We start from the raw sequence: 69,785 nt of genomic DNA on the forward strand, positions 1-69,785 counted from the left end.
GGGGGAGGAAAGGAGTCATCTTTTTAAGCACCCCACTCTGCACCTGTCCTGTAAGGTGCCGAGGGGTGCCCTTTCCTTCCGACCCCATGGCTGCCTCCCTAGTCCAGGCCTTGTTCCTTGAAGGCTTCCTGGCGTCCAGCCTTACTCCTCTCCAGTCTGCCCCACACAGCAACCAGCGAGACCCCTCACGATCCAGCCTGAGAGCCTCCCCATTTCCTTAGTGCAGCCCACCCCACTGCGGCCCCCTGAGGAGTCCCCGACTCCTCTGACGTTGCAGTCTCCCTTCTTCACAACACTTGTTTCTGTGACAGCTCTGCGCCTGTGCACTTGCTGTCCACTTGCCTGAATGCCCTCCCCGTCACACCCTCCCCATCACACCCCCTTCCCCTGGTGGGCTCTCACTCCTCCTCCCGGGTCCCACTCGCATCCTCTGGGATGCTTCCCAGAATCCCACCCCACACCCCCTCCTCTGCTTCACTGGCACTCTTTGTTCCTCACGTGTCAATTAGCGTGCTTTAGGGAAAATTAAAGTGACTTACTACGTTACAGATCTGTCTTCCCTACTGTCTTTTCCTCCCTAGGCTAGGGCCTGGGCTTACTCACCACACCCTCTCCCTAGAGCTGGCACAGCAGCTAGCACACAGTTGGTGCTTAGTAAATGTTAACAGCATAAATAAAGACCATCTGTGTCTCAGTAAAAGGAAAATCTAATTATCAGAGTGATTTACAGGTAAATAGGCGGCTATGAGCTCCCTGTCATTGGGAAAGTGTAAGCTAGACTACAGGAGCAGAAAAGAGTGGAGACTTGGACGTGAAGTCATTGGTGGTTTGGATTCCTAAAAATACAAGCCAGGGACAAGTTTCCCTGGAATCAGCTGGGAGTTTTAGTTACTAATAGAGACCCTCCACTCAGGAGATTCTGATGCTACAGGTTTGGGACAGGCCAGAAATCTGTATTAAAACACCCGCAGGTAATTTTGAAGCATACTGCATTTGGGAACTGCTGAACTTTGTGACCTTTGAGGCCATTTGTATGTGATGGCCCTTCGTAAACTGTGAAGTGTTGTCCACAAGTCTTGGCTCCAGGCGTTACCCGAACTCTGAGATGGGGGAATTGAAAGGGCTGGGGCTACAGCTCCTCGGACTCTGGGAGGTTGCGGACCCAGCCCTGGGCCACTCTGTTGAAGCTGGGTCTGAGGCGGAGGAGTTCCAAGCCACTGGTGAGCTCTGGGGCGAAGGGGGTGCCTGTCCTCGGAATGGTTTCCCCCACCAGGGCTCCTCCAAAGGGTACCGGGGTCCTGGGGAGAGAAGAGCAGCAGGAGAGGTGGGTTGTGTGGGAAAAAGGGTGGCAGAACAGACTTGTGGGTCACCATGTGTGGCCCCCTTCCTGCCTCTCTCTGGGCCTGTTTCCCTGCTACTCAGCAAGGTTTTGTACTATCTTTAACAGGTTTCTCCAGCTCTGCCTGTTCCCAAGTCGACCCCTAGTCGGAATGGCTTTTTGCCTGGAAATAGGAGCGACGTTTTCAGAGTGAGAATTGGCTTGTCCTGGCAAAACTCTAGGTTCCCCTTAAGTAAGTCCCAGAAGGGAGTAAAATTGGAATGGAGTTTTTCCTTCCTCTTGTCATCTCCCCTTAAAACAATATATCACAAACTGGTGAGAGAAAGGAGGGTTAGAAAGAACACCAAGAATCGGAGACTACAGATTACCACAGAGACATGCCATTTCTCACCCGTAAGACTGGCACAGTTAGTGAGGTGGTGGCACAAAGTCTCACTCACATACTGCTGGTCGGAGAGTAAATTGGTGCTGCTACCTTGGAGGGCAATTTGGCAGGATCTTTTAAACCTGAAAATATGCAAATTCTGTCAACTGTCAACTTCACCTGTAAGCATATGGCTTCGGGAAGCACGTGCACACACGCACATATATTATGTACAAGGAAGCAGACACGAGCAGTGATTAGCGACAAACCATATGCCCTTTGGCAGAGGAATGGGTAAGATAAAGTATATTCACATGGCACAGTACTATATAGCAGCTTATAAGGAATGAAAAGAGCTACAGGGATTAAAAAGAGGAGACTTCTAAAGCATAATGTTGAGTGAAAAAAGTAAAGCAAGTTACAGGATGAAATACAAAGTATCAAAATACACACACGGACACCAAACAATGCTATGTCCCCATAGGTATGTAGCTGCTTGTAGAGAATGTTCTGAAAACATACGCACCAGCCTGACAACAGTGTTACCTTTGGGAAGGGAACTGGGATTGGAGGAGGGGGAACAAAGGGGCCTTACCTCTATCTGCAGTTGCCTAGGCTTTGTTTGTTTGTTTGTTTTAAGATAATGTAAATACATGATTTTCAAACTATTTTTTTATTTTTAAGCGCATAAAAAGCATTGCTCATGTAGTGTTTTCCCTGCAGCCTGGGACCAATGGAAAGAGGGGAATGCCTACCCTGGGGTAAAAAGGCAAACCTTGGGCCAGGGCCTGGGTTCCAGCCAGGACAGCATTTCTGCCTGGACCACCCCAGCTATGGTGGCAACAGCCAGGCCCCGCAGGAACAGGCTGAGCTGTTTCCAAGTCAAGCAGGCCTCATGGTTGGGCCCTTGATCAGGAGTCCAGAGCCCTGGATCCTGAGCACAGCTTGGCCACCAACACTTCTGTTCTCTCTCTGCCTCATTTGCCTCTTCTGTCCCAGGAGAAGTCTGGGCTCAGGGGTCCCTAAGACCCTCCTTCTTTTGGTGGGAACATGCCTCAACCTGTCAGAGCTGAGGCATGAGATAGATGGGGCCACGACCTGCACTGGCCAGCCCGGAAGCTGGCTGCTAGAACTGAATGTCTGCTGAGGGTTTTAAATAGCTGGACAGGCAGGATCTGAGGGCCCCAGGAGGAGAGACAGCACAGTCCTGCCTGGCAGGAAACTCCAAAACATCTGCCAATGGCTCATGGTTCACATCATGCCTGTTGGGCCCATTCCTCCCATCATGGTCCTCCCTGGCTCTCAGCTGTTTGAGTGCAGTCACATCCCTCCTGAGCAGTCTCTTCTCAAGGCCCATCACCCCCAGTTCCTTCAGCCCTTCCTCAAAGGGCCTGGTCTCCAGGCCTAGCCAGACAGACACAATCTCCATGTGTGGTCTGAGCAGGTGCCAGAAGAGCTGGGCTGTGGCCTCCTCTCTGAGGACCCTCCACTTTCTCACTTAATGCAGCCCAAGCCAGAGAAGCATTTTTCAGAAATAGCAGCAGACTAAGGAAGCCAATTGAAGTGCAGTTGAAATGCACCACCAGTCCAAGGCTTTCCTCCAGTGCCAAGCTCCTGCCCTGACTGCTGTGATTTGTTTTCAGGCCCCCAGAGCAGGATGTTAAATTTATCGCTTTCGGGTTCTCCTCCATTGGCTTTTCCAGCCATCATTTCAAACTGTAAATAATAATAATAACAACAATAACAATAATAATAATAATAACGGCAGCTACCATTTATTGAGGGCTTATCCCTTGCCAGAAACTTTGCCTAAGGCCTCTCATGCCATCCTCACAACCATCTTATGAAGCAGGTACTATAACCGCCTCATTTTACAGGTAGGGAAATGGAGGCCCAGTGAGGTTAAGTCACTTGCCCAAGGTTGCATAGCCAGAGGTGGAGACTGCATGAAGCCCTTGTTGAGGCCCCACATGCTAAACACTATGAGACACTCCTCTGTGGCTCTCACTTCTGGTGTCCAACATTTCGCTGCCACTCCTCATAGTGGTACAGCCTCAAGGTCACTTTCTAGGCCTCTTCCAGACCGTTGATGAAAGTGAGGAAAAGGCTGAGCTAGCCCAGGACTGGTGAGATCTGGGGCCCCCACCCAGGGAAGGACTCACACCTTGATGTCCATCAAGGTGGTGGCACACAGCAGTGATGGAGAACAAGAAACTGGACCCTGGAGTCAGACAATTCCAGACTTGGATCCCAGCCCTGCCACTGCTTTCTTGCTTTGTGCCTTTGGGCAGATTGTTGATAATCCTCTTCTCCAGCAGAATAGGAGAAATTGTAGCACCTGCCGCACCCTGTTGTGGAGGAGGATCCAACAAGATGTGTGCCACATTCACCCATTCATTCCCTGTACATTTATTGAGCACCTACTATGTGCTAAGGCAAGAGTTCTACTGAGTTTTAGCAAGGGCTCAATAAATGTATATAAGATGTTGGGGTAGAGCCTGGCATGTAGAAAGTGCTCAGGAAACGTAGCTACTGCTGTGGTTGTGACTAGCTCCGCCATACCCTCCCTCCCCGTCTCTCCCTAAGCAGCCCTCCTCTTCTTACTTGTTGAAATTTCGATACTCCGCCAGGCTGGGGGTGTGACTTCCGCCCTTGCCCAGGTAGTCCCGGTAGCTGATGAACTCCTGCCACGGGCAGCGGTAGCCCTTGGGGATGGCTGTGTGGTTGAACTTCTCAGGAAGGACGCCCTTCAGTGGCTCGGCATAGCCTAGGGGTGGAGCATGGCGCGTGGGAGGCGGGCAAGCAGGGTGCCTGGGTTCCTTTCTCCCTTGGCACTCACACCTACATCCATACCATGGACACTGTTTGGGGACGTGAAGAAAGGAGCCAGGAAAGGGAGGTTGGGGGAGGGAGTGGAATGTGATGCCAAAGTTGCTCTGGCAAAGGGGATCCTTCCCCATCCCTGGAAATGAGAAGGATGGAGCAGGGTAATTGCAAGTTGGGGCACAGTGTCTAGTCTTGGCTCTGTCTCTGTCATACTCTCTGATCTTGGTGTTGCTGCGCTACTCTGGGCTTATGTCGGGTCTGCGGAGGGTGTGTGTGTGTGTGTGTGTGTGTGTGTGTTGGGAAGGAGGTGGACTAGAAGCTCTTTGGGTGCTCTTCCTGCCCCATCACGGGGCACACCCATACTTGGGTTCCCCAGCCCTGGTCCCAGGACATGGGCCCGCCGCTTACCTGGTGCCAGGGCGCTGGGGCTATGAGTGCTCACTGCAGGCTGGGCATCCGCAGGGCCCCCAGGCGAGGCTGGGAAGATGTGGAGCTCGGAGCGGTAGTTCTGCCCCTCGAAACTGTTGGCAATCTGGGCACAGGAGTGAAAGCTCAGAAGTGGTGGATCGGGGAATCCGAGCTGCCTGGCCCCTTCCCCCGGGCTTCTCCTCCTGTGGGGTCTCTCTCCACATGCTCACCTTCCCAGGCTCTGCTGTCCTAGTCACCTTCTCCTTGGCGCTTCCTGCCACGATCTGTGGGGGTGGGAATGGGGGCAAATAAACCACAGGGAGGCTCAGCAGGGCAAGGGGCCAGGGTTCTCCCTCTACTAAAAAAAAGGTGGGGTGGGGGGGCCTAATCCTAGAGTTCACCTCCCAGGGATATTGGGGGGATGAGTCAATAGTGTAGAGTGCTAAACCTTGAAACAGAGAAGTGCTCTTATATATGTTAGTTGCTGCTATAGTATTGACCCTGGGCATATACTTAACCTCTCTGAGCCTCAGTTTCCTTCTCTGTAAAGTGGAGATGACAATAATAATTTCACTCTCTGATCATTAAATGAGATGATACATGTAAACTGCTCAGCTAGTACTGGCATAAGCATGTAGCAAAGGTACGTGTTTTGTCATTTTTATTATTCTGACACTCCAATCCCTCTCATCATCTCCTGTTTCATCCAGAAATCGAGTGGAGTAGGATGAAAGGCCTCTGAGTTCATTACAAGTACCTGAAACTGCCTGCCACCTTTCTGAAGCCCAAGGACAAGCCATTCTCATCTCCTTTCTCTACCAGCCCAGTGTCTCATAGCCTTTGCCTTCTTCCAGTGGGAAGAAGAGAAAGGCGTTCTGTATTTTCCATCTTAGATCAAGTCAAGTCTAATCTAAATCCTGCTTGCTACAAATTCAGCACAGGGCACCTGACTATTCTGCACTTTTTGAAGGAGCCAGAGTCCTGTCACTCCACAGCTCATCCTGTCCAATCCACTTTATGTTCTGTATCTGGGGAGAGATGCCTAAAAAGCTCTTTTCTAGGATCACATAGCAAGGCAGGGGTCAATCTGATGGCAGCTTCACAGCCATCCTCACCTGGAACTTGAGGGACCCCCATAGGGGCCAGTGGTCCTAAAACCTGGCTCACTGTCTGGCTCTAGGCTAATGACTGGCCCTCTTTGGGCCTCAGTTTCCCTGTGAGCACAGTGGGGGCTTACTCACCGCACGTGGGCTGCCTGCAAACTCAAAGGTAAATTTCTGCACGCGGCGCTGTCTCTTCTGGAAGAGGAGCGATCCTCGGTTGTTACGCAGCGATAGCTCCTCCATCATCAAGTCCTGGGGCACACTCAGCTTCTTGCCCAGGTCCAGCAGAGGGACTGCCCAGAGAGGCCAGAGTGAGCTCTTACTACCAAACCCTCAGAGCATTCCAGGTTGCTGCCTCTAAAGGGACCTCCTCACAGTACTGGCGGTTGTGTATGAGAATGCTAATTTCTCCCCACACTTGCTGACACTGGGTGTCATTATTCTGTAGATTCCTTGCCCACCTATTGGGCTGAAATGACTCCTCCAAGTTTCATTTGCATGTGTTTGACACTTAGTGAAACTGAACATCATTTCAGATGTTCTTTGGCCAGTTGTATTCATTCCATGCATTTCCTGTGCAGTTCTTTGCCCATAGTGGTGGAGGTGGTGAGAAATGATCAGATTCTAGGTATCTTTTAAAGGTACGTAGGCCATGGGTGTGGGATGTGAGAGAGAGAGAGGAGTGGGTGCTGATGGCAAGGTTTCTGGCCTGAGTCACTGGGAGGATGGAGCAGCCACTCACTGAGTTGGGAAGGCTGGAGGAGGAGGAGATGTGGGGAAAGACATCTTTTCATTTTAAAATAACCTTTTATTATTATAAAAACAGCATATATGTGCATTGAAGAAAGTTAGATAATATAGACATAAGAGAAAAAAACACCATTTTCTACCACCCAGAGATTGCCACTACTAACACCTCAGTGTATATCCTCTCTTATCTTTTTCATTGGCCAAGTATGCATATGTGACTTTTTAACATTTTATTTATTTGTTTGTTTGTTTATTTATGGCTGCATTGGGTCTTTGTTGCTATGAGTGGGCTTTCTCTAGTTGCGGGGAGCAGGGGCTACTCTCTTGAGATGCGCAGCTTCTCATTCTGGTGGCTTCTCTTTTTGCAGAGCACGGACTCTAAGAGTGTGGGTTTCAGTAGTTGCAGCACATGAGCTCAACAGTTGTGGCTCACGGGTTCTAGAGCACAGGCTCAGTAGTTGTGGGGCACGGGCTTAGTTGCTCTGCAGCATATGGGATCTTCCTGGATCAGGGATCGAACCTATGTCCCCCACATTGGCAGGTGAATTCTTAACCACTGCGCCACCAAGGAAGTCCCACATATGTGACTTTTTAACAAAATGAAATCATAGCGTAGCTGCTTTGTAACTTGCTTTTATCAGTTAAAGATCTGCACCTTTCCAAGTGAATGAATTTTTGTTTTATATTTTGCCTAGTCCATACTCAAACTGCACTAATTGTCTCCAAAACTGAGCATAAGTTTTGAAGAGCCTTGTAGGCATCCCAGTGGAGATGATGAGAAGGGAGCTGGATATATGAGTCTAGTATTTGTGGGAGAAAACTGGTGTTCACATAAAAATTGGGGCATCAAGAAGTACAAATGGGATTTGCTGTTGTTGTTTTTTAATGAAGACTGTTCCATTTATTTCTTTCCTCACAGTTAGGACCAAGTCATTACAGCCAGGTAGAGGGATTCCAGGACTGATGACTATCCTTAGCAGTTTGGGGGCCCATCCACATCCTTTGTGCTTTCCCCACAAGCAAAACACATACTTTTATGTTGGCCCAACAAGGGAAGCCTTTCAGAAAAAAGAAGTGTCAGAATGGTGAGGACGTTGGTAGGAGAGGGATATGTATGGGCAGCACAGGCAGAGTTGTCATCTCTAAAATCAGACACACGTAGGTTCATATTCCAGCTGTCTAAACGGTGTTTTGAGCCTGGAGGCTGGGTGAGATCACCAAGGATATGAGAATGGATAAAGAGATCCAAAGACTGAGCCCCAGGGCCTCCAACATTTAAATTGAGGAGGTGAGAACCGGCCCTGGAGGCTGGGAAGAAGCACCCAGCGAGGCAGGAGAAAATCTAGCCTGTGGTGTCCTAGAACCAAATGATGAAAGCGTATGAGGGACGATGGACTGATCAACGGAGTCAAATGTTGCTGATATGCCAAGTAAGAGGAGGGTTGAAAATTCACCATTATATTTAGTAACATGGGGTTACTACTGGCAATCTCCACAAAAAGCAGTTCCTGTGGAGTATTTGGGTGTGAAAGCCTTATTGGATAGGGTTCAAGGGAAAAGGACAGAGGAACATTTTAACCACACCACAAGGAAGCAATGAGCCAAGTCTAGGATGTGGGACATTCTACAAGGCAGCTGGTCTGGTGACTTCAAAGGAGTGAATGACACGGAAAGAAAAGGGGGTGGGGAGGGCGGTGTTTTAGACCAAAGGAGATTTAAGAGACATAGCTACCAAATAAAAACAGTGGCCCTTGAGGGTACAGTTATTATGCTAAGTGAAATAAATCAGATAGAGAAAGACAAACACCATATGATTTCACTTACATGCAGAATATAAAAACAAACAAACAAAAAACAAAATAAATGATCAAACCAAAGCAAACGTCGACAAACGTGTAGATACAGAGAATAGAGTAGTGGCTACCAGAAGGGAATGGGGGCTGGGGGGAGGGCGAAGTGGGTAAAGGGGGTTAACTGTATGGTGAAGGATGGAAACCAAACTTTCAGTGGTGAGCTCACTGCAATGTGTACAGAAGTAGATATATAATGTTGTGCACATGAAACTGTCGATATATAATGTTAAATATAAACCATTGCTACCTCAGTTAAAAAGTGGCTCTTATTTGGATCCCCATTAAAAAACTAGAAAATTGGAGAAAGTTGATTATAGGACTGGTTATTAGATAGTATTAAATCAATATTGCTAATTTTGTTCAGTGAGTTAATGTCTTTGTGGCACGTAAGGAAATGTCCTTTTTATTACTTTTGGTGAAGTATTTGGGGGATGAAATGATATGCTCTCTGTAATTTGTTGTGAATTCCAGGAATAAAAGAAGGGCCACAGGGGTTTGCATCCTCTACGTGTGTGTGTGTGTGTGTGTGTGTGTGTGTGTGTGTGTGTGTGTGTGTGTGTGTAAGTTGGTTTACTAAAATGTGAAAAAGAGAGGAGGGAAGTATAGACAGTTGCTTTGAGGAGCTGTGCTCCAAAGTCCATGGCTGGAGGCAGCTATGGGAGAAAGAGGGGTTTGTTTGCTTGCTTGCTTGTTTTTAGAGAGGAAGAAATAATAGCATGTTTGTTATCTGATGAGAAAACCTGACAATGGAATAAAGAGAGGGGAGAATCACTGAAGGAGTGTCCTTGAGCAGGAGAGAGGGCAGGGAAGATGTCCAGTGCCCAGCTAGAATTGTTGGCTTCAGACAGGTGCAAGGAGAGTTCCTTTATCACATCAGGAAGGGAAACAGAACAGGGACACAGAGGCAAACAAGTGGACAGATGTGGAGGCGGGAGCTCGCTGCAATTCTCCTTCGGCCACTTTACTTTTCTTAGTGAAATAAGAAGCAAGGGCATTAGCTGAGAATGAAGGTGAGGGAGGAGGTACTGGAAGTTTGAGAAGTTGCTAAAGTTGTCTCAAAGAACAGTAGGGGAGAGTGAATGGGTCAGGAAGACGGATGTGGTCACCAGGCAGCACTGAGGGCCATTCAGGTGCTGTGAGCCATCCCATTCAATGGAATCCTAAACGGCCTTTAAAAAAAGGAGGCTGATGTTTTTTTCCTTCTTTCAGTAAATATAGAGAGAGCAGCTTCTACATGTTAGGATCAGAAAGAAATCCATGGTCGATTAAAATGGGGAAAAAAGTAAATTTCAGAAGAATCTGTATTCTAAGATCCCACTCATATATTTTAAAAAATAAGTACATGTTTATGCATGCATTGAAAAATCTGCAAGGAGATATGCCAGATATTAGCAGTGACTACTTATGAGACATAGGAAGGAGGAGGGCTGGAAATTGTTTTCATTGTTTTTGTTTTTTTAACACGAAAACGTACTACATACTTAAAAAGATGAAAGATGATTTATACCTAAACACATAGTAAAAGTCCCGTGGCATCATACTCTCAAATACTATTCAGATGATCTGAGCTCAATATCAAAAAAAAAAAAAGCTATAGATAAAACCTATTTGACTAAGCAGTTCTACTTCTAGGCATTCATCCTCGGGGAGAAAAGTTGAATAAACATGCCTGAAGATATACGCACAAGGATGTTTACTGCAAGGAGGTTTCCAATTGTGAAAACCAGGCATCAGTCTTTCGGTGGATGCTGCCCAGACACCCTTTATCAGTGACTAATAGCTCACAACTGCCACCTCTGCAGAGAACAGCCCTGGTGAGTAGAGGCCGCAACAGCCCCCTTGCTGATGAATTCTGTAGAGCAATTAATCCATGCTCTGGAGCCCACATCCTTACGTAGCAATTTGCTCTGCCTGATCCTGCTTTTGTCACTTCCCTTCTCCTCGGAGTGCGACCTCAACAAGTCACTTGTTCGGGAATCCTCAGGCTCTACTCCTAAGGGTCCCAACCTGGGCTGCGCCTTCACTGCCTCCCTTGGGGGCGTGTGTGTATGTGTATAATGTCTCATATGCTGGGGGAGTGAGGGGAGGGGAGGAGGTAAGATAAGCCGTACTAGGATGGAAAGAAGTCTGTGGTGTGCTGCTAAGTGAAAAAAAATTTAAGATGACGAACACAGTGTATAATATGTTTAGCCCATGTGTATATGCATTTATATAAACATGTTTGTATATGAACAGAAGAAGGATTTATACAAATCTGTTAACAATGGTTACCTCCAGATGGTTTCATTATAAGGAACTTTCACTTTCAAAGTCATTCATGTCTGTTTTGTCTGAATGTTTTATAAAATGAATGTTTTATTTATGTAACCATGTGGTAAAGGAGCAGTTTTGGAGGCAAAGAGATCTGGGGTCAAATCTCAGTTCTGCCACCTACTATATGTGTGACTTCCTGGCTTCTCTGAGCCTCTGTTTTCTCATCAGCAAAATGGGTATAATCATATCTAACTTATAGAGTTGTTGTGAGAGTTATATATATAACAAAAAGTACAAATGCTCTTAGTACAGTATCTGAGACATAGTGAGCACACAATAAAGGTAAGTGTTTTATTATTATTAGTTTACAATGGCTGTCTTTTGGTGGTAAGACCATGAGAATTTTTTCCTTTCTACTTTTCTTTAGTTTCAAAATTGTCCTTAATTAATACCCTAGCAGTTGTCAACAATTCACATATTTCCAGTCTGGCATAAATGATGTGTGTCAATATTTGGGGGTCTGTAACTATTGATAATTAATTACTTAGACAAGTGGAAAGAAAATGCATTGCCTGATTCCTCTAGTTAGAGCATCAGTACCTCACAAAACTTGCATATTCAGCACAGAAAATTATGGAAAGAAAACAAAAAAAGAGAAACACCAACAAAAGGAGGCAAGAACACACAAAACAGGTTAAAAGTATGACTCACAGATAAAGTCATATATATGTGATTAAACACTTCACAGAATACCGAGGGAGGCAAAACTGCAGCAATGCCCTTAGACAGGGGTTTATCAGATCTTGGTTCACTGCCCACCTGCATCAGAATGACCCAGATACTTGTCTAAAAACCTAATGTATGGCCTCTTTCCCAGGTCCCCTTGATCAGAATCCCTGGGGGTGAATGCTGGGAATCTGTATTTTTAACCAACAATGCCATGTCGCTATGATTCACAGTAAAGTTTGTGAGTCCTGACTTAGCTGAATTTGTTTTTAAAATACTTGAAATGCTCTAAAGTAGGCCAAATAAACAGACTCCAGAATTATGCCAAGAGTACTCGAAGAGGTCTTATAAAGTTGATAAACATGTATTTTAGATGTTTTCTCCATGGGATGAATTGGCTTTTAAGTGAAATGGTTTGAGTCAGATTGGGGAGCCTGCTCTTGCCCCCCTGCCCCACTTTCCCCCGACCCCTTATCTCTTGCCATAGGGGCTCAGTGAGACCCCCAATTAAAACAAGCAAGGCCAATTGTGTGGGAAGCTTCAGACATCGTAGGGTTGGATCAGGGACCAGAGCCCTCAGAGCTCAATTTGGGGCTGAGGTAAAGACTTGGGGCCAGGGCCCAATCTAGAGCACTCAACCTCAGCTCTTGGGTGCACGGACATCTGGGCAAGGCCCCTCCCAATGCTTCGGGAAACTTCCCAGCCCAGGCGGCAGATTCCACAGGCTGGCCTGGAACTCACACCTGTTTGCCCAGGCCTGGGGCCAGCAGGCCTGAGTGGCTGCAGTCTGGGACCAGGAAAGGATGGGATCTAGGGAATGCACAAGGGCTGGGTCAACCTTACCTGGTTCAGTGAGGTTCCCCATGGTCGTCATCACTGGTCCCTTCTGCTCCTTGGGGATCATCCTATGGAGGAGAGACTTCCACAAATGGGCCAGGCTGCCTTCATTCATCCCCAGACCTCCCAATCCTTAATCCACCCAGCCCCAGCCCTGCACAGCTTTGGCACACCCCAAAGTCTCAAGCAAGGGCTGTCTGAGCTGGAAAGAGGATGCTGAGGTGCATACAGGGCAAGGGAGATGCTCACACAAATCTGCTTTTACGTTGCTACGGAAGCACATGCGCATCGAGGGGTAGATTCTGGGACATTAGGAGAAGAGGAGGTGGGGGTCTCTGGCTATTGTCGTCCACTGACTCAGGTGAGCTCCAATCGGAGGCTGAAAGAGGTTGGAAGTTGAACTCAGGGGGAGAGGAGCACGGGTGGTTAGGCTGGGGCTGCACTGGGGTCTGCAAGGTGTGCCCCTCTGTCCCCAGTACTCAGCTCTAAGGCTTGAGGGCACAGGCTGGTCCAAGGAAGCTGAAAGAATCATCACCCCCTCCCTATCCCCTGTCCTTCGCTCACTCACACAGTGCTCTTCTCTCCCTCGCTAATTCTCTCCCTCCTTCTCCAGCCCCCCATTTTCATCTTATTGCGTGTCCCAGAAATCTGGGAGATGATTTACAAATAAAAATGAGGTCCAAAGCCCCAGAGAAGCCTTGCAGGCCCCAAGTCCAGGTTCCCTAACTTTCCCCCAGGAGAGAAGGCAGAGCACTTGAGCCTCCAACAGCCTTACCCACTTCTGTGCCCCTCTGTTTTCCTTCCAGGTTTTTCTATATTCTTTCTTTTAGAAAAACAATCTGCCTCCATCTATACCCCCCACACCCATACCCAGCCCTGGGTCAGGGGGTGCTGAGCTGGGCAACCTGGATTCTAATCGGTGTCCCTGAGTCCCTTGGTAACTGTGAGCAACTAGCTCTCCAGCTCTGTGCCCCCTCGGTAACATAAGGAGATTGAGCTAGATCATGGGTATCCGTGGAGGTACTTCAGGGCATTCATGAACCCCCCAAAACTGCATGCAAACATGAGCACACGTGCATGCATTTGGCACGAGGGCCATAAGCTGACGGAGAGTGCTCCAACTGTGACCACTTAGGATTCCACAGTCCCTGGATCTGTTTCTTGACAAACACTCTCCTTACAGAAATTTGCAGACATTGGGAAGGACCCCTCATTTTATAGACAGAGACCCTGCTTCCCTCTATTGCTGAAAGATCTTGGAGTCCTGAGCAGAGCATTACCTACCCCTCACCTTGAATTCTAGCCACCTCCTCCTCATTTAACCCAGAGTAACCCAGAGCTTAGACTCCCTCCCTTCCCAACTCAGGATCCAGGCTTCCATGAGGCCCCACCCTTCCCGGACCATCTGCAGAACCCTTCCTCTGATTGGGGGGAAGGGGCTCTGGGAACTGGCTCCTCTCCACTGCCCATTCCCCACAGCCCCTTGACCTTCCCTTGGATCCTGGTACCTGAGAGATAGAACCAGTGGGCAGGAGGGAGTGTCAGACCCTCAGATTAACGCTTCTGTCGCGAAGCTGAGAGTTGAGTGGTTGGTGTCCGTGCAGGCTGTCGGCGGTCAGCGACCAGCTCTGGCCTCAGCTGACGAGAGTTGTCCCTGCCTTGTCGTGGCTCACAGCCTTATTTCGGGCTGCAACAGGATCCAGGGACAGATGCTAAAAGCATCAGGCCCCAGGGAAGACAGGTGCCCCGGCAGCAGGCCCTTGCAAACAGAAGGCCTTGCACACACATGTACAACACACGTACACATGCACACACCAAAGTCACCTGGAAATGCTGAGAGTGAGTCACCGGTCCTCTGAGCTTGCTAATTGTATCCTTAGTGCCTAGAGCAGGGCCCAGTAGGAACTCAGTAGATATTTGTTGAATGAATGATTGGGTGGATGGATGAATGAATGAATTGTCCCTCAATGTCTTTACTTGACTTGTTCATTCCTCCTTTTCTTTCTTCTTTCCTGACTTCCTTTCTTCATTCTACTTCCTTCCTTCCTCCCTTCTTCTTTCCCTCCCTCCACCTTCTCACATTCTCTGAGCCTCTCTCTATGGACTGAAAATAAATAAGGCAGGGCTGTGTCCTCAAGGAGCTCAGCCAGGCCGGTGTCAGACCCGTAAACAGCTTTTGTGATGCATCATGGGAAATGCTCTGGGAGGGCCTGGGGGAGGGTGGCACCAGCTTGGCCTGGGGGTGGGGAAGACCTCCCAGAGGAGGAGACATTTGAGCTGGGCCTTGAAGGCTGAGTGGGAGTGGGGAAGACAGGGGCACGGGCATTGCAGGCCGAGGCTGCATCATGGATAAGGATGTTAGGGGCCAGCAAGTAGAACTAGAACTGGGGGTTGGGGTGGTGCTGAGAGATGAGGCCAGACAGGTGGGTGAGGGCTGGGTCACAGCAGGCTTTTCAAAAAGAAAGTGTATTTTATAAAGGGCTGTTGGAGTTTAAGGCAGTGGAAAGGAGCAGTCAGATTGTCATTTTCCAAAGATATCTCTGGCTGCCCTGTGGAAAGTGGGTTGGCAGGAGCTAGGCTGGAGGCAGGAGGATTTCACTGTGGTCAGGTGTGAGGTGGGGGTGGCTGGACCAGGGAGGTGACAGAGGGCATGGAGAGGAGGAGAGGGGCTTAAGGGGTATCTGAGGAATCACCAGGTCCTGCTGAGAGAATGGATGTAGGAGGTAAGGAAAGAGCCACTCCCATTTCTGGCCTGAGTCATGCAAGGAAAATAAGGGTGGGGGGAGGGGGACAGATTGGGATAGGGGCAGATATTGAGTTTAGTTTGGGATGAAATTGGTGTTGGGTGTCTGGGCACAGGATTACCAGTATGCAGGGGGATACTGTGCTCAGGGGAGGTTCCTGCTGAAGATAAATGTTGTGGCAGAGGTGCACTGACCACTCCCAGGGAAGGGTAGGACCAGCAGGGATTTACTGGGTCCAGGGCAGGGAGCTCCTGTAGCTGTGTGTGGGATAGACTGTCCAAGGGCATGTCTCTTAAGAAGAAGCCTGGACTCTGCTGTGGACCTCCTGACCTCAGCTTCCTGCCCCTCAGAATCCTGAGCTTTCAGAGAGGAAGGTGAGGGATGTTCCCAGGGCAGGCTTGGCCTCACCTGGGAGTGGGTCCACAATCTGCTTCTCTAGGCAAAGGACACCCCCATCAGGAGAGGAGCACTCCTGATGGTCTGGGTCCTGAGCTCACTAGGGTTGCCTGGACCCTGATGTTACCTCTCAAAGGGGCTCCCCCTCCTGCCTGAAGCCCCAGCCTGCCATCAGGAAGCAGCCCTAGAGCACTGGTCTCTGATACAGCTTGGCCCTGGCCACTCTAGTGACAGTGCCCTGTGGTCAGAGGCTGGGCAATACCACCTTGAGACATCACCTCACCCAACTCGCTAATTACACAGATAGGGAAGCGGAGGCCTGGAGAAGGAGTGGGTTTACCCAGGGTCACCCAGCTAGTAGATAGTAAGACCAGAACTTCAACCAAGGGACTTCTTCTATGACCCAGAGTGTTTTTGTTGTTCCCCATCTCTCCTCATGATTGCTACTTCCCAAGCTTCCATCCCATGTGTATCAAACATTCTCATCCACCCAGTATCCCATGGACTGTTCCATGTGGGGGGGAAATGGAAGGGCTTTAGACATGGCTGAAAATGACACAAGAGGCAGAAAGATGCAGGAAGCATTTATTGAGGGCCAGAGTTGAATTCTACAGGAGGCAAAAGGCAGGACACAGGCAATTCTAGTGGGTTTGAGGAGAGGACAGGGAGAGACCAGCCAGACAGAACTGCAGCTTCCCAAGACTGCCTCCTGCTGGCTCTTTGGGGGAAATGCAGGTATAAGTGGATTTTCTATGCCACTGTATCTACTAGTGGCCTGATAGTGTCTTTTCTCTGAAAGAGGCCCTTAGCTCCAGCTTCCCATGCTACAAGGGTCCTTGAAGCAGGTGGGGACTTCAGCAATATGATCACTCATCACTGAGAAGCTGGAGCACCCTCTCATCTTCCTACCAACAGGGCTTCTGTTCCCAATCTTTAGGCCCTAGGAATCCTGTGGGATCAGTCCTTTATTCCAAAGCACCCCACCCTCACCCTGGCTCTCTCGCATCCTGACCCCAGCTTGCCCTATCCTCACTTAGGGGTTCCAGGTCTAAATCACCCTGAGGGATGGGTAAGTCTACCCCTACCCCCAAAATCACCCTCTGTCCCTCACCTTTAGCGACATCCTGATATCCTTTCATCTACAGACATACCTTTGATCCTCTGCCAATCCTCCAGCCCCCCACCCCCACACTTAGTTTCCAAAAACTGATATTCTGAACCGCTAGAGGGTACCACCAACCAACCCTGGAAACTATAGGAGTGAGGCACATTCCTCTCTGTGTCCCTCCTGGGGATTGGAATCAGAGTCACTACAGCCTAAGGGACAGGCTAGGGCCTGCAGCCAGGCTCCCCAAGGTCACTGGGCACCAGACACTGGCTAGGCCAGAGTGTGATGAGAAAGAGATGAGGCAGAACAGTGCCCATTCACCTGGGCACAAGAAGGATGCTGGGGCCTGAAACTGAAGAGTGGGGTACTTCCCAAGGAACCAGAAACACAGGCAGACTCTGGTCCAACCCCTTACTCACCTACCCAAGCTCATCTGCCCAGGCAGTCCTCCAGCACTACTCTCCTTCCCTTCCTAATACCATGGAATGCATTTCAGGACTGGAAGCACCCTCAGAGGTCATCTGAGCCAATCCATTCCTTACTAGAATCTCCTCTGTGCATCCTGGCCACTGCTTGCATACTGCCCATAACAAAGAGATTTTTGTCTCTCTCTTTCCCAATGGGCAACCTCAAACGCAGGGCTATCAGGTAAAGCCAGAGGATAGCAGATAGCTCCACATCAGCTCTTCTCTTCCCAGCTCAGCTTGGAGCCCATAGCCTGCCATGAAGGGCCCAGAAGGGATAGATGGGTTAGAGACACCTATAGCTTTCCTGGAGGCCTTGGAAATTCTGAACTGGGATGGAGAAGAGCATGAAAGGGATCTGAGAGGAGGAATCTTCCTGCCTCTTCTCTCCAGAGAGGCCATTGGGGCACCTTGAGCTGGCCTGGGAGACCCTCTCTAAAGGTCACCATGGTAAAAATAGAGCTTGTCTGGGAAGGGATGGAAAACAGCTGCTCCTGCCTGGGACTTCGTGCCAGGGAGGCAGATGGTCAAGCCAGGGCCTGGAGAGGGAACTCAGGCATAGGATCCTCTGAACACACCCCTCATTTGCCAGACTCAAGAGATCAGAGCCAGGAAGGGAGGGAGGCCTGTGGAACCCTGCAATGCAGAAAGTCTAGGGGTCCATACATACAACACTCTGCCTCTTCCAAGGCACTAGTGTGTGTGTTTATTGACAGAAGGGGGAAATAAGAGGTTTGGAGATCGCTTTGGCCAAAGCTCTATTAAACAGATGGGAAAGCTGAGGAGCAGAGGAAGGGTCTTTCCCACAATGACTGAATGATAGAGCAAGGGCTAGAACCCAAGCTTGGATCACCACCCCACCCGCAAGCCCACAGCTTTCCTCCCCTGACCCCGTATTTCTGGGGCTATCAAAGCGGCCAGACCCCTTAGGGACGTGGTGCTGGGATCTCCCAAGCCCAACACTTCCGGCTCGGCCCTCCCGGGGCAGGGATGGGGTGTGGGCGGGGGAGACTTTAGGTCGTGCAGGAGGCCTCGGTGGGGAGGCTGCCACGCTTGAGCCTCAGGCTGCCGTTCCACCCGCGGGGACAGATGTTGTAGCCGAGGATGCCGGGCGACTTAGCCCCAGAGTCCTCGGAGTCGAGGGACACATCGGAGTCCGTGGGCGAGCGGCGGTAGGGGAAAGGCCTGGGCGGCGCGGGCAGCGGGCTCCGGGGACTGGCGCAGGGCGAGGACCCGGCGGGCAGCGGGCTCCGGGGAATGGGAGCGAACGTGGCCCCGGCGGCCGCGGCCTGGCTGGGGCGGGCAGGCTGCGGCGAGCGCATGCGCGGCGGCGGCGGAGGAGGAGGTGGCGGCGCAGCCCTGGGCGGGGAGAAGGGTCGAAGGCTCTCGACGCCCGCCGGCCGCGGGGAGGCGCTCTTGCGCCGGGCCGCGTTGATGATGTTTCGCGCCAGCAGCGCCTGCAGCTGGCGGCTGGGTGGCCGCGCCTCGGTCTCAGGTCGCAGCGGGGATACGGAGCGCTCGCTCCACGAGGGGGACATGGGCGGCGGCGGCGGCGGCGGCGGCGGGGGGCTGCTCCTGCTGCTCCCGCGGCCTGGCTCCCACGGCCCCGGGCTCACCCAGCCGTCCAGACTGCTGGGGGGCCGGGACGCGCCCGGCGTCCAGGGAGGGGAGGTGGGCAGACTCTCCCGGCGGTCCTGGGGAGAGAGCAGAGGGGATGGGGGCAGGAGTTAGTGCTGGGCTCATCTGTACCGGGGTTTCGGAACGGACCGATTCGGGAGGCCAGCGACCAAAGTCATCTAGTGCCTGCAGCAAAAGGCAGGTGCCCCAAATTTCATCTTTGAGGTGCTTGAACGAGCCCACGCTGCCTGTCCCTGCGCTTAACAGAGGCCGGCGTTTTAAGAACGGTCGCTTTGGAGATAGACCCCTTTGCTTACTGAATGAGCTTGCGCAAGTTGCCTCAGCAACAGAAGCATCTCGAAGCTCCTGTGCTTCAGTTTCCTCCTCTGTGAAATGGGACTATAATGTCAGCAAGTACCCTATAGGGTTATTGTGAGGAGTAAATGAGATAACTTGTGTAAAAGAATATCACAGTATGAGAGGATTCCCTAGAAGAAAGTGTGTAATAGATGTTAGTTACCATAAAGACGTACAAGAAGGATACACATGAAACTAACCAGCGTGGTTCTCCTTTAGGAAATGGGGTGAATAGGGCAGGGTGCACAGCCACAGGGGTGGGAATACGGCTTTTAATGTATTACTTTTTATATAAGTTTAAGGTTTTGAACTATATGGATATATCTATTAAAAAAATTACAAAAATATTGATCATTATTACTAATGTTGGACTTAGGGAAGGGCCCTTTCAGTCCCAATCCCCCTACTATGTTGCCATGGTCACCTCCTAATGTTCCTTGGATACCTTAAACAGTAAAGAAGTTCCCACTGACAGATGGAAACATAAAAGGAAGTTGGGTCGTTCCTCCCTGGGCAGCACACTCCCCTCAATGGATTTCTTGCCGGCATGGGGTGGGGAGTGTGGATTCCGTGAGGCCAAGCTGTGAAGGTTATAAAGCACTGTTCGACTACATAGCGTCATACCTGCTTCCTACCTCCTTAGGGAGTTTGCAGTCTACAAAGTTTGGTCTCATCCTTACTTTCTCATCATATGCTCACACCCGCCTGGTGAAGTAGCCAGTATCATCACACCCATTTTACAATGATGAAAATGAAGTTCAGAGGTGTAAATAATTATCCCGTGTGTTCTGCCCCACCAGGAAATGTGTGTGTGTGACTATCTGCTCTCAAAGCAGTTAGGCTTAAGCAGTTTGAACTGGTTTGAAAGTACAGGGCTTGGGGAATCCATGCCCAGCATATGTCTGCTAAACCATCCAGCTGTTCAGCCAATCAGATTCCAGCAATAAGCCACTCCACTCAGTCTTCAATCCAATTCAGATTCACTAGCAGTCATCCCTCAGAGTCCAGAACTAGCCCATCCATTCGGTGTCTCCTACCCAATCAAAATCTAGAACTCATAAGATCCATTCTCTCATCGAATCAGTAACCAGCTGCAGCCAAGTCAGTCAGCCTCTCATCCAATCAGAATCTAATTTCTCCCAATTAGAAGCAAGCAGTAAAGTATATGTCTTTTCCAAACAATGCAGCAGGTACTAGATGAGCCCAGACTCAGAAATGGAGCCCTTTAACCTATAGAGGAATGTATAGCAGTCTGAACAGATTTTTCATGAGATTGGTAATGTTAGGAATCTGCTGGGGACATCCTAGTCCCCAATCATCAAGTAGGAAAGTTAAAGCTCAGCATGGGCTCCACCCCTTTTACTCCCAGGGTCAGAGCTGTGTATTGTGAGCCAGAGACACTGGGAGCTGCAGTCTGTGAGCCATCTCAGGAATCTTTCAGTCAGCCTGGCTGCGGGGAGTGGGGCCAAGAGTTCATGATCCAAGCGCATCAACAAGCACTGAGGCAGAGGAACCAGGGCTTTCAGCCAGGAGAAAAGCAGGCGGGGGCAGGAGGAGCTATGATAACTGCCTGAAATCTCTAAGAATTGTCTCCGCCTTTGATGGCCACAAAGGGAAGGCTAGGGCCAGCAAGTGGAAGGAGTAACAAAATTTACTTCTCAGAATGCCTGGCTTGGAATGTTGGGGGCAGTGGTGAGCAGCTCCTCATCCTTTGGAGGTGGGCCAGGGCCTGCAACTGCCATGTGTGGGTACTGTGTGCGTGTTGGGTGGTGGCGGCAGAGGAGCAATGCATAATGCAAAAAGGCTGCAGGGAATCAGAAGTATTCACTTTCTGAAAAAGATCTCAATGTACCATATATACCAGAACTCCTGGGAAATGCACATGGGTGAAACTTCAAAAAGGAGCAGCCACTTAACCCAGTACCAGTCCCAAATCAGGGCACGTGTGTGAGGTGAAGGCATGAGTGGAGCAGAGTCAGACAGGAATTATCAGAGACCAAAGAGAGCTACTTAGCCCACAACTTCTGTAATCCTCTCGTTGCATGGAAGGGAAGACTGAGGCCCAAGGGGCTGTCTAAGGTCCCACAGGAGTCAGGTGCAGATCTGGGACTAGAACCCGTTTTCTGGCTCTTGATGGCAGTTTGTTCCTCCCCACGAGGGCAGAAACTCATTTTATGCAGAAGCCCCACAGTGATGCCTGTGGGAAGTGGGCAGATTTAGATAATGGGGGGGGGGGGCTAAGGGAACAAAAAAAAAGTATATGTGCCTGGCTAGAGGCACTTAAATCCCACTTTTAAAGAATTCAAACAAATCCTGGACTGTAAGGGGCATGGGTTTTCCCCATGCTCTACAGACTTTCTGGCCAAACTCCGAAGGAAGGAAAACAGAACAGGATTCTGGTTCCCTAAGTGCTGACCCAGGGCAGAGAGAGGGCAGCCCTCACTTGCAAGCCAGCACACATCTGTACCCGTGGCAGATGCAGACACTCAGCAGACGCAGACAGCACGCGGACACACACCACCGACTCACACACAGTAACTGAGCCGTCCCACCCACTACCCAGGCCAGAAATGGGGAGGAGGGAGAGGACCCTGACCACCAGCCAGTGAGCACAGAAGAAAGAAAGAAGCAAGACAGATTTGAGGCAGAGTGTATTGAGTACAGGAGAGGAAACAAAACTGAGGAAAGAGCTCAGCCAGCCTGGCCGCAGGAGCTGCAGGACGGGACGGAGGGTGGGCTCTTCCATTGCTGACCCTCAGGGGTCGAAGGTAGCAGGGGTCCAGAACGTGGGCTTCACTCCGTCCTGGGAGGGGCTTGGCATGAAGGAGCTGAGCTCACTCACGACTCCCCCCATGCATGCCCCCACATTCTGGGCAGAATGAACTCACTGGGAAGGCACCCTCTGTTCCCATGGAGACGAGCCGAGAGCTCACGAAAACTTCAGGCGCAGCCCAGCATGGGCACCGCCTCCACCACCCCTCGCCCCGCTGGGGAGCCCAGAAATAGGGCTGGGAAAGAGAAAGTGGGTGGTGCTCAGCCCCCAGTCTTGGGAGGCTTCCATCTGAATACTGCCTCTTGCGTCTATATTCTCTCACCTCCACAAAGCGTGGTTTGGGGGGTGCGGTGCAGTGCAGCACATCAAAGGTGTCAGAGGGGGTGAGGATCTCAGACTACCCGACTCAAAACCCTCACAGTATGAATGGGGAAAGTGAGACCCAAAGACACACGTGGAGTCCATCTTTCAGAATCCCAATCTCCTGAGTCCCCGCCTTTTTTCCAACACCTTAAGGTATCCTCCATCCCTTCCTTGGGCTGCTGTGCTCCTACCCCAGCCCTCCGTGCTCCCACTGTCTCCAGGCAATCCGGAGCCTGAGCCATCCCAGCCTAAATTTCTGATCTCCTGGCCTCCTGCTGCAGCTCTTTCCAGCCACACCCTCCCTAGGACGCCTTTAGAGATATCTACTCCCCATGTGTCCTGTGGCAACTATCCCATTTCCTTCCCCTCTATTCCCAGGGGACTGTCTTATCACTTACAGGGCCTTTCTCCCAAAGCACCAGCTTATCCTCTCATTCCTCACAGATTGTCACAGCTAGGAGGGCCCTCACTGTATAAATGAGAAAACTGAGGCCCAGAAAGGGAAAGTGACTTGGCCGAAGTCACACAGCAAATGGGAGGCCGAGATGCCTCTCTCCTTGTGGTCCCTTCCGCTGTACATAGTTGGCTGCTCTCAGTTGCACACATCTTGGCTGAGGTTGACATCAAAACAGCCAACGGATACTTTGCTAGGGGCCTCTCTCCTAGCTGTACACCCCCATCTGCACAGCCTCCTACAGGGCTCTCTGTCTCTCAGGGATCCCCTGGGACCTCCCACACCCCAGAACAGTAAGGCAAGCCAGGTGCAGTCAGGGCTGAGGTCTGGGATGAACTGCATTAGCTGTCTCGAAAGCGGAGCCAGATATTTGGAGAGAGCATGAAGGCAGCTGAGCAGAGGAGCAGGAAGAAAAGCATCAGACAGCAGTGGTGGGCTGAGTCCTCATCCAGCAGAACCCAGGAGAAGAGAAAATGTGGAGGCCGCGGCAAAGGTCTCTGAAGCGGCGGGGAGGAAACAGTGTCCAGAAGGCAGAGGTGGACGAGATAGACCTGTGGAGGTGAGAATCCAGCAACAGACAGAAAGATGCCGGAGCTGGGGCCACAATGAGGGCGGCCCCACCAGGGTGGCTGAGGAGGCAGACCCTTGGCTGGCTGCTTCCCCAGGCAAGGCAGGCTCTGTTTGCTGCAGAAGACCCTGTTAGATCCTCTAGGCCTTTCCTCAGCAAGACGCTGGCATCCCTACAGCTCACATAGGCCAGGTAGAGCCCCACCAGCCTCATGAGCGCCTGCCAAGGGAGTTCTCTCTCCGTGACCCTCCTTCCCACCTAGTAGCAGACTTCAGATCCCTCAAAGAGTCCAACCACCTTGTGGTCGGGAAGAGGCAGCTGCCGCTCAGAGAGGGGAGGTGACTTGCCCAACGTCACAAAGCTAGCTGGTGGCAGCGTCAGCCCTTGAGCCCTGAGCCCCATGCTCCTGACTCAGCCCTGTACCACTTCCTGCTCTCCATCCAGCCCTCGGAGAGGGGGCTCTGACAGGCAGTGGGATCCCTGCGGGTCCGTTACTTGAAGCAGAAGGAAGGCTTCCACACCTGAGCCTCGATCCCCGCATTCCGGGTGGAGAAGGAGGGCCTGGGGGCCTGCTTGGCTCGGGGAGACCACGCCCTGGAGGGAGACACAGGCGAGATATCACTGCTGTAGGCAGGGCTCACGGCAGTGGGCTGGAGGCCATCCTGGCCAGGGCAGGTGTAGAGGCCCGGTGAGGAGCGGGAGGGCCGAGGCAGGGCAGGTGACGGCGGGAGGGCTGCCTTGGGCAGGCTGGGCGCCAGGTCCAGGGAGCTCGGCTTGGCAGGCGAGGCAGCTCTGGGCGAGGCAGCTCTGGGCGAGGCAGCTCTGGGCGAAATCTTGGCAGGCTCCTTGATGGGTGAGAGGACAAAGAGCGAGGGCCGCAGCTGGTAGGGTGGCTGCTTGGTGGGCTCTGGGCGCAGGACCCCATTCTCAGGCAGGTAGCCATGGTAGAGGGAGGCAGGCGGGGTCCGAGCTGGACTTCGGGAGGCCACTCGGAAGCCACAGGGTGCATTCGTGGAGTACTTCCAGGATGAAGGCAGGGACATAGTGGGTGAAGGACAGCGGGCCAGTTCCGCGTGGCCCGAAGACTCGATGACGTACTTCTCCATCCGGGACTGGCGGCGGGCATAGAGCTCAGCCCCCTTCCCAGAGGCCTCAGAGAGGTTCTGGTTGGGTTTGGGCTTTGGCTTGGCCTGGATGCGCGGTGACTTGAGGCATGAGGCCCACTCAGGGACGATCTCCTCAGCACCTGCGGGGCTGGCCCTGTCCCGGGGTGTGGGCTCCTGCTGGAAGTTGGAGGCCTCCGCCCCCAGCGCGAAGGGTTCCTCCTCCACGCCCGCCTCCCCCTGGTCCCTCTGCCTCCGCTTCTCATCAGCCGTCTGTACCAGATCCAGCAGGTCTGGATTCGGGGTCACCTTGGGCTTCTCCACGAAGGTGAACATGGATTTCCGGCTGCCCCTGCGGGCCATCGACTCCTCCAAAATGCCTGTCTTGCTGGCAGGAACCGCCTGGCCCTTTACATGAGAAGGCTTGGGGTCGGCGCTGGGGTACAGGGCAGAGTAAGAGGGGGGAGACCTAACCCGGGAAGTCAGGGGGGCTGTGGACAAGGTCTCAGCATAGGTGGGGGGTGGAGTGAAGTTTCCCAAGGGCCGTCTCTCCAAGGCAGGGCTTCGCTGTGCCAGGGGCCTCCTCTCCAGCATGGGGCTGTGGGACATCATGTGTCTCTGTGGCCGAGGGCTCCTGTCTGCCACACCGGGCGGCTGGGGAGGGGGGGCCTTCTCCCCAAGATGTCGTCTCTCTACCATGGGGCTTCGCTCCATCTGGCTGGTGCTGCCTGGTGCCTGAATCCCAAAGGGTCTGGCCGTCCTGTTGACCACGGATGGGGGCTTGGCCAGCGTGAGGTGGACCTCACTGTACAGTTTGGTGGGCGTGGTGGCAGCTGCCCTCCCAGACATCTCTTGTTCTGTGGACACCACTGGGGCACCAAGCTGGACATCGATGAGCAGGGAGCTGGACATGAAATCTGGAGCTGGGGGCCTGGAGCTGGAGATGGGAGTAACTTCTCTGGAGAAGGTGCTGGTGGTGGTAGGTGGAGCTGATACCTTATCAATTAGGAGGGTGCTAGATCTCACCTCCGCTTCTGGCTCCTGGGGTTGCCCACCAGCACATGCGGTGCTGGGTTTGAAATCTGGCACTGTGTCATTCGGCGGGAGCTGGGCCTCTGAAGAATTCTGTTGAACGCCGGAAAGTGGCAGGCTCTGCGGGGTGACCGTTGCCGGTAGGTTCTGATTGACGTCTGTGGCTGGCAGGTTGTGGTTGCTGTCAGAATCTGGTGTGATGAGCGTGGTGTCGGGTGAGGAAAGGTTTTGGTTAGCATCTGCGGCTGGGCTGTGGACCTCCACTGGAGGTGGGGTTGGTGGGCTCCGCTGGGCTTCTCGGTTCTGGGACAGGTGGAGCCCATTGGCCGTCAGCAGGGCTGCGTTCTCCTTTAAATAAACCACCAGTGGTACCTCCTCCTCCTCACTGGCCACCTTCTCCAGGTGCCGCAGCAAGCTGGCTTCTTCTGAGCAGCCCTCCATGCTGTGACCAGGGACCCCTATGTCAGCACTCTGGCAGGCAGGTTTTCTCAGAGGGCCTGGCTCAGGGAGTGAGGTGGGACTCAGGCTGAGCCCTGGCGCATGGCTTGTGGGGCTGGCGGGGAGCACCCTGAGGGACTCCTGGCTGGGCTTCTGTCCCCTCTGGCCGTGGCTCTCCAAGGTGAACTCTTTCACCCTCTGCCGGCGCCTGTTGAAGAGCTGGACGCCGCGGGAGTTGGAGCTGGGAGGGGTGGTCAGCTGGGCCGCGATCTGCTGGCTTCTCGCCTTGGCCTCTTTTAGGTCCTTCTCGGTGAGGCTAGTGCTCCGGCCCAGTGCTGCAGGAGGGACAGAAGCCCAGTTAGCAAATGGGATTGCAAAGCCAAAGGGGTACACAGACAGACAGACAAACAAATGGTCATCCACACCCCCACTACAGATGGCCTTTTCCTCTGGAATTTGATCTTTACTCACCGTTTCCTAGAATCTCCTCCCCTTATAAAGATCCCTGACCCAACCATCATGGTCCAACTCAAATACCCATGTAAAACCTTCCCTGATTGCCTTTTCGGTATTAACTGACCCCTTGTTTGGCTTCCCCCAAAGGTTGTTGACATGTTACTTTACCAAACACAGCAGGAATACCCCACCCTAGCAGTCAAGGCCCCACTACCTCTCAGACTCATCTTGTGCCACTCTTCTCTGTCACTGGGCTCTGCCCGGCTGGCTTTCTGTTCCTTGAAAATGCCAAGTTTGTTCCTGCCCCAGGGCCTTTGCACTTGCTATTCCCTCTGCTTGGGATGATCTTTTCCCAGGTGGCATTCTATGTTGGCTCCTTCTTACCACTCAGGACTCACTTGAATGTCACCTCTGTGGAGGGGCCTTCCTCTATAATCAGCCCTTCCCTCTCCTAACTCATCTCTTTGTTTTGTTTACTTCATAGCATTCAGCACAATTCAGTATTATCTTCTTTGCACATTTCCTTGTCTACCATCTATCTCCCCACCTAGAACATACGCTCTAAGGGGGAAATGACCTTGCTTGACTTGTTCATCCCTCTAACCCTAGCCCCTAGAATAGTGTCTGGCAAAAAGCGGGCACTCAGTAAGCATTACTGAGTGCATGAATGAACCCACAGGACATTTTCTCTGTGCATTTCTTAGGGTCCTTTACACTTTCAAACTCATAGTACAGTCATTTGTTGACACTGACACGTCCTCTTTTTAGGATAGGTAATACATTTACATGAACTAAAAAGAAATTTTTTTAATTTACAAACATAAAAAGGTATACAGTGAACAATGTCCCTCCACTTCTGAGTGCGCCACACCACAAATCAGGTAACAACTGTTAACAGTTTCTTCCAAGTCCTTGCAGAACTTTTCCCCATTTTTATTTAAACAATCATTTAAAAATTCTCATACTTTAATGTTATAAAAGTAATAAATTGGGCTAATTTCAGCAATGCCTATACTAGAACATTGCATTACCTCATTTTATCCTCACAAGAACACTAGGACAAAAGCATTACTTGCCCCTATTTTACAGAAGTGGACAATGAGGTCCAGAAACTTGTAAGTAACTCACCCAAGATCACACAGCAAAGCGTAGCCAGGCTGGAGTCAGAACCAGTTCTCTCTGGGTCCACAGTGCATGCTCAAGTTGCCTGCTTGTCCCAAAGGCCCCTTTGGGGACTACAGGGGACACAGTCAGTGGAAGTCAGGGTTCAGTCTGGGGCTGGAGTCTAGGACCGGAGTCTGGGACTTGAGGTCAGGGATCAGGCTGGGGTCAGGCCCTATGAAAATGTAAGTTCACTACAGGCAACCATTTCTCTTTATATCGCCAGTGCCCACAGTCAGGGTTCCATTTGTGCTTATGGAGTAAGGAATGAAGAAATGGATGCATGGACAAATGGACCTATGGACAGCTGGATGGACGGCCTGTGGCCAGGGCTAGCATCTCAGTCAGTGGCTGGGAAAAGTCCTGCCTTTGTCACCCCACCCGCGCTGAGGGAAGCTAATTAGTTCTTGAGGAATCTGACCCTGCCCTCCCTCCTACCTTGCCCTCATTAGCACTGGCCGTGACATGCTGAGTGGGTCTCCAGCGACAGTTTTTCTAGGCATCTTGCCAGCAAGGCTCAGAATTCATGGACTCTCAGAGCTGAAAGGGCCCTTATAGAGGCGTTATTTCACCACCACCCCCATTTTATAGATGAAGAAACCAAGGTCCAGAGAGTGGCGCAGAGTAGAGCTCACACCAGGGTCAGCGGGGAGGCCCACACCGAGCAGGGTGGCTGCTGACAGCTGCTTCACGGGGACCAGGCCCAGCAGCCACAGGCTCTCTGGCCCCAACCTCCTTCTTCCCTCCTCCCACCATGACCTGGCTCCCCACCACATGCACCTGTGCCCACCTGTCCAGAACAGTGACAGCACACAGTCTGCCCCATGCGCCCCCGATGCCTGCTTCCTCCTGGTAGGACTCCTTTCCTGCCTGGATCGCCCCATCTATAAAAGATGAAGGCTTTGGGGGTTGGCCCAGGCTGCTCCCCTGGGGGGAGCTTAGGTAGGGGCAAGGCAGCCACACAGGAGTGGTTGCTCAGCTCATGCAATGTCCATCTCCTCTGCTCTGCTTAGAAATCAGGCCTCCCAGCCCAAATCCAGGCTCTGCTATTTGCTAGCTGTGTGCCCTTGGCAAGTTACTGCACCTCAGTTTCCTTAACTGAGAAGAAGGTAATAAAAGCACTGATGTTAGGGTTTGGCGGCTATGATGCGGTCATGGATGCCAGGGGGATGACTGTCATTCAGCCCAAGTAGATAGGACAGAGGGCACATGCTACCCTGGGATGGAGCTGACAACTGGTGACCCCACGTGACTCCCTGGAAGGGGTCAGAGCTTCTTCTAGCAAAGGAGATTCATTCTACAGACCACAGTCTTGAGAGGGGATGTGACTCTTAAAGTCACACGGCAAGGGATTCCAGAGTTACTGGGAGGCAGGGATCATTGCCCCAAATCACAGAACCTCAGAATCTCAGAGATGGCTGTCCCCGGGTCCAACTCCCCACGCAATTCCTGCGTCCCTAAAACCACGTCTCTGAGTGTACAAGCTGCTGTTTACACGCTCAACTGACAGGGAGCTCACTACCCTGAAGATGTGCCTTCCACAAATTAAGATGCTTCAGCTATAAAGTCACTCCTTATATCAACTCCCACCTCTTGACGTGGCTCTACCCCCTACTGCCACACAGATAAAGAGCTTTCTCTTTCCAACCTGACAGCCCTGCAGAGACTCAGTCACAAATCACATCCCCACGGGGCATGGTCAGGATAAACATCCCTAGTCCCACCCGTGGTTCTTGTGACACAATTGCAGCCATTGTAGCTCATGCTGACGGGGCTCTTACTGTGTACCCAGACATGTACTTTATACATATTATCTTATTTAACTCCCGCAACAATTCTATGAAGCACAAGTTATTATTCTTCACTTTTTAGTGATGAGAAAACCAAGGCTCAGAGATAATGTGAGCTGCCCAAGGTCACAGATCCAGAAAGCAGTGGGGCTGGCTCACCCCTGCTCTTCATGACTCCAGAGAGCACCAAGATTTCCGGCCAGCGGGTTCCCACCGTGCCAGGCTCCTGGAGGGGCTTCGATGTTCGTATAATTCAGACCTCCCAAAGTCCCTGCACTTTTCTGTTTCTTCTCTTGACTTCTCTGCCTCAGCCCTATCCCAAGGCTGGTTCTAAGGGCCATGGGGCTAGAAAATGCGCCAATGTCAGCGTGTGAAGGGCCCTCAGGGATAAGCTGGCCTGGGAGGCTTTAGAGAGGGAAAGGGTCACAGAGGAGGCCATGGGCCAGGACGGGATGTGCTGACACCGCTCCCCCAACACCCCCCCCCCCCAACACACCGGCCAGGCTGGGAACCACCCCCCTGCCCCACACGGCTGTTCTGGGATAAGAGGAACCCAACAGAAAAGGCCAGGGGTGAGAGAGGCCTGCCTCCAAGGGCGCTCCCGTGCCCCCATCCCAGCCCGCAGTGACTCCATGGAAAAGGAATTTGGCAGGAGGCTTGGACCAGACCCAGCCAGCAGTCCAGACGACTTTTGCCACCCTGCACAAACAAAGCCGAGAGAAGGGGGGCTGGGCCAACCACGGGCAGCACAGGGTCCCCCACTGCAGGGCACCAGGGGCAGCCGCTCCATCCCACATTCCCCAGACTAGGGAACTGCCACCTCTGGTGATGCCCCCGTCAGGTGGGTCCAAGACTGTGGCCCCTGGTGTCAGAGAGGCAAGAGGTGGCCATGGCCCATAGGGCACAGGTCCCTCGCTAAGCCCCCGATCTGCCTGGCTGCAGCCTGCACCTGTACAAGTCATAACACTCCCTCTTCCCTCAGCCTCTTCAGGGCTGCCCCTTGAAAGACCCACCCTGGACAATGGATGAGGAGCTCTGAAGACAGGCCTTCAGGACATGAAGGCATGAGGGCAGACTCATGGAAGAGCTGCCCGGGGTTAAGAGACCTGGGTTCAACAGAGTTAAATCTCTAAGTGGGGAAGGGGGACAAGAAGCCCTGGGTACATCCCTTAGAACAAAGATTGCAGTGGCTGCTATAATTACTGAGCCCTCACTACAGCCCAGTATAAAGTGCTGTGCCATGCACTTTGTACCCATCATCTTATTCGATCCTCCCAACAACCCTGAGAGATAAGTACTATTATTCTTCCCAGTTTGCAGATGAAACCAGAGCTCAGAGAGCCTGCCCAGGGTCATACGACTTGTAAATAGCAGAGCTGGGATTCAAAACTCAAAGTCTGGCTGCTGAATCTCATTTCTTAACCACCCTGCCTTCCGGACCCTGACTCTGATGGGAGGGGCACCAACAGAGACTCTGATGCTCCTGGATGCTGGTGTGCAGAGCCCTCTGTTTCCACATCTCATGATCAGAGCCCGCAGCAGTGCCCTCTCCTCTGCATACTCAGCTGCTGAGAACAACCCATGCTTTCTATCCCTTCTTCCTCTCAGGAGAAGAGCTGATAAAGTCATTGTTACTAAGGTAGAAATGACTGCTAGGACATAAAAAACTAGTGGAGTAGAAAGAGCTCAGTGTGGGGAGTCAGGAGACCTGAGTTCAAGTTGTGCTCAGGAAGGGATAAGCCCTTTCTCCCACCCCTGTCACTTCTGTAGCAGCTGCCTGTTCTGCCGGCCATCAGGCCTTTTAGATAGAGGATCTAAAGGAGGGAGGCGGGGCAGGGGAACAGAGGCCAGAGTAGAAGGTCAGGACAGGGAGAGAATTCAAGGAAATGCTTCTTCACACGGCTGCCGGCTGCCGTCAATGGGAGTGCCCAGGCCCTGGGTAGGGTGGAGTGGGACAGGGAGCCAGAGGTAGGAAGAGAGATTGGCTGGAGACGGCCCATTGTGGCTGCCTGGGAGTCTTGGCAATGGGACAGGTAAACAGGCTGGGTAAACTGCCCCCCTGGTGGGGTCAGGAAGGAACCAATGGCTGGCTGCTGCACAACCTCAGCCTCGGCTGGGGGCAGGAAGATGAACTGGACCTGAGTAATGGCCTGGCTACCTTGCCAGCCCCTGCCCCCACATCCTCCCTGCTGAAAGGAGGAAATGACACAGCCTCCTTTCCCTGGGGAGTTCTCCATCCACGCCAAAGTCCTGGTGAGTACAACCTGACTGAGTCCCGGCAGACTGCCAGACCTCCTCTCAGAGGAGAATAATTCATACTAAGGTGGGAAGGACTGCCAGACACAGGAGATGCATAGGATTGGAAGTAGAGAGCCCCAGACCTAGCTCCAGCCTTGCCACCAACAGGTTGGCAGAAGTCATCACATGCCTCTCCCTTGAGGCCCAGGGGGCACAGAGACCAGAGAGGGATGCCGTAGGCCCCAAGTCACACACCCCAAACCACAAAGGCACCTTAGGGTGCTCGCTTTACTCACTCCGGCTGGGTCCTCCCTGCAGCCCAGCTTCCCCCTGGATGCTGAGCCGGCCTTGCTTCTCAAAGCCTCCGTGAAAGGCAGCCAATCGACTAGCTGACAAAGAGGAAAATCCCACATCGACGGCAACGCGGAGGAGCTGGATATGACTTCTCTCCTCCACAGATGACTCAGCCTAGCTCTTTATCAGGAAAACCGATTTTGCAACAGCCTTTTAAATGGCCTCTCCGCCCCCAGTCTCTCCCCCACCAATCTACCCGCCCCACACTGCCAGATTCATCTTCCTTCTGCCTGGCTCCACACGGGGGACCAAGCAGCAAGTCCTCATCCTGGCATTCAGGGACCTGACGTCAGGGCCTGCCTGAGAGCTCGCTCACCTGCTTCCTGCACCCTCGGCCGGAGGGAGTCCAACGCCTCGTGGTTCCCACATCTGCCCTGTGAGTTCCAGCCTCTGCTGTGGGTTTGCACAGACTCCTCCACCAGGAACCCTTCTCTGTCTCCTATCCTTTCTACACACCCAATCCCCAGATCATCAGCGTTTTATCTGTACCGCTTGATAACCTCATCACTTTGCATACTATTTGTTTTAGTGAGAGTTTTCCTCCAAGGCGTGCTTACCACATGGCCCAAGCCAGGCCCTTGCTTCATTTACAGCAGCCAGGAGGCCAGCAGTCCCCTCATCGCCATGTTAGAGAAGAAACGGGCTCAGAGGGGTGAAGTGACGTAGGTGGTACAGCTAGTCAGAGGCAGAGTTGGGATTCGAACCCAGGGTGGCCTGGCACCCAGCCCAGGACCCAGCACATGGGCCACGCTGTCTCCCCCCAACATCTTGCTTTGCAGCAATCAGGGTCTGGGTCTCATTTTCCCCCAGAGAGTGCAAAAACCTGGGGGCAGGGGCCTCAGCCGCTTCTGCCTCGTCCCCTCCTCCTTCCCCGGGGGCTTGCAGAAATGATGACGTCCATGGGGATGAAAACAGCCAGCACATGAGGGGCGCCAGACACGGCCAAGCTAAGGGTTTAGCATGTAGTTTTTCACTGAATCCTCACAGCAACTCATAAAGGAGGTCCCCTTCCCTCTGTTTTATGGATGAGGAGAACGAGACCCAGAGAATTAGCCAACTCACCCCAGGTCTCACAGCCAGCAAGGGACAGGCAGAGCAGAGCTGGAGTCGGGAGTCTGACTGACCCCAAGTATGGGCCCCTCCTTCTGAAGAGCTCTGCCCACAAAGCACACTTACTTTCCCCACCTACTGTCCCAGGCCCAGCCCAATTGCCACTTCCTCCAGGAAGCTTTCATCAATCCATCCAGGCTCCTAGATCGGTGCTCCTCCCCTACTCGACCTGGCCCATAGGCCTCGGAGCAGGAGCGGGGCTTGGAGGAAACAACAGGTTGAGAGAGCTCAGGAACCAAGGCCCAAGAAGAAGGAGGCTGGGACTGGCCCAGTTCCTGGTATCTGCTTGCTGGTAGGGGGTTGGGATCAGGCAGGGCAGGATGGGTGGGGTAAGCTGAGGGCTCCCAGGTCAGGTCAGAGTGGGCCTTGGCTCGCAGCTACCCCTGTAGGCCACAGGCACTGCTCACTCCTGGCTGATGAGGGCCCTGCTGTGCAGTCCTCCTCTGCCAAAGGCCAGGAGCCCCCACCTTCCTCCTGCCTGCTCTACTAGCCTAAGCACTAATCTACAATTAGATTTTCAGGGACTTGGAAATGGTGACCCAGAGAGAGGCAGGCTCAGCTCCAGGTGCACAGCAAACTGGAAAGGGCTGGTTCACAGGGAGCCAAGCTCAGACCCAGGCTCCCACCTTCCAGTCGAGCGCTGGTAAGCCAGGCGTTCCCTCCCACCCCCCACCCCCTGCCCCCAAGTCCTCTCCTGCTGCATCAGCTTCCATCTTCCCAGCTCTGGGAACCTTGAGAGTACAGAAAGGACTACCACACCCTACCCTTCCAGAGAAAACGCTTAATCCAGGAGACAGAAAGGTGGTGAGCCAGGGCAGGGAGAGAGAATTTCCCCTAAACTGTGCCTCTGCCAGGAGCAGGGCTAGGCCTAGTCTATCTCAGGGTCCCTAGCACCCAGCCCAGGGCCCTCTACAAAGATACAGCCCTTCCTTTTGGCCCTGTGGCTGCCCAAGGGTGGAGCTGGTCCCATTCTCTCTAAATGCCCCAAGCTCAGCACAGGCTGTCACCCAGGAAGGGTTCACTAAGTGTTGACTAAACAAATGACTGAAGGATGAGCACTCCCGCAATCCAAATCCACCTTCATATTTTACCCCACCATTCATCCGAGGAGACGAATTCTCAATTTGTCTTGATCCCAGATTCATCGAGATTCTGTATCAGAGATCTAGAGGGTGGTTCCTGGAGGAAGGGGAGAAAGGAAGGAGGGAGGTAGCAACAAGCCTGTGGATGAAAAGGGAGATGGAACCTCAAATGGCAGTGTTAGATCCAAGAGGCAGAGTATTCCATTGAGTGCCAGGAGAGTATACAGCCTAAGAGAAAGATGAATAAGGATGAAGCAATCTGGGAAGGCTTCCTGGAAGAGGTGGCATATGCCCTAGGTCTTGAAAGATGGAGATATGGAAGCATTCCAAGCAACAGGACAGCCCTGTGGAGACTGGAAGGCTCAAAGTGATCCCTATCCCTCCCCTACCCCCCTCCACACACACCCCCAGTCAAGACAGCTGCCGAGGAAGGCACCTCTGACAGAGGAACACGCCCACCACTGGGCTTGCCCACAGGCTAAGGATGACTGGGGTGGTCCAGGTAGAGTTCCAAGGGAGAAGGCTCATGCCCAGAGCCCAGAAGCATCGTGGTATCCAGGTGGGTTACATAACCGCCCCACCACCCAGGCCACAGATTCAGCCGGGACCCTCCTCCGCCTCCACCTCCCCAGCCATCTGTCTCTGCTGCTTCCCTCTCATAGAAGAGGCCGCTGCACTGCCCAAAGCAAGGCCAGCGCCCTGTGGTAAATTCCCCACATTCCTTCCTCACAGAAAAATAAATAACGGGGAGAAAAAACGCTGGAGGAATGATAATGACGGCCCCAGCAAGCTGCAGTCCCAGCTCGCGGCCCCGCCCCATAGAGCAGAGCCGGTCCTGGGCTGGGCAGGGATGTGGAAGCTGCTGCTTCTCCCCAAGGCATCCTCACTGCTGGGCCCTGGGGTAGAAGAGCTGCCCGCATCTCCTCGCCACTCCCCTAGGCCTGTCACCTGTCAACTCTCTTTTGGTCTTAGGCTCACTCATGTCTGCTAGGGAAGAAGGTGCTGGGAATCTTTCAGCTGAGGCAGGTGACCACCGTGGGTAAACTTGTCAGAGGCTGGGTACCCTTCACTTTTATTACTCAGGTTGCTGTTTACTAAGCATTTCTTATGTTCTGGGCATTATTATCGTTATTTCATTATGTTTTATTTTATCTTTGCAAGCTGTGAACTGAAAGTACCATATACCCATTTTACAGATGAGGAAGCTGAGGCTCAGGAAAGTTTTATGATTTGCCAAGGTGGTTTGGCCAGTGAGTGGTCTATCCTCTCCACTCCTGCCTCTCAGTTCCATATCTATTCAGCCTGCCTGCCCTCCCCTAGACAGCCCTCCTTTACTAAATCCAACCGGAGGTGCAGCCTGTTTCCTTCCCACGTCCTGCTCAACAAAGCATCCTGTGCGGGCTACCTTTAGTAAGTCACCTCACCTCTGAGTCTCAACTTCCTCATCAGTAAACCAGGGATGATTATATCTCCTTTGCAGAGTCACTGCTGAGCCAATGAGATGCAGAAATTATTTCTATAGCATAAAACACTATGCACACCTGAGGGGAATTTAACTTCAGCCTTTTGCACAAACCTACCTCTGCATAACTCTGCCAGGCTAGGGTGCTGTCTCCCTCCCTTCTCCAGCCCTCTCTGGGTCTGGTCTCACTCTTCTGCTCACAGGTTCAGGCACAGCCCGACCTTCCCCTCCCATTGCACCTCCACCCGCTCCAGCATCCTCTGCAAGGGGACCCCAGTGTCAACCTTTAGCCAACGTGCTATAGCAGAGGAGAACCGGGTCTGAATCCCAGGTCTGCCACTTGCTGGATGGGAGTGTCCAGGCCCCCCTGGAGTGGCCCCCAGACCCAAGACTCCCCGGGAGGGAAGGTGTGGCCGAGGCTCCTACCACTCACTATGCAGTCCTGCAGCCAGGAGGGCCCTGTGGCCCTGAGTGGCAGGAGGCTACTAACCCTGCCATGCCCCTGCCATTCACCAATTACCAGGCATGTCTGGCTCCCCTCCAGCAGGAGGAATCTCCAGCCAGGGAAGAGGCTAAACCATTTAGTCCCACCCTCCCCTTGTCCCTCAAACTGCAAAAGAAAAGCAAACTGGAGGTCAGGAAATTTGGTTCCTTCGTCTGTTCTGTCACAATATGGGTGGGATGTTGGACTAGTTCCTGACCCTTTTTGGGTTTCAGTTTGTCCACGTGTTTCAGAGAAGGGATTGGACTGGACCAGTGATTCCTAGAGTGTGGTACCTCCATACCCCTAGTGGGAGGATTAAAAAGGATTTAAGTGGTATTCTGATACTTAACATTTTACTAGTTATGTAAATTTCACATGTGTATTGAAAAAGGTGTATCATAAATACATCAAAGGTATATTACTGCTTAGGGAGAGGTAAAAGTGGATATTTCAGTGACAAAGCTAGACGATTTAAAGAAAACAAATAAGTATAGGCGGTACATGAACTCATTCATCCAAATGATGTTTATTGCACACAACTAGGGGCCAGGCACTGTTCACAGCCATGAAGAGTAACAGACAAACCCCTGCTTGCATTCCAGCAGGGGAGCCAAATAATAAATACATGAGGAACTGTACAAGGAAGTCAGATGGTAAATTCTATAGAGAAAAATAAAGCAGGGGTGGGAGAGGTACAGACTGCACGGGGTGGGGAGTGGTGTGCAAAGGGAAATAAGGTAATCAAAGTAGGCATCACTGAGAAGTCACATCTGAGCGAAGAAGTGAAGAAGGTGAGGGAGTGAGCCTTGTGCTTGTGTAGGGGAAAAGAGACCAGGCTAACATCTGGAGGCAAGCTTGCACCCGGCAGGTTTGAGGATGGTGCATGTAATGTGGCAGTGGGACACGAATAAGGGAAATAGGTTCTCTAGTGGCCTTTCTACCTCTGCCCTGCAGGGTCTCAGGGTTCCCCCTGCACTGCAACCATTTGTGTGCACATGCACACACACACCCTGCAACACACGCATTCTGGATAGCTCCCTAATGCTGGTGAGAGCCTAGCCAGCAGCAGTATATCCTCCTCCGCACACACACCCACACACAAAAGTGCTGCTTGCACATGCACCCACAGAGGGGGCAGAACCCACACACCAGTGTGTACACACAGAGCACCCGTAGGTATGCATGTGGAGACACACAGGTACTCAGGTGGGAGACGGGCACAGATGCACATGCAGCAGGTACACACCTTGTGGGTGGACATACGTGTCTCCCTCCTGCCAGCCTGCCCTGTCTCCAAGTAACTAAGTTACCGGACCACCCTGGCCTGGAGGGCATGTGCCCCGATGATGTGGTTTCAAATCTACTTCTCCATATCTCTGCACCTCAGTCATGGTTTTCCATTTCCAGGTCAACGTTAAAATCAGCCACCTGATGCTCACAGGTCCTAAGGGATTGTGTTGCTGTGGAGAACATCCCCTCTTCTACCCCTACTGCAGTTAAATGGAAAAACCATATAAAATGCCTAGCACAGCACTGTCAACAGTACCAGCCGCTACCGGCATCATCGCTCATCACAATCACCCACATCTCTGGCTTCATCCCTTTAGGGTGCTCGGGGGGGTGGGGGGGGGGTGCCAGCTGATGAGTAGGAGGAAAGAGCCAGACTGGGAGCTTCAGGCCTGGGTTTTAGTCTCAATCTGGTCTCCAACTCTTTGTGAGGCCTCAGGCCAGTCCCATCCTCTCACTGCCCCAGATCAGAAACCTACAGGTTCTGTAGAATTTCTCAGGGATTGTGTCCAAAATGCTGATTCCTGGGCTCTGCCCCAGACACAGGACCACAGAATATGCACATTAACAGTCTCCCTGAGGGGTTCTGAAGCACAGCCAGGTTGAGGATACACTGGGCTTTAGATCTCATGATTTTATAAATGTGTTCATAAATTAACATACAGGAAAATGCTTGGAGCATAGTCTGGCAAATAGAGCCATGTCAACAAAAAATACACTTGAGAAAATATATTCATATAAGTAATTATATATAGTAATTATATACCATCCTTGAACATGCACACACTTTTATAGGTTTCCTAGCAGCCTCACATCTAACAGAGAAAGAAGTACAGCAGGGATTGTGATACTATTTTACAGACTAGAAAACTGAGGCAGAGAAAGGTCAAGGGGCCTGGCCAGAATCTCACAGGACACAGGTCTTTGGCTCCCAGCCAGAGTCCTTGACTCAGCTCCCTGAGATGTGCCACCTCTGGGCCTTGTCACCTCACCCCATAAGCTTTTGCCTTCTAGTCCACAGTGAGCATTGTGTACACAGCAAACAGTCTTTCCACTCCAGGTGCACGTGACTTCTCCAGTCACTCGGGGTTTGCTGACAATGGGACAACCTCAGCCAGTTAATTTCCTTCCAGCCAAAACGCCCTTTTCACAGGATACTGCAGGGGGTTCCCAAAGCCCTAACGCTCCATGCTCCCTTTTGATCTGGAATGGTCTTTCTATTCCAGCCAACCTGAGTTCAGATCCCAGCTGAGCAGATCACTCACTACCTTGTATATGCTAAACCTCAGTTTCCTCCTCTGTGAAGGGGTCTCCTAATTCCTACCCTGCAGGGTGATTGGGAGGATAAGGTCTATCGTACGAAAGTACCCAGCATCTGGCCTGGCACACACACTCCCGTGATGACGGAGCACCATTAACTTGCAGGCTAAAGTGTGAGCTCCTGGAAGGCAGGAACCCGCACCTACCATGTGTCATATGCTTGATTAATACGCACCAAATGGATGAGAAATGAGATGATATCGCAAACTCCTTCCTGATCCCAGCTCATCATTGTCTTTCATGACCCATTTCTCAGTGTGGGTGCTGGAGGCACGGGGCAGGGATGGTCAGGGCCAGAGGGATGGGCCATGGGTCCTGGGAAGCCAGCGACGAAGGCTGCTGGAGAGGGCCGTGTTCTGGGAGACCTGAATGTAATCCTGTTGACTCAGAGGCATAAATAATGCACTAGCATGTTCTCTCCTCACCATCCTGTCATGCTAAGAATAGCACTGGCTATCCTTTCAGAGATTTCTCAGGGAAGAGAGCGGACACCAAGATGGGGACAAGCAGGGAAATGCGTCACTTTGTCAAGCCCCCTTTCTTCAAGCCCATCTTGCCAAACCCGTAAGACTGAGGACCCTGGAGGTCAGAGCTGAAAGGGCTCCTAGGGACACGTGGTCAGGAGACGCCTGAGGAGACGGGGCACCACTCACCCTCGCCCACCAGCACTGTTTCTCGTCCCTTCTGATGCCCACCCGATAAAGCCCAAGTCCCTAGCCCACCCCCACGAGCCCTCCACCCTTCATGTGATGAACAAATACAGAGTGGGTGGTTCCCCTCTTAAGCATTTCATCTGTAAGACTTTGGACAGAGAAAGATTCTATGACTTTTAATTAAAAAAATTTTTTTAAGTTTAAAAATGACTGACTTGGAACAGTGCTTCTCATAGTTTCATGTACATAGTAATTACTCAGGGATGTTGTTAAATTGCAGATTCTGATTCAGGAGGTCTGGGGTGGGGCCTCAGAGTCTGCATTTCTAAGAAGCTTCCGAGTGATGCTGATATTGCATCCATGATTGCCATGCAATGAGTACAGAAAAGCTAGAGTATTTCCCTATAAAATAGATGGAGAAATCAAGGCCCAGAAAGGAAAAGGGATGTACCAAGAAGCATACAGCAGAGTTGGGCTCAGAACACAGGCCTCCTGACTCCTCCTACAGCTTGGTCCTAGGGGGGATTTGGGGTTGAATGGAGGTGTCTGGAGTGGAACAGGGGACAGGCAGCAGTTTCAGGCAGTCGGACCAGGGCTTCCTAGGTGGCGCAGTGGTTGGGAGTCTGCCTGCCAATGCAGAGGACATGAGTTCGATCCCTGCTCCAGGAAGATCCCACATGCCGCGGAGCAACTAAGCCCGTGTGCCAAGAAACAAACAAACAAACAAACAGGCAGTCGGACCAGGCGCAGGCCTTCATTCAGCCAAGCTGAACGCCCTGGGGTCCACAGGCTCCCAAAAGAAATAAAAGGAAATAAGAATTCACCTGAACAGAGGCACTCAGCTGGAGTGAATGCAGCCTCCTGCCCAAGATCACGCCCTCCTCAGCTTGCATTTGAGGCCTGAGGGACTGGAACCCTCCGGGAAGGCAGGATGAAACAGGGGGCTGTTAAAATGCAAACAAGATCCAGGCAGAGGAAGAGGAGGTCGGAGCACTCTGCATTCAGCCATCCTGTAAAGTGGCTGGGGGAGTGCACAGGGGCCCGCTGCACTGTCAAGATGGGCATCCAAGGGAGAACAGAAGAGAAAGGAGGCAAGATCAGCCGCTAAGACCAACACGAGGAACAGCTCCTCGGAGGCTCGGCCTCAAACCCCTTTGCAGGCTCCAGGCCCGGCATGACTAGCCCCTCCACAGCACACTGCAGCTCCCCTCTTGCTGTTTGCCCCCCCTGCACGGCAACCAGCCACGCTGGCCTTCCTTCAAGTGCTCAGACAGGAACCAAGCACATCTCACCTCAGGGGCTTTGCACTGGCTGCTGCTTTTGCCTAGAACCCTTTCCACCCATGCCCCTCAGCTGTCCCTTTCTGGCCATACTTCTCACCCTTCAGGTCTGTTTACAGGTCTCAGGGAGGGTGTGCCTGCCCTGGGAGGTCACATTCCTCTGCCACAGCACCCTCTACCTCTCCTCCAAACTCTCATGAGATTTGTAATTCCACCATTATTTGTTTTAGCATCAGTCTGCCCTGCCTCATGGTAAGTGCCCCCGCAGGGCAGGGACCTTGGCTATCATTTCCCTCCTGTGTCCCTGCCCCCGTGTCTAGGCCATAGCTGGACTCAATAAACATTTGCTGACTGAATGAGGGAATAAATTAATTTTTAAAAAGTGCTGACATCTACCTCCATGGTTCCCAGTGACCTGATTCACCCTGGAGAAGCTGCAAAGGACCAGGACTTGCAAGATTATGTGGGTCTAACCCTCTGCTCTGCTCACTCCAGCTGAGTAGCCTTTGCAGATCACGTCATCTCTCCTAAGGGGGAGCACTGTTTGTCGGGTCTAAATGAGCGGTGGAATCTGGGAAAGGCTCTGAAAGCTGGAAAGAGGTTTAACTAGTAGCACTACTCATCCGCGTTTGAGGCCCAGAGAGGGAAAGGGCTTCATTCAAGGCCACACAGCTTAAAGCCGACAGGTCCACTCAGGCTTGGTGAGGGCACCATCTGCCTGGAGGCGGGGCAGGGGTGGAGGAGGAGAGGAGAGGTGGCTGGGAGCATCCAGCCTCGGGCCCAGAGCCAGGGTTGGGGTGGGCGGGGCCCCCAGCGGGAGCCCTGAGTGGAGCCTGGCAGCTGGGCATAGGGGAGCCAACTGGCATGAGCTGGGTGGTGGCAGGCCTATTCCCCATGCGCGTGACAGTCTATTTTTTAATCAGCACCGTCCCCACCCGCCAACTTCATGTGCCCTCCTAAAGGGCCCCATATCAGGAATCATGTCCTGACTGAGACCAGGGGCCACCTTGGAGATTGGTGGGAGTGTCCCCAAGTCTCATATCTTCATGAAGCCCACAAGTCCTAAGCAGCCCAGAAGGCAGGACAGGAGACTCAGGGAGCCTTAGTGTGAGCTTGGGCCTGTCCCTGGACTCTCTGACCTCAGTTTCCCCCATCCGTACAGTGATGGGAGTCATGCCAGACTCCATGGGAATTATTACAGCTCAGGCTCTTGGGACCCACTCAAGCTTCACAACACTAACAACGCCCACTCGTCAGGCCTTGGCAGAGCCTCCTGTGCCCACAGCACTCTCAAGGCACACTTGATCCTCCCTGACCTACTCCCGGGGGAGGAGGGGAGGGGAAGATAACAGGCTGAGCGGGCTTAAGGTTCAACCTCAAAGCCCAGACCCAGTGAGGCTCCTCCTTCCAGCACCTGAGGGACAGAGACGATAAGGGTCAAAGGGGAGTGAGGTGTGCGCTTAAGCACGTGGCTGGGCCCCTCTGGGTCTCTGGCACTCCACATAAGGCAGGAGACAGCATGCTGTGCAGGCACATGGGCTTTGGGGCCAGACTGCCTAGGTTTGAACCTGGCTGGTTACTAGCTGTGTGACCTTGGGACACTCACTCAATCTCTCTGTGCCTCAGTTCCCTATCTGTAAAATGTTGAAATAACAGTACTTACTTCATAGAGTTGTTGACATGTAAAGAACTTAAAACACCGTGGCACACAGTAAGTCACCATAAACATTAATGATTTTTCAAGAACTTTGGCTTTTATCTGTCTAACACTCTTAGTTTCCGAGAGAGATTTTACTCCAGAGGATTACATGCAAGAGTCTCACGTCAGCCCACTCTCCCATCTCTGGAGCTCATCCAGCCTGCCCCTTCTTGACCCACCCTGGTGACTGCCCCTCCTGCCAGCCCAGTTTTCGTGTCTGTTGAGCTCTTTCACACTCAGTGATCCCATTATATCCTTCCTGGTCCATTTCATAGTAGCTCAGAACCGAACCCTGAGCCCCAGAGGAAGCAAATGATTTGTCTAAGACCACCAGCTTGTTAGCTAAGGCTGGAGGTTCAAGTACCCATTCCTGAAGCTCGATTCAGGCCCTTTTCCACTGTACTGTGCCCATCCTCTCACTATCAAAACCTGTTCCTGGCTAAACGTCAAAAAGTAACATATACTGAGATATGAGTCTTGAGCGAGTGACTGTCTTCTCCAGGGCTTGCTATTTTAACAGAGATCAAAACATGAGAATAGTATTTAATAAGTAATAGTTATTTTTTATCATCTCATTTTATTTTCAGAACAAAAGTACAAGATAGGGTCTGTTACTGTTTCTATTTTATAGCTGAGGAAACAAAAGCTAAGAGAGGTTATATAACACACTCAAGATCTCCCAGCAAGCCGGGGAAAGAACCCAGGGGTCCAACCACAGGATCTGTGCATTAGGCATGCAGGAAGCAGGTAGCACAGGCGTAGACTGAATTTTGCTTCCCCTGCAGCAGCCCTGGGAGGCTGGGCAGGGTAGGGTAGGGTCAACACAGCACTATACTATACTGCCTCACTGAGTGGAAAAGATGAAGCTAGGATGGTGGAATTTCAGGCAGTGGCCAGTTGGTAAAGATTTCATTCTGGAGAGAGAGGGCTTTTGTGAGCCTCTGGAATTACAGGGCCTGGAGGCTGTCCCCACACTGACTCCCCCTCTGGCCACACTGGGTAGCGACTGAGCCACAGTGTCCAGGGACAGTTCACAAAGGACTCAGCTCTCACACACACACAGGCCTAACTCAGCAGAGCCCAGCCACCCCTGTGACCAGATCACAGACCTGGGTTCCTTTGGGTTGACAGCCTGAAGCCCCAAGGGATGAAGGCATTTTCAGAACCTACAGCCAATGCCCATCCGCCCCCCCCCCCCCCCCCACCGCCCCAGCTCTTAGTTTAGACTATCTACCATCCTCTGAAACACCCTTCCTCCCAACCAAATCCCTCCCATTCTTCTAGACCCAAATTCTGGACGTGCCAATTCCACAAAGCCAGCCATGACCAACCCTTCAAATAACATTCAGGTCTCTGATCCAATCACCTCCAGAGATTGGCCTTCCCTAACCACGAACACAAAGTAGCCCCTCTAAGTGTTCTCCATCTTAGCAACATGGCTTTTGTTTCATTTTGTTTTTCTTGCTGCTTTTATCTATCTGAAACTATCTTGCTGATTTCTTTGCTTCCCTTGTCTATCTTGTTCACTATTGTAACCCCAGTGCCTAAGGACCCACGCACCCCGTTGCTAGACAGGGAGACTGAAGTCCACAGAGGGCAAGGGATTCACCCAAGGTCATACAGCAAGCAAATGGCAGAGGTCGGTCTAGCACCTGCAACTCTGCACTACGACCCAGGGCACTTGACCTGTCCCCATCGCCACCCAGCTGACCCACTGCAGGCCTATCTTGTCCCTGCCTTCACACTAAAGTCCTTCACACTACAGTGGAGCAAGAGCCTGCCAGTCCTTGACAACAGTGCCCCTCCACTGCCCCAGGAGCCTTCAGTGCCCCAATCTGGGCAGCCCAGGCTGCTTCCCCCTCAGTCCCTCCCTTCCTGGCATCAGCAGCTCCCGATGAGCTCATGTCTGGAAGCCTGGGAGCTGCCCTGAAGGAAAAGGTGCCTCCCAGGCCAGGCCCCTAGGCCTGGAGGTATGTTCAGCCTGTGGGATGGCAGCCCTGGCAGGTGGAGAAAGTGTGCTGACCCCTGCCCAGCGCAGCACCCAGGGCTGTGCAGTGGGCTCTGGGAGACACATGTCATCCAGGGAGACAGGGCACGATGAGGGGTGGGGAGGGCGGAAAGAGGGCTCCTCCTGTGTTTCTCCCATCTCTCCAGATGCTCCTTTGCAACAGTGGCCCCTCCTACTTGTCAAGGAGCTGCTCTGTCCCAAGGAAAGGGGGCTCTGCTGCCTTTTCCTCACAGAACCACCCTGAGCAAATCTCTTCCCCTCCCTGGCCTCAGTTTCCCCAACTCTAAAGTGGGGAGATTAGATAAAATGCTGACTGAAGAGGCTAGAGCTCAGGAACCAGGCACCAAATGCCACAGGGTTTTCTTCTTTTTTTTTTTTTTTTTTTCACCTTAGGGGAAAGGCAACATTTAACAAGGGGATGAAGGAGTTAAAAGGGCCTTATTTTAATCATGTAAATGCTGATCCCAATCACAGTTTAATTTAGGTACTAGTCTGTGATGTTGGGGGGCAGGGGGTGGGCTGTCCCAAGGCCTGCAAAGTGGGGGCCAGCCCACAAAGTGGCGATTGGGAGCCAAGGTGGCACAGCAGCAAACAATTTGCTTTGGGGAAGTTCTCTGAACATCAGAGTGATCCTAGTCCAGTGCCCTTGTTGTACAGAGAAGGAAGAGAGGAGGAGGAACCAACCCCAGATCCCACAGGGAGACAGAGGTAGGGGTTCCCCCCGCCCCCACGGAAACAAAGCATCTTCAGCTCTCTTGAGGTCCCATTCCACTGCCTGAGATAATAAGGCAAGTAGTGGGAGGAGAAAGAGGTCATCAGTTTGTGGAGCTGTCCCCCAGCATAGGATGGGGGCCAGGCCTGGCTTTCGTGACAGGCAGGCTGGCACCAGCAAGGCTGCCAGTCCCTTGCCCCAGCATACCCTAGTCCCTCTGATCAGCATCCTCTCTCATCCTAACCCTTGCACCATGACAGGGGTGGGGCAACCTCCCACGGTCCCTGTGGCCACTACCAGTGCTGCTGTCTCCAGTACAGTTAGCCCCTCAGGGCCCATCCGCCCACTCTCTCACTGGGAGCCAGAGAGGACAGGAGGCTTGCCCCAAGATCACAGAGCAAGGTGGCTGGTGCCACCTGCCACTCAGGGTAGGGTGGAGACGGGGGCGCAGGCTGCTTCCCCACTGGCTCTCGTGAACGACTCCGACATGGAACACGGGAGGTCCTGTCCCCATCCGGAATTAGCCTATAACTTGGGATGGGGGTGGGGAGGAAGGGAACCCTTTTCTCCCGAGTTCTCAGAAAGGTCCTGTCAGGGCTCTGGATGAAGCCCCCTGATTCCGCGGTGTAGTGGTTAGATAGGAGCCCCACCCTCCACCTCCAGGGCCTCCGCGCGCTCAGCTCGGCACGCGCGGCAACTTGTGAGCGTGTGATGTAGAGCCCTTAGGGCAGCTCCCCCTCGCCCCCACGGGCGCTCGGGAAAGGCCTCGATTTCCCCAGGCGGGGCTCGCGCCGGCGTCCCCCGCGGCCTGCGGGTTGCGCGTCCTGTGTGCCTCGCCCGCACAGCCGGACCAAGGCGCCCCGCCCGCGGGAAGGGGGGGCGCGGGCCCAGCACACGCCGTTCCCGCTGCCCCACAGGCGCCCATGTTGGCCAACCCCGGGCAGAGCCCAGCCCGCCGCTCTCCCGAGTCAAGCCGCTCCCCTCTTCCCCAAAGCGGGCCGGGGGGCGCAGACCTCCGGCTGTCGCCCACCCGCGAGCCCGGGGCTGCCCCCGCCGCGATCGGCTTGAGGCTTGGGGCTGAGGGCTGGCGCTCCCACGCAGCCCCGGGGATCCGCTTCCCGGCGTCGGCGGCGGGCCGTCCTCCCGCGGCTGAGCCGCTGCGGAGCTCCGAGATTTCTCCGGTCCCCCGCCTCCGCCGCCCCACCGTACAGGTGGGGAAACTGAGGCCCAGAGTGTAGCATCGACTCGGCCAAGGTCACCCTGTGTGCGGGGACCGGAGCCCAGGTGTGCCGCCTCCGCCCGGACGGCTGGACCGGCACAGGTGGGAAGGGGCGAGGCTCGCTCGGCGCTGGCACCCCTGCCCGGCCGGCGCCCCTCACTCACCTCCAGCCTCGGCGCGCGGGCCCCGAGCTCACCGGCACCGCCACCTCCGCGCACCTGGCCGCCTCCGTCAGCGCGCCCCACTGCGAGCGACACCCCCGCCGCCCCCGCCCAGCGCCGGGCGCCCCCGCCGAGCCTCCGCCGCAGCCCCCTCCACCGCCTAGCGGGCTGCCGGGGGACCCGGAGCCGGGAGGGCTGGGCGGGCTGGCGAGCCAGGCTCCTGCCGCCCGCTCCCCGGGGCCCTAGCGCCGCCCCACCCGCCCCACCCAGCCCCGCCCCGCCCCGCCCTCGGAGGTGCGACTCCCTCCCTTACCCGCCCCTCCCCCCCCCCCCCAGCCCCGGGTTTGGCCTCCCGTCTCCCCGCGGGATACCCTCCCTCTCCCTCTTTCCTGTCCCTGGCCTCACTCTCCGCTGCCTGATTGTCTCTCTGTTTCCTCCTCAATTTTTGTATCTCTCGGTGGATCCCTAAATCCTTCTGCTTTCTATTTCACTCAGTTTCTTCATGTCTCTGCCATCTGTTTCATCCCCACCTCTTTTCTCTATCCTTCCCATGAGCCCCATTTTAAGCCTGTCTTTGTGATCCTGTCCCCATAACTGACACCACCTCCCATCTCCCCAGCCCGTTTCCTTTCAGACCCAGATGCAGTACCCTCTCTGGTCCATCCTTTCCCTCCTCAGCCCTAGTAGCTAGAATAACTGTCTAGGACTTGGGCAAGTAGGACTGCCTAAGTAGAACTTAGGCACATGGAGATTGACGAAGGTTGTCACCTCCCAGACAGTCTGGGGCCATCCCCTGACTTAGCTAGTGGGCTGGCCAGCAACAGCAAGGGCAGTGCTGCTCAGAGCCCCACGGCAGGGGTCACTGTGCATCAGAATCATTCCACAATCAGGTGCCCCCTCCCAGCGGTGGAGGGGTTGGCGGTGGGCTTGGAAACCGGGCTGATGATAAGCACCTTTCACACCCCCAACAATTCTGAAACAAAACCACACTTGGAAAAATGCTGTCTTGGGTTTTCACCAAAGTTTCCCTGGGTTCCAAGTACCCCACCCCTTTAACCAGGGTGGTTCCACTTTTGTGTCTTTTATATCAAGGTCCTGTGTTTAGATTTCTGCTGGAAGAAGTTGGAAATGTGCTGATGTAAGCCCACCTACCCAAGGTTCTCTGAAATGCAGAGCTGCAAGTGGCCTGGTTTTGAGAAGTCTCCTGTCCCCAGTGGGTGGGCTTAAAGTGCATGGGATCAGGTGACAGAAGGGACAGACCCTCCCTGGCTGCTCCTGACCCTCTGCTTGGTTTCATGGCTGCAGAGAATTCCTTTGACCCAGTGGCTGCTCTTGTGCTGGGGCTGCCCCAGCTGACATTGGGGGGGGGGGGACTGAAGGGGTCCTGGGGATTGGCATCAGGCAGGGTATTGCCTGCTCTGTGAGTGCACGTGCTACAGCCCAGCCTATGAGAAACCAGGAAACAAACTGTGTGGGAGAGAGAAAGAGAGAGAGAGAGGCAGGGAAGCTAGGATTACTGTGTGGGTTGGTATGAAAGTGAAAGAGATGGGGAAAAGGAAGAAGGACAGAAAGTGGTTTGGTCTGTACGTGGGTGTGTGACAGTGGGTGTGCAGAGTGGATATGCCTGCAGGAGAAAGTGCGTGCATAGAAGAGAGACTGCACAGTGTAGGTGTGTGAGCAAAAGAAAATGGAGAAAAGAACATGCTTTTAACCTGTATCTAAGGGAGGGAATGTGTGCTTGTATGTTTTCAGATTGCTCTATATGCAAATCTGATACATGCGTCCACATGTGAAAGTGAGGCATGCATGGGCTGGGGGGGCCTGTGGGAGGGTGTGTACCAATGTCTACCCCATGCATGGGTGTGTTGGTGTCTGAGAGCATGCACGTGTGTGCAGATGTGAATATATACACGTGACTGTTTGCATAAGAACATGGTGTGTCGACATCATTTGTGCATATACATGTGTTTGTAGGGGTTGTGGACATGTAGGTGTGGGTACACGTGTGAGCCCTGCTCCTATACCATCACCCCCTATTATGGTCACTGTGGTGCGGGGAGGGGAGGGGAGGGGGAGTGGCGGGCCTTGCCTTTCTGTCTGCCCTCTTTTCCATGGGCCTGAGGAGCAGGGGCCCTGTCCTTGGCTCACTGACCACTGTCAGCTCTCATCATGGGCGCTGACTCCTCTGCCTCAACACGATAGACATGGCTGGGGGACTCCTCTGACAGCCCAGATCCACACCCCCAGCTCCACCCCAAGGGCTTGGAGAAGTGTCCGCTAGAGTTGGAAATGTCTCCAAATCCTCCAGATACCGTGGACCCCCAAAAACCGTGGCCTGGAGAGGAGGAAAGGTGGGTGTCCCAAAGCCACAGGCAGAGGAGGGGCTGCATTGGCAGTAGATCCCAGGTCTCCCTGAATGTCTCTATCGGGGAGAGGGATATGGCCTGGCAGAATCCCCCACCGTCCCTCAGAGCCTCAACAACCTTTCCCCAGCCCCAGGTAGGTGGACGAACACAGCCTACTACCTTGTCTCCGAGGAGACAAGGCAGCACAGATGGTGGTTGAAAGCAGGGGCCAGACCTCCCAGGGTTCAAATCTCAGCTCCCCAGCCACCAGCCTGAGACTTTGACAAGTCACTTAACCTTGTTATGCCTTAGTTTCCTCATCTGTGAAACAGAGATAAGAAAAGTATGAACTTCATAGGGTTGTTTAGGATAAAACAAAATAACCCACACAAAGCATTTGACACAGGGCCCGGCAGCTGAACTGGGAGGCAGAAACCCTGGGTTCCAGCTGTAGCTTTACTATGTGACCTTGGACAAGTCACTTGCCATCTCTGGAATTTAGAATCTCCACAAGATTATCTATAGAGTCATCTCAGTAAGCCCTGCCAGTTATGACCAGCTGAAGCTTTGTGGGAAGTACAGCGTGGGGCTGTCTTGGTGAGCTATGGACTAACTAGTGCTGAGAAGGAGCCCTATGTGACACTTTCCATCCCACCTCTTCTCTCAATTTAGCAGCAGCTGATGGCAGGCTGCTGCCCCCCTCATCTCTTTGCATCCCCTGACCCTCCAGCCTGCCAAGGGGACCCCATTCTGCCCTGCTCAGCTGGCACTCAGGCCTTAGAGAAATGGCACTGGAACCCACCCACCCCAAGTGGTGGATGCCCAAGGCAGAAGATGCCGTGACCCATAGTAAAAACTGCCAGGGAACACTCAAGAGAGGCAGGTATGACTGAGGAAGGATGGGTGTTATTGTCTGAAGATTCTTATAATCCTTTGGCGGTAACGGGAGGAAGCTTTAAAAGGACACCCTAATCCGCTAATAACCTGGCAGCTCCACAGGCCTCTTCCTTCCGGATCTCTGGGCAGAGAGAAGGGACTCTGGCCACTCCCTTTCCCAAGGGAACAGAAAGGCCGGTGTAGGCTCTGACCCAAGACCACCCAGATTTCTACTCTCTTGCAAGACCCAGCTTCCTTTCTGCCTCCACTTCTGAGAAGTCTTCCCTGCCCACTCCATCCTCCTGAGGCCAGTCCTGCCTCTTCTGTCCCTAGAAATGTTCAGGACAGAAGTAGATAACCATCCGGCTAGATGTTAAAGAGGAGAATGAACCAGACTGTGAGCGTGAAGAGCAAGACCACCGTCTCAACTCCAGTGCTGACTGTGACCTTAGGCAAGGGACTGAAGTCTCTGAGCCCCAGCTGCCTCACCTGTACGACGGGGAGAATAATAGCTTCCTTGAAAGGCTAGAGTAAGATCAACAAACATGAGATACCGTGAAATGGACCAGCTCTGTATAAGAAGCCAACAGGAGTCATAAACAGTCGTCTCTCCATATATGGTCTCTTCCCCTCCAGGGTGTCAGCAGACAGCACTCTCCCGTGCTGATCCAGAACCCAGTGGTAGCCGAGAGCAAAGCTCCACATGCAGAACACTGTGACTGAATCCTGGCTTTGCAGCTTGCTAGCCATGAGTCTTGGACAAGGCACTTATACTCTCTGAGCCTCAGTCTTCTTACCAGTATAATGGAGATAGTAACAGTGTCCCTTATGGGGATAGTTCTGTGATTAAATGAAGTGATATGTGTAGAGCTCTTAGCATAGTGGACTTGGCACATAAGGGCTCAACAAATAATAGCTGTTACATTGTTGAGCTAATGACGGTTGTTTTAGTTACTATCGACATCCCTTACAGGCACATCTAGGTTACCTTGCAGCCTCCTGATAGCTCTATGAGGTAGATAGGGCTCATACTTTTATTTTCACAGATGAAGAAACTGGGAAGGGATTTGGGGGGGATTTGGCTAGTTGCATCAAGTCCAGAACCAGCACCCGTGTCCCTTGTCCTCCAGCCATGGTCTGTGAGAGGGAAGGGAGCAGGTCCTGGGGCTTCCGGCTCTAGGGGACCTGGATTTGGGTCCACATTGGTGTGGAGGCCTGTCTCCAAGTTCAAGGCTGCTGGATCCTCCTGGGATCCTCCCCCTTCCTGCCCCAGATGCATTGAAGGCCCCTCCTTGTTCCTGCCTGGCTTCCTGTGTGACCCAAGCCTGGGGGCCCCCGGGGGATGGGGAACGGTGGCCGTGGGGGGTGGTCAGAGGCTGGAGAGAATTATTTCAGAAAAGAGAGTGGGCGGGAGGCTGGTGAGATGCCAGGCGGGGAGTCAGTGACGCCTGCACAGAAATTAAGAGCTCCTTCAGTTTCCTGACGCACAAGCCCTCCCAGGCCTGTGTCCCCCGCACCCCCTGCACCCCCGGGATCCGCTGGCAGCGGCTCCCACCTGAGCGAGCATGGCCCAGCTCACGTCCTCCCCATCTGGACCCACTTCAGCGTTTCCATGGGCCCGGCGGTGGAGGTGATTCAGCGTGGGTTTCCCTATCCCGCCCTGCTCTCCTGCCGCCCGTGGGAGATTGATCACCCTTCCTCCCTTCCTTCTGTGCCTTGCACAATGAGCTCTCCCCTACACGCTGTCATGGGGTCCTGACTGCAGCCCGGGTGACATGCCTCTGTCACCTCTGTCACCTCCAACAGATGGGAAGCCAAGGCCTGGATGAGGAATGTGGGCTCAGCTCCGCCACTGACAGGCCAAGTGACCTGGAGCAGTTTCTTCCTCCTCTGGGCCTCAGTTTTCCCACCTGTAAAATTAGGAGATCGGTTTAGATCAAAGGCTCAGTCTCTACCTCAAAAGCTCCATGAGGGCAGGGACCACATCTGTTTGGCCCAGTGCTGCATCTCTAGCACCCTCAAGTAGCTGGCACTTAGTATGTTCTGCAAGGTGGTCCCACCCCACCAGTTGCTCAGGCTCCAAGGTCATTTGTTACCACGAACGATTAAAGGACAGGCAAGAGGGAGCAATTGGCGTTTTTTAACCGAGCATGGTAACGTGGCTTTCTCTCACTGCCTTCTCACGTGCTCTCTTTGGCAGAGAGAAGAGTGGACTTAGATGTGGTACAGCTGGAATGCCACGTATGGCGCAGCCTCCCCTGTCTCTCCACAGCTGTTAATCTGGGCAGGCCAGTGGGACCCTGATGGTCTCTTGTGTACCATGGGAAACTATGATCAGGAGTGCTTGTGTTAAAGACCTGTGGGGTCCCGTGTGACTCTGGCAGTCCAGGGAAAATGGGCCATGAGCTTACCTGGTTTCTGGGCAACCCTGGGCCCAGGGCTGAGGCTGAGGCTGGCTGTCATCACCTGCTGGGCCTTCACCATGTCCCAGTCCTGGCTGGCTCTGTCGTCATGCTGGGAAGCCCCTCGTGCTTCCCTGGAGCAGCTGGGTGGCTGGATGCCCAGGGCTCTGGGAAGCTGTGGTGCTCCTTGGGTGGCACTGCAGGCATTGTCCCCACTGCTGCTGGCCACTCGGTCTTCCTGCAAGTCTGTGAGACCTGCCTCTCCCTGCAGGTCCTCCTCGCCACCGCTCTCCTCGGCCTCCAAGGCCAGACACCTGTAGCTCCCATCAGGGATCCCAAAAGTACAGGGGGTAGACCTGCCTTCGCTGGGTCCCAGGGGTGGGGGTGGGAGGTGGGGGCCCAGCATGGTGCTGCCTCTCCTCACGGATGCAGAGAAGCTGGTGCCCGGGCTGGGGCCAGGGCTGGAGGCACCTGAGTGAGCCCTGCTCTCTGCTCTTCTCAGGACCTTCTCTGGCTCTCTGCCGCCCTGCCTTCCTCAGCCAACTTGCAGAGCTAGAAGGGGGTCCAACGCGAGACTTCCTGGGCTGGGTGGGTGGTGGATGCCCAAGCCCTCCTCCTTAACTGGTGTCTCTCGTCTGTGAGCCCTCTCCTTCAAGATGATCTATCTGCAGAGGGAGAAAAGAAACAGCACATGAGAGTTTGCTGGGTGTTCCAGGCTGAGTATCTGAGATGACTTTAGGGGGACCCTGAGTACTGCATGGGGTTTGGGGTATGGGTCTCATGTGTCCACAGGAGAGTCCCAAGCTTCAGTCATTCAACATCTCAAATTTTTGCCATATCCTTGTGCCACTTGATACTTTATTTGCTTAATATCTTTCTGTAAATCAACTTTAAATAACTTACTTCTATTACTTTAGACTTATCTTAAGCAATAATTGCAGAAAAACCACAAGTATGTTGTGCTAAGTCATTTTCCCCTTTAATACACATTAAATAAATATCTAGTTATTTAAAAATATTTATCTGGGCACCTCCTAGAAAAAATTCTCTCACGTGTCACCAAAGGTACATACGCCACAGGAATCACAGAAATGGTGGTGCAGAGGGTGCAAAACTAGGGCCAGGGCCGCCTGAGGAGGCTGCGCACGAAGGGGTGTCTCAGTGATGTGCTTACATGCCAAGGCTTTCAGCTAGAATCCCACCTCCACTACCTGTGTGGTGGGCAACAAGTCACATGACTTTGTGAACCTTGGTTTCCCCATCTCTAAAACAGGAACTGTGATATCTCCATCACAGTGTTGTAATGAGGATTAAGTGAGAAAATGCATGCAGAGGACTTAGGACAGTTTCTGAGACATAACTTAATACATGTTGACTATCCTTTCATTCCACAAAAAATTTTTGAGCTCCTATTTACATTTCAGGCATCATAAAAGGTATGGGGCTACAGTGGGGCTAAAGAAGATATGGTACTCTAGCTTGTGAAGCCTTAAAATCTGGTGGGGGGAGCTGCGAATGACAACAGGGACAATAATAATAACAGTATGATTATTTAGAAATGTTAAAAATGATGATGATCCGGGAGAGAGGGGATGGAGGCTTCCTATAGGGATGTGAGGAGGGAATGGATGGGAGAGAAACTTGGGCGGAAGAATTGGCTAGGCTGGGAGGCAGATGGAGAGTGGGTGTGGAGGAAGAGGGAGGCGGCTAGGATGCAGCCCAGTTCGTCACTCTGGTGACAGTGTGATTTCGTTAATAGAGATGGAGAATAAATGGGAAGCAGCAGGTGCTCAGGGGAGCAGGGAGATGGGTTTGATTTGGGATTTCCGGGAGAGATGAGCACGGTCAGATCCACGTGGAGGCCTGAGGAGCAGGGGGAGGTTCTGGGTTGGAGACAAACAGTTGAAAATCATGTGTGGAGGCCCCAGGCAGAGGTGGGCAAGATGCCCCAGGATGGGCAGGTAGAGCTTAAGACAGGGTCAATGACCAATTGCACTTGGGAGGAAACCTTGAAGTTTTTAGATATTGGTTAATGGAACTTGGATTCTACCACTGCTTAGCTGAGTGAACCCTGGAGAATCTGAACTCTCGAATCTCACTTATCCCATTGCAAAAGGGAGAGAGAAGAATCCTCCCACCCCCCACCCCCACTGACTGCCCCATGGGTGATGAGAATCCTGAGAATTGTAAAAGACTGTGGATGTTGGCGACATCAGGGCCTGGGCTGACCTCTGCTGCTGTGGTACCTGGAGGCCACACCTCCGCCCCCAGGCAGGGTCAGGCACCCCGCACCCCAGCAGGCTGGGTCAAGGCCTTGGCTTCTGGCTGGAGCTGTGCCAGGGGAGTCTGGTGGACCAGAGGAAAGATAAGCACGTTACCAGGCCCCCCGGTAAATCAGTGCCAAGCGGGGGAAGGCAAACAAGCATCTCAAACAGAAAGATAACAGACACCTGTTACAGCAGCCTCAGTGGCAGGGAAATCAGTACAAAAAACCCAACCTTCTGCTTGGAGGAGAAGGGGCGCTCACGATATGAAACACCTATTCCACGCTGAGTTATTAGGTTATGGAAGGAAACCCTCAGAACAACCCTGTGAGGGAGGTACTTTTACTATCCCATTTCAGAGGTGAGGAAATCGAGGATCAGAAAGGCGAAGTGACTCCTGGCCCAAGTCACACAGCTAGTAAGCAATAAGGCTGGTCTCTGAACCCAGCTCTGGCACCTTGACCTTGATGGTGGACACAGAGAAGAGAGACTTTAGGGCCTCATGCGTCTCCAAATTCCTTCTCACTCACCAGCTGCTGTCAGATCTTTGCCATTTCTGCCAAAGAATCTTAGAATCTCACAAAGGGCCAGGACAATTCTGAAGAGACCTAACGGGCCGTGCGACCTCAGGCAGGGGCCTTCTGCACTCAGGAGTCAGTTTGCCCAGAGGCACCATGGCAGGCTTGAGCCAGATGATGCTGGAGGGTCCAGCCAACCCTGGCATTTCAGGATGCCATGATTCTAAGCCTTTAGACCCCCCCGTCGCTGCCGCCATCCGCCCCACCACAGAGCCAGATGGCAGGAGGCAGGCGTGGGTGTGGGGGGGGCAGGGATCCCTCTGATGCCCCACGGGGCCTCGCCTCACTCTATGCCGGCTTCTGTTTTGCTGTATTTGACGGTGGCCACGGTTTCCAGGAAAGAAGAGAGAGGCGGAAAAGTTAACTTTCCGCCACCCACACAAATATTTTTGGCCGGCGTTGTCTTCACGCTGCCAAGCCAGGAGGGAGGGGTTGCCAGGAGCGCTCCAATTCAAGTCTCCCTCCCAAGCAGGGAAGACTCCCAACCCAGCTGGGGGGTCTGGGCAGGCCCCACGTTGGCCCAAGCCCTGGAACACCCACCCTGCTCAGGAGCCCAGGGCAGGGGCAGGGGTGTCAGGGCCTGGAACGATCATGGCAGCTGCCACTTAGCATCTGCTGGTACTTGGCCAAGGCTTTGACCTAACACTCCTGTGGGACAGCCATGTGAGTGCCGTCTACAGACGAGGAAACTGAGGCGTGGAGACGTAAATTCTGCCTCCAGGGTCACAGGGAGGTGAGCAGTAAAGCTGCCGGGCCCCATGCTCTTACCCGCACTCTCAGTGGCTGCAGATTTGACTCAGAGGCCCTGCACAGTCCCTGAGGTTGCGTGCTCAGACACAGCACACCCGTCCGTGTGGGCATGGCTCCGCGGTGAGCAGGAGAGAGCCCGCTCCAGCCTCAGCAGAGATGAGAGGGCTCCAATGCCAGTTCCCCCAAGTCCACACCCCTCCCCTGGCCACAAGCCAAAGGTTCCAAACCATCCAGCCTCAGCAGACAGGGCTGACAGAGTCCAGCAAACCCACCATGCTCATCTCAGAGAGGGGAGCTCTGAGCCCAGAACAGGGAAGGGCTCACCCAGGTTATACAGAAGGTTTAGATGCGGGCCTGGTACTAGAGCCCAGGTGTCAGGTCACCTACCTCCAGCCTCTCACATAAGCCCTGCTCCCTCCTGAATGGTCAGTCTCCTGTCCTCCCTCCCCTGGCCTCCCATGAGTCCAGGCAGGGCCCCCAGGAGCAGGGGCCTAGCTGAACATCAGAGGTCTGCAGCCCCTGTCCGTGCAGCTCTGAGGGCCTGCTGCGATCTCCAAGGTCTCCTTCTGTGGTTGGCTCCTGCCATGAGTGGGCCCAGGGAATGTGGCCTTGGGAGCCTCATGTCCCTTCTGCTGTTCCGTATGTGGTGGGGGAAGGGCACTGGCTTTGGAATCAGATCTGGATTTGAATTCTGACTCCCTCATTCCGTGGCTGCCTGACTCTGGGCAAGTCTCTTTGTCTTTGTGAGCTTCGGTTTCCCCGTCTGTAAAACAGATTAAAACAGGGCCTACTTCACAGGGTTGTTGAGGGACTAATTGAAAAATACAGTCTCGTTCCTTCACTCAGCAGGGGATGAGGGAGCAGGGCTGTGTGCTGCTCACCTGCAAGGCTCTGAGGATGCTTGGCTCACAGGCCAGGTGAGCAGAAAGCACAGTCTGGCCCCGCCTGATTCTTCATCGTCTGAAGTGCCCCCAGCCTGCTTCCCAGCTGCAGAGGAAATAAAAGGAGTGAGGGATGCTGAGGGTCAGGGCTTAAGTAGACACATAGCAGGGTCAGGCATGGGGTCCTAGTTTTGACTTTCCCCTTGACTTACTGAGTCAATGCTGGGGAAATCACAGGATCTGATTTTGTAAGAGAGAGACTAGAGTAGGCAGAGAGGGGACAAGCAGTCCAGGAAGATTAAACCCTTTTCCTCTGAAGGCCTCCATTCCTGGCCTCCCTACCTGCAGGCTCCCCCTGTCTCCATCCTCTACAGGATCTGGTCTACTCTTCTGCAGCGCGCCTCTGTGTTGTTCACCTGCTCAGGAAACCTCTGTGGCTCCCCATTGCTCATGGAATACAAAAAAGTGGTAAACAACGGGAAATGCAGATTCAAAGGCATGATTCTTGGCTGAGGGGAAGGAAGGAGGGCTTCCTGGGGATGATGGATGATGTTTCAGTTGAATTTGAAGGACTTTGGCAGGAAGTGCCTGGCATTCTGATGAGTGGAGGATACTCCATCCATCAAGGCCCAGCGGAGGCAAGAAGGCAGGACCATTTGAGAATGAATCTGGAGAACCACAAGGGCTTGGATAGGCTGAGGCTAGGGCACATGTGGCAGGGCAGAGGGAGGTGAGGCTGGGAGAAAAAGTGGCCAATTTGTGACAGGCTTCAGCTGCCTGGACTCTCTCCTGCTGGCTTGAGAGGTAATGCAGAGGGTGGCCCTACAGTGCTGCGGGAGCCACTGCAAGGCCCAGCTTTCAGAGTGGAACTGGAGGCAGCAAGGCCAGAGCAGAAAGTGGAGGCTGGAACAAGGGCTGGTGTGCAGGCATCCCTGTGAAAGGAGAAATTTCCTCAGCACCTGGCACAGTGCCAGGCACATAATAACAATGACAAGGGTGATGGCTGAAGTTTATGAAGTGTTTACTATGTCAGGTGTTGTTCCAGACACTTAGTGTGCATTAACTCCTGTTGTCCTCATTGCAACCCTATAAGGAAGATGCTATTATTATCCCCATTTTACAGACAAGGAAATTGAACTTACGTGACTTGCCAAGCTCACACAGCTAGTGAGTGGCTGAGTCAGGGGTCATATCCTGATAGTCTGGCCCCAAATATCACTATTATGCATAGGCTGTACTGCCTGAATAGTTTAAGTAGTTACTAAATAAATGAATGAATGAGGAGGAAGGATGGAAAGATGGGAGGATGGGAGGATGGAAGGGAGCGAGGGGGGGAGATTATCTCCAATGCCTGGTACACTGCCTGGCACATAGTAGTCACTCAATAAAGATCAAATGGAATAACGAACGTGGAGTGACTGGGGCACTGCCTGTAGGTATAGCCTAAGGACAAAAATGGAGTCACCTTAGGAAGAGGGGTAACCAAGAACTGGTCCAGATGGCTCAGGGGGCACCTACCCACCCACCCCTGTCTAGCAGCAACTTGGCATCAGGAGAGGAGTGGAGGGTAGTGTCTGGAACATCCAGAGCTGAGTTCTCTCAGCCACTAGAAAGAGCGCTTTCGTTGTCTTCAGGCGTCTGAGCTGAGAGTATGTTCCTGCCTTAGTGCTTCTCTTTCACGGAGGAGATGGGAGCCGAGGCGGTGGGGGTGGGAGGTCTCTTCCCCATGGTGCCGAAGGGGGACTCTCCACCCCTCCAGCCTCCAGAACCGGCAAGAATGAGGCAGCCTGGAACCTGGGATTATCTTGCTATGTGTTCTGGAAGAGTCGCTTCTTTTCAGTGGGCCTCCGTTTCCCCAGCTGAACAAGGCCTTGGGCAGAGTGGCTGATGGCAGCATCCAAGGCTGAAGGCGTCCCTGAATCCTCTTTGGACTGGCATTGTCCAGGGGGCAGAGCCAGCCCCAGAGGGGTGTGCAAAGGTGATCCCGCCTTCCTGACGCCTCCCCTCCAGATCTGCGGGGCCTCCTTTCCTCCTGCCTTGGCCTCCGGTCATCACCGCCCTGCCTGTCCAGCCTGCTCTGACCGCTATTCCTTCCTCCCCACTTCCCTCCCCCCTCTGGTCCCATCCCACTCCTGGAACATAAGGGGCCAGTGTCAGATGCGCATCAGGTGAAGCTGAGAGAGCTCTGGAAGCCTCAGGAAACCATCCCTTGACAAGAGGTAGGTATGAGGGACTGAGAAGAACTCCTGAGCTGGACACACAAGGTGGCCTCAGGAGAGATGCGTTGTCAGCCAGGCCTCAGTTCAGCCTCACGATAGCTGGGTAACTTTGGACCCGTCACTCATCTCACTGAATTCCAGTTGCCTTCTTGGTAGGATGGAGACTCGCGCAGTCACTTATTCATTCATTCTTTTCACACATAGTCACTGAACGCCTGCTCTGTGCCATCCACTATTTTAAGTCCTGGCAGTACACAGCGAACAAAGGAGAAAGAAACCCTACCCACGTGAAGCTCATATGTTAGTTGGAGTGGACAGATAATAAATAAATAAGAAAGTATGTCAAAGGGTGGTAAGTGCAATGGAAAAATAATTAAGCAGGAAAGTGGACTGGGGAGTGTGTGTATCATTAGGACAGAAAAAACAGTGATATTAATATGATGCTATCTTCTGTTTTGTACGGCATATGTATTTCAAGTTCACGATTATGTTGTTAAATTCTCATATGCAATTAAAAATACATAAAATCAACATTAGGTAGCAAACTCAGGAACACAAACGCTGCAACCCCCCAGGAGATGTCTTATGCTAACCTTCTGATTATTTGATCATTCACCACCCTAGGACCTTCATGTTCCACTATGAACCTGTCTACCATTTAGGACTGAGTTTTTTTAAGGTCCCGTATATAAAAATACAGTTTCACATATTAGCTTTATTTCTTTGAGAATGTTCTTTTCCAAGTTCATTAAATGGATAGAGGGTCTCCTCAACGTAAAACACATACTGCACAATGAGTTTGAGGATAATGATGCTATCCTGTAGGTGTGGTGAGGATTAAATACGTTAACATGCATAGGTGCTTGAGAAGATGCAGCTGTTGTCATTATAATTGTTAATTTTGTTAGGGGGTGACTGAGGATATAATCAGAACAAGAGCCACCATTTATTGAACATGACTGTGTGCTGGGCACCGTCCAGGTACATGATATCAAGTATGATCTTGTTTATTCCCCACAATAAACTTATAAGGCAGGTACCTACTGCTATTCCCATCTAACAGATGGGGAAACAGAGGCTGAGGGGGGATAACCTCTGCCCAAGGTCCCAGAGCAGGAAAACAACCAAGCCAGGACCTAACAGGTACCTGGGACCTGGTATGGTTATGGGGACAGGAGGGGTGGGGTGGATCTCCCAGGGTCCAGGGAGAGGCCGTTTTGCACAGCACAAAAAACTCCTTGGGACTTCCCTGGTGGTGCAGTGGATAAGACTCCATGCTCCCAATGCAGGGGGCTGGGGTTCAATCCTTAGTCAGGGAACTAGATCCCACATGCATGCTGCAACTAAGAGTTCACATGCCACAACTAAGGAGCCCACTTGCCACAACTAAGACCCAGTGCAACCAAATAAATAAAATAAATAATTGTCAAAGTATTAAAAAAAAAAACAACTCCTTATTCTGGGCCTGACTTTTCCATGCCTTCTGCACCCCTGGACATGTTCCTTCTCTCCTGGGCCTTAGTGACCCCCAACCACACAAATACAGGGCAGGGCTTGAGGTCTTCAAGCACACTCCCAGCTCTGGACTGGCTGTGAATCCCGGCACCCAGGATGCTGGGGGTTCAAGCCCATTCCAAATGGACACACCAAATCCAGCCTGCTCACCAAATCAGCCAAGTTCCCTGCACGTCACGTCTATTTCTGCCCTGCGGGTTTATAAATATGTGGGCCAGGGAACTAGCTTCAGTGGAACTGGAGAGATTGAAGTCATGGCTATAAATACAGGGCCAAGGCTGACCGGGGTCAGGCAGAGGTTCTGCAGGGCCAACGCCAGCCCGGGGGTCTGGTGTACAGTCCCGTCTCCTCCTGGACACCCAAGAAAATGGAGGCCCAGAGGGGCAGGGACTTGCCCAAGTCCACGCAGGTAGTGAGGTCAGAGGTGGGCCTAGACCACGAGGCTCCCGGTTCTGAGTACAGGCTGCTCCGCATGCCACATACTGCCCACAATCACAAGTCCCCACCCCACCCTGGGGCTCGCCCCGTTTAACAACAGCAAGATATTATCATTTAAGTTTATAAAATAAACCTCTACTAGTAACATACTGCTTTTTATCTGTTGGAAATATTGTGGCTTTCAAATTTTTCATTTGAGAAAGTGTTCTGTGACTAAAAATTCAGCAAATTACTCCCATATCTACTTCCCACACAACACGACCCCCCACCCCGCCCATCGCCCTTCACCGTGCAGCGTGGCCCAGCCACATGTGGGAGCCTGACGTACTGACCCAACAGCCAATTGTGTGAACCGCTTCCCAACTCTGCGCTCAGCGACATCACTTTGGTAGCTTGAAATCAGCCATGGTGGGAGTCATTGCACCATGGATGTGGGCAAATGCTATAAATCAGGGCTTTCTTCCCCCCAGAGAGCCAGTTGTTAAACATTTAACCGTACACCACTGGCTAAGACCATGGCCAGGAAACCCCTACTGTGCCTGTTTCCTGGCTGTCTGAACTTGGGCCAGTTATTTTACCTCTGTGAGCCTCCATGTTTCCATCTGTAAAGTGGGAACCATAACCACACCTGCATCCTAGCTACTGTGAGGACTAGATGAGCTTGTGCCCCAAAGGGTTAGCACAGCAGTTCCCAAACTTGTCTGCCTGGTAGATCACCCAAGGACCTTTTACATATTCCAAAGCCCCCACCACACCCTAGGCCAATTCAATCACAACTTCTGGGGCATTGGTAGATCTTGAAGTTTCCCAGGTGATTCCAATGTGCAGACAGGTTTGGGAACTACTTTGCAAGTGCTCAGTAACTGTCCAGGAACCGCAGAGGGATAGGGGACAATGCCGACCCCTCATCCCTGTTCCATTTAACTCATGGAGTTTCATGAGTGAAAAAAAAAAAGCATTAAAAAATGGTAGGGATTTGTTTACTTGTTCGTTTGTTTGCTTGCTTGTTTGTTTGCTTGTTCGTTCTGTGTAAAGACCTAATCTGGCTAAGGCATGCAGGAGGTGCTGCTTCCAGGCCAGGGACCACAGAAGGAGCGGCCTTTGCCCTTTCCCTTCCAGATGTGAGCCTGGCCACCCCACACGCCACAGCAGATGAGCAACAGGCTTATACACCCCAAGGAGGCTTCACTTCATGTGGTACTCAGCTGGCCAGCTGGGGAGGTGGAGAGTCCTCAGCCTGGTCTCTCCCTCCCCTCCTAGAGAAAATTAGTCTGGTTCTTCTCGAACCACAGGCCAAGGGCTCACAAAGCTTGGCTTAGCCTGGGAACTGCTGGCTTGGAGGACTCAGATTAAGAATAGAAACATCAGTGCTTATGCCAAGGGCTTGGGGCCTCAGCCCAGCTTCTCCCTGGACTACCACCAACAACAACCAGTGATAAAAATAATCATAACAGTGCCTGACATTTATTAGCTTCTTCCTATGCACTAGGATATAGCACAGCAAGCACCTTGAAAGGTAATCTGGTATACAACTGTGTGGTTTGGTACAGTGGCCACTAGCCACACATGCTACTAACTTTTGAAAGGTGGTGAGTTCAGAATGAGATGTGCTATAATACACACCAGATTTCCAAGACTTAGAACCCAAAGAAGAACGTAAAGTGTCACATTAATGACTTTTTTGGGATTTATTACATGTTAAAATGATACTATTTTGGATTTAAGTGAATGTATTATTAAGATAAATTTCTCAGGTTCCTTTTTTTTTTTGCCTGTTTCTTTTTACTTTTTTAGTGTGGCTTTTAGAAAATGTAACATTACATATGTGCTTGCATTTATTTCAATGGACATCGCTGGCACAGGGGTCAGGAGGCCAGGCTCTCTAGGACCACATTCCTGGGCTTCAAATTGTATTCTGTATTCTACCACTTTCCAGCTGTGAGGCCTTGGGCAAGTTATACAGCTCTCCATGCTTCAGCTTCCTCATCTGTCAAACTAGGATAAAAATGGCACCTACCTCTTGTGACTTAATGTGCCCGGCACAGAGAAAGTACTCAGGAAAGAAGAGCTGTCAGGGGGCCGCCTGGCCCTGGGCTAAGTGGTATCCTTAGTTCATCTCATACCTCAATAGGTGCTGAGCTTCCCGTCGCTGGTGGTGAGCAGTAGAGCCTGGGAAGCTCCTTGGCAGGCTGCTCTAGAGGGAGTCCCAAAGTTCAATGTGGGTGGGCGAGGCACTGGCTGAAACGGTCTTTGAAGATGGCTCCCAGCACTCTCACCGCGTTATGCTGCCATCTGCCCTTTGCTTGGTGTTCTCTGCTCACCCTCTCTTCCTCACCATGTCCTCTTTTCCTTTCCCAAATCTTCCTTCAACCCAGCTGAATGAAGGAAACACTTATAGCTGCCATGCAAGGCCAGCACCCTGTAGGACACTGGGGAGAACACAGGGAAAGCAGATGTGGTTCCTGCCTTCCAGGAGTCTAGCGGAGGCGGAGGGGCATGAGACAGGTTTGAATAGCTATAATACAAGGTCCGAGGGGACAAGGGCCGTGAGGGCCTCAACCTCTCTGAGCCTCAGTTTCCCCATCTGTAAAATGGGGCCAATGATACCACTACCTCCTAGGCACTGTTGTGAGAATTACATGAGAGGATGTGGCAGAAGCACTTGGCACCATGCCAGGCACATGGACAGGCTCAGGAAGCTTTGGTCGTTACTCTGGCTCCACAAGGGCTGGCATCATGTCAGTTTTACTCCCCATTCATTCGGCAAGCAGTTTTTAAACACATCCTAAGAGGCTGGACTGTTCTGGGAGCTGGGAGTAGAGTGGGGGCTTAGATGGGTTGAGAGCAGGGCAGGGTGGCACAGGGAAGACAGACAATAAGCCGTTAGATGAATAAATCAAGTAATTTCAAAAACAAGAAGTGCTCGGAAGGTGACACAGGGAGGAAGCTCACCCCCTACTCTAGAGCAGGCACTATTGCATCCCTGAATGCTAGCGTAATGCCTGGCACCTAGCAGCTGCTCAATAAATGCATGTTGAGCAGATGTCAAATGAGAGACACTATAGGATGTGGACAAGAGTGGAACTGATCCTGCCTGGAAGCCTTCCCTGATTGGGGGAACCAGCGTGTCAGTCCACCAATGACCTGGCAGGCTGGGGAGGCAAGAGCCCAGGGGTGGAGGTCTGATTTCAAGCTGGAGTTATGATCTGCCACCTCGTGTAAGCCACTGACTTCGAGCAAACCCTGTCTCCTCACTTGCCTCCATTCACCCTCCCATAAAGGAAGGGGTGGACAAAGTGCTTCCCAAGTGTTCCTGCAACCCTCTGGATCACCCTGTCCAAGACTCTGTGTCTTGGTCCTTGTGGGTCATGGGGCAGGGGTGGGAGTTGAAGCTGTGCAGCATGGAGAGATCGGGAGAGGGCGATGTGCTCAGGCCCCCCTGAGGACCTCTCACCTTCAGCACATCCTGCGGGAAGAGCTGGAGTCAGGAGACACTGACTTAGAGCAGCTCCGTGTGGGGACTGGAAGGGAACTAAAACCCCCATCTCAATCTCACATCCCCTTTCACTCAGGCCTCCAAACTTGGCTCGTTCACCTCTGGTGTCAGGGCCTCACTTTCCCCAGAGGCAGATCATTCATTCCATCTTTATCACCCCATTTCTAGAGAGGTGAAACCGCTCCCCACTCTACCCCCCTGATCTGAATCCCATCTTCTGAGTATTTTCTATTCCCTCCCTCAAGCTAAACCTCAGTCCCTTCAACTATTCCCCACACAGGGAAGAATGTTCTGACCCCTTCCATCCTGTTCATCCTCCTCTACTGTCAGCCCAGTCTGTCAGATTCTCAGAACTAAACTGACCACAGTAATCCAGGAAAATCAAACCAGCACAGACCAGGGCAAGACCATCACCTCCCTCGTCTGGGCACTCTATCTTTATTAATGCAGCCTAACATCAGATTAGCTTTTCCCCCCATTCAACTGCTATATCTCCACTGGATTATACCGTCTTGATGGTTCACAAAGACATCACTATACCACTGCTGCTTTTATGCCACATCTCCCACACCCCGTACCTGTACAGCTGGCATTTTGAGCCCAGTGGAAGACTTTGATATGTATTTTAGTTAGTTCAGCCCTTGACTGGAAAGGATTCTCACTGAGTGGTGGAGCCAAGGTAAAAGAAAATAATAAGCACCACCACCACCCCACACACATACAAAATGAAATAAAATAATGGGAGGGAAACATATTTTGTCAACAGGCATCCAAAGCTATTATTAAGCAAGCTCAGGACACACTTGTTGAGGCACTGGCTGGCTGGATGAACTAGTGTAAGGGTGAGAGATGGAGGTGCTGGATGGTAAGGTCTAGGGGATAGAGGTGAGCCTCAGGGGTCGGGGCAGGTGACAGAAGGGACCTACGGCAGAAACGCAGGAAGGGGAGGCTAGAGGACCCTGAGCCTACATGTGATGCGAGAGTTTGTCTGACCCCGACTCCCTGCCTCTCTTCTCTGCTGAAGGCTTGCTCAGCAAATGCAAAGACATCCAGTCCTGCGCCCTCCACTCTCTGTGACTCCCCTTCCCAGAGCCTGAGAAAAGGGCAGCATCACGTTGCTGGTCGCATGGCGTGGACAGTGGGGTTGAAAGTGCTGATCCCAGGGCCTGGCACAGAGACAGTGAGGAGCACCGTGTTGCTGGCCCCGCCGCTCTGAGCCCACTTTCCCATCTGCAAACTGGGGCTAATTACAGTGCCCGCCTCATGGGGTTGTTGTGAGGCTTAGACAAGTTCATCCAAGTGAAAAGCTTAGAGCTCAACAGTAAGTGCATGGTAGGGGTTACTGTAATTGCAGCGAGGGGCTGAGCCGGTGTGCATTGTGGGGGTGATGGGAGTGAGGTGCTTAAGCCAGAAGGAGCTGTGGAAACCCTCTGTCCCAGCACCGGCCCTCATGTTTGGAGCTTCTGTGCCGCGTGTCTGTACTTACATGTGTGTATATGTGTCTGTGTGTCTCTGCATGTCTGTGTGTATGTCTGTGTCTGTGTGTGTGAGCACGTGTACACGCCTGTGTGTGTGTGGGGGCGGGGGGGGGCGGGTTGGAGTCTGTCTGCAGAGCGGCTGGGAGTGGCCCAGGAGGTGGCTCAGCCAGACCAAACAACACCAGCGCTTGGAGCTCCAGGCTTTTCTCTGACTCTGTTTGCTTTCTTTCTCTCCTTTCCGGTTCCCCTTCAACTGGTTCCTGCTTCCAGGGAGCAGAGCTGGAAGGAGGCCCTGGCTGGGTCAGTACAGGGCCCTCTCTGCCTCCCTCCCCCTGCCAGGTTTCTCACCCTCTCATGTCCACCCCTCCAGTCCCTGCCTCCCCTCCATGTGGACCCCACACAGCCCCTTCCCTCTTACAGCCTCAGTTTTCCCGGTTTCGTCCTCACTCTTGAGATCCTTCAGGTAGGAAGCCGTCCCACATCCCTGCGGGCCGAGATAGCAAGGAGCACGGTTACTGCCCACGCTCTGCCTGGGGACGGGGATGGGGACAGAGCACCCCTCTAGGAGGTGTTTTCGGTAGTGTTTGTGGCAAGACCTGAAACCAGTCTGGGGGGCTGGGGGGAGATGCCCTCCCAGGGCTGCAGAGCCTCTGGCTGCCTGGCCGTCCTGCTGCAGATGCTGTGGCCCCGGCTGGGGACACGTGGAGTGGTTTGAAGAGAGCATTTTGGGGGCCTGGCCCCTGAGGTCAGCCCAGGACCTGGCCTCGGCCTCCACGTTCCTGCTCAGCTACAGTAGTGTTCCCTGAGCACCTACTACGCGCCGGGTGCTTAGGCTGGCTCGTTTAACCCCCACAGCCGCCCGATGAGGTCACTAGGTGCTATCCCTGGCCCAATTTTACAGTTGAGGAAACTGAGACTCAGAGGGTGAAGGAACCTGCTAGAAGGTACAGAGCCAGTGGAACCCAGGCCTGGGAAAGAGCTGGCGCTGCTCCCTCATTTCACTGCATGTGGCTCTGTGTCCCCTCCCATCTGAAGTGGTGAGACACACCCTTCGTAAATCAGCAGAGTTATCCTCAGGCCTGATGCCTTTGAGCTACTCTTTATTGAGTGCCAGATACAGTGTGTGCCAGACCTTCTGTATCATCTCCTGACTCTTTATGACAACCCATTTTACAGATCAGGAACGTCGAGCTGAGAAAGACGTAGGCACCTGGCAAGGTCCCGCAGCTGCGGCAGGAGCAGAGCGCAGGTCCACCTGATCTCTTTCCTTTTTCTTTTCTCCTAACTCAGCTTTCCTTTGCCTGCAGTCAGTATTGTCAGTAGATCTGGGCGTGACCCTATAGGTGAACTGCTTTGTCACCACTCCGCACTCTGCACATAGCAAACCCAGGACAAAGAAATCAAGGTGAAATCTATGGAAGCAGAGCCCCCAGGCATCACTGTGCGTAGATAAGCTAAGCTTAACTAGAATCCCCTGTCTCCATCAGAACCCATGCCTGAGCCCCCCGTGGGGGACATGTTTAAGCAGACAGTGGTCATATGAACAGTTTCATTTTCCAAATGAGAATGTTTCTTTAAGAAGAGGTTGCTCTTTAAGCCTGTGTCCTCCCCACTAATCAGTGCCACCTCCCACTCCCTGGTCAGGCTGATCTCTCTGTAATGATGCCCATAAAGCCGTCCAGGCCTCAGTTTGCCCTTGGCCTTGGGTGTAGCTGCTGGTAGTTCCCACGGCCACTGAAAGCCAGTTAGAATGGGATAGCTTCTGCAAGCAGGGACTTTGCCCCTGAGCCCCTGGCCAGCTGCTTCCGCAGGGTTTGAGACAGCTCTTCCAGCCCCTGAGGGAACCTGGGCCCGAGGAGTGTGGATGACTCTGTGTGGCCCTTGCCTGCTCATGGAGCCCCTCCCAGACTCCTCACGTTTGTTCCCCCTCTTCCCCAGGAAGGCACTCTTCTAGAGGAACAAGAACCCTCTAGATGTAGATGGACGTTGCTTCCTCCTAGGGCAGACCTAGAAAATTACTTCAGCCTCACCCAGGACAATGTCTCGGAGACCCCGAAAGGTCAGGGAGCTTGCCCTGGGCTCCTTTGTCTGCATCTGCTGCCCCCCCAAGAAGGGGCCATGCATTCATCCCCCCCAGGGATGCCACCCACATCCTTGAGCCCTCTGGATGCCCTCTTCCCAGTGCAGGATGAGACAAGACAGACGGTCTGGGACGGTGCACTGCCTGCAGCAGGGCAGTGCCGGACTGGCCTCAAGGGCTGGCGATGAGACAGATCAGCAATGAAGAGCCACGGGAAACAAGCACCGTCATGAGTAACAGTACCAGCCACCGTGCGCCACCCAGTGGGGTGGGGGCAGAGGGCGTGAGGAGCACCTCCTCAGATGATGCCAGTTCCAGCCAGCCCAGCCTGCAGAGGTGACCGGGGCTCTGCCAAGCGGCTCCTCACCCCCCCGCCTCCTTCTGGTGCACCGTTCCTGGGCCATGTTACGCGCTGGCACAGAAAAGGCAGACAAATGGCCAGGGGACCGGGGCTGAATGACAGGAAAGGCTGAGGCTGGGGTGGCCCCTTGCCTACCCACCCATCCCGGCGACTCAATGCAAGGCTGAGGCTGCACAAAGCACTTGAAAATGTCAGTCTGGGAACAATCTCTTCCGCCAACTCCCTGCCTCTGACCTTGGACACCCAATCTCAACCTTGGATGGGCTGATCTTTTTCTCAGCTCTGCCCATCCCATTTCCAGTCCCTTCCCACACAAGATACACACACACACACACACACACACACCCCACCCCCACCCCCACCCCGCACTCCAAGGGAATAACAGGGCTGCTACTTTGTGGAGGCCAAAAAATGATCTACACAGCAGATCACATCTTTAGGTCCTACATAGCCAGAACCAACACGCTCACGAGCATTTAAAATGGTAGAACCATAAAGAGAGCCTCTTGCCAAAATGGACAGGACCCCAGGGATCTCCTAGCAGTCCTCAGTCTTCATTCATTTGGGTGGTTTATATTTTTATTTAAATCCACTCCCTGGTTTCAAGTGCTTTTATATATTTTCCCCTAATGTAGGGGGTGAAAATAACACACAACCCTTGTTAAAATGAAAACTGGCAGTCCCTATGGCACCAATGCTGTGCATGTCATGCTTTAGGACATACTATCTTGGTCCAAACTTGCCATTGTAGGAATGGGGAAACTGAGGCCCGTCCAACATCCAGAGCAAGGCAGTGGCAGGGTCACCCCCAGAGCCCAGATTCCAGCTCCCAGCAAGCCTTGCTCTTTAGGGAGAGAAGACCCAGGACTCAGGTCACAGGGTCCCCCCCCAGGAAGGGGTGTGCCTCTATTTGCCACAGAATCTGAGTGCAGCCTTTTCCCGAAGAGCCCTTGTCCCGGTCATCCTCTGACCCCTGTGGGTTTGTCTCCCTGATGCCACGGGCAAGCTGTCCCCTGTCTTGGGCTTGGTTTCCTCACCTCCCAGAGCTACTGTGAAGATGCCAAGCTCCTGGAAGCAAGTGCTCTGAGAAAGATGAAAGCAGAATTGGGAGAAGAGATTGTTGTCAGCCCCTTGCTCTATGCCTCAGCCTTTCTCTCTAGAAATGGGTAGAGGTGCAGGTATGAGGGGACTGAACTGGGCTGGATGACAAACGAAGGAGGACGGTGGCTACAGGGTAGTCCCAACATAGAAGGACCGCCACCAGCTCTGCTGGGGTATCTCCTCACCCCAGAGGACCCTCCCAGGAGGCAGCCAGAGGGCTCCCAGGCTCCAGGTGGCAGGTAGGAGTCTGCCCAGGACTCAGGCCACAGGAGGTCAAGGGGGGACCCATTTGGTCCTGTGAGCACGGACCAAGGCGGGGACCCATTTGGTCCACCAACCTGCAGACATGCTTACACACACACACACACACACACACCCCACCCACCCATGCAGCATGCACACACACAGAACTCACACATTCACACACACTCTGTGTACATGCAAATGGCCCCGACCCTCCCTACGCCCCCACCACCCTGGGGCACACAGTGAGGGCCAGCCTGCCTCTCTCCTCCCCCCAGTCCCAAGCCCCAGGCCTGGAGACGTCTCTGTCCCGCCGCCTGGGAGACACATGTGGTTTCAGTTAGCAGCAGAGCGGGCATTTCCGTCCCAGACAGCGGGGCCCTGCCAGGGCCCCGGCCCCACAGGC

At 52.9% G+C, this 69,785-nt stretch overlaps 2 protein-coding genes across 5 annotated transcripts; both read right to left on the bottom strand.

The window, feature by feature from the left end:
- Positions 1-1,095: 1,095 nt before the first annotated feature.
- MYOZ3 (myozenin 3) lies at positions 1,096-14,603 on the bottom strand. 3 transcript variants are annotated; one of them, XM_057730921.1, is made up of 8 exons: positions 13,968-14,084; positions 12,709-12,838; positions 12,466-12,527; positions 6,179-6,333; positions 5,168-5,221; positions 4,938-5,061; positions 4,308-4,470; positions 1,130-1,298 (listed from the first exon to the last, which is right to left on the bottom strand). In XM_057730921.1, the coding sequence occupies exons 3-8, from the start codon at positions 12,524-12,526 to the stop codon at positions 1,130-1,132; spliced, it is 726 nt and encodes a 241-aa protein (XP_057586904.1). In that variant the 5' UTR covers position 12,527; positions 12,709-12,838; positions 13,968-14,084. The 3 variants fall into 3 exon arrangements, with proteins under 3 accessions (XP_057586885.1, XP_057586904.1, XP_057586892.1); XM_057730902.1 differs by lacking the exons at positions 12,709-12,838; positions 13,968-14,084 and adding an exon at positions 14,284-14,603 and having other exon boundaries at positions 1,096-1,298; XM_057730909.1 differs by lacking the exon at positions 12,709-12,838.
- Positions 14,604-16,168: 1,565 nt separating this feature from the next.
- SYNPO (synaptopodin) lies at positions 16,169-46,585 on the bottom strand. Of its 2 annotated transcripts, XM_057730935.1 has the most exons (3): positions 31,818-31,965; positions 23,825-26,211; positions 16,169-18,865 (listed from the first exon to the last, which is right to left on the bottom strand). In XM_057730935.1, exons 2-3 carry the CDS (start codon positions 25,877-25,879, stop codon positions 18,185-18,187), a joined length of 2,736 nt encoding a protein of 911 aa, XP_057586918.1. In that variant the 5' UTR covers positions 25,880-26,211; positions 31,818-31,965; the 3' UTR covers positions 16,169-18,184. The 2 variants fall into 2 exon arrangements, 1 of the variants encoding a protein (XP_057586918.1); XR_009053123.1 differs by lacking the exons at positions 16,169-18,865; positions 31,818-31,965 and adding an exon at positions 46,356-46,585 and having other exon boundaries at positions 26,075-26,211.
- Positions 46,586-69,785: the final 23,200 nt, after the last annotated feature.

This window comes from Hippopotamus amphibius, chromosome 1 (genome assembly GCF_030028045.1).
Source record: "Hippopotamus amphibius kiboko isolate mHipAmp2 chromosome 1, mHipAmp2.hap2, whole genome shotgun sequence".
NCBI classification, from domain to species: domain Eukaryota; kingdom Metazoa; phylum Chordata; class Mammalia; order Artiodactyla; family Hippopotamidae; genus Hippopotamus; species Hippopotamus amphibius.

Coding starts and splice junctions, on each gene's coding strand:
- MYOZ3 (XM_057730902.1), bottom strand. CDS start 12,526: ATGATCCCCAAGGAGCAGAAGGGACCAGTGATGACGACCATGGGGAAC. Junction 5,222..6,178: donor TTGCAGGCAGCCCACGTGCG/GTGAGTAAGCCC, acceptor CCACCCCCACAG/ATCGTGGCAGGAAGCGCCAA. Junction 4,471..4,937: donor CCCCAGCGCCCTGGCACCAG/GTAAGCGGCGGG, acceptor CTCCACCCCTAG/GCTATGCCGAGCCACTGAAG.
- SYNPO (XM_057730935.1), bottom strand. CDS start 25,879: ATGGAGGGCTGCTCAGAAGAAGCCAGCTTGCTGCGGCACCTGGAGAAG. Junction 18,866..23,824: donor ATGCGGGGATCGAGGCTCAG/GTGTGGAAGCCT, acceptor CTCTCTCCCCAG/GACCGCCGGGAGAGTCTGCC.